The following is a 71228-nucleotide window of genomic DNA, read 5'->3' on the forward strand; positions in this document are numbered from 1 at the left end:
CTCACAGCTGAATTTTTAATGTCATCATCCTTTGCCCCATTCCAAACAGGTTTCATGTGCATCCCATAAGAAAATATACCCCAAGTTCCTGTAAGGGTTGGGTCTGTTGAAAGAGTAAATTAGTGTTCATGGGAGGTGGTTGCTGGAATTTCAGGTGAAGAGAAGAGGCGAGCAGGGGTGTTTATTCCAGAATTCCACATGTGCTCAAGACGTGCATTTATTTGTGTAAACAGATAATGGTCTTTTAATTGCGCTCTGGCTCATTTTCAGCACAAGTCAAGTTTAAGTGCTTTGTACTGCCTGGACAGTGACTGGGCCTTGAGGAAGTCCAGGTGGTCCTGACTGAGACTAGAAGCACATGACTTGTCCAAGGGAGAGCCCAGTTGATTCCAAAGGTCTGTGTTCCTGGACTCCTGACCAAGTTTCATTCCCAGTGGAATGCAGCTTCCTGGTTCAAAGACAAAAATCTTTGATTCCTTCCTCCCACCTACCTTATTCACAAAAAGTCATAGGGGAAAAAAAAAAAAAAAAGAAGAAGAAGGCTGGCTTGGAATAGAAGCCCTAGAGGTTTATTTAGACATCATTGGCCCTTTGCAAATCAACATTTAAATGAGTTAATGCACATGAATCAGAAACACAAGGATCACATTCCCTCTGAAATATTTGGGGTGCAAAATGCACTCTGAATTTAGCCTAATCCCAAATTAGGAGGCAGGCCAACCTTTGTTAAGTCCCCCTTGCCCTGGTGTTTGGCCCAGTAACTGGGAACCCCAGCTGGTCAGGACAGGGCTGGAGCTCCCAGTCCCGAATTCCTGTGGCTGGCTCGTGACAGCCGCCTGACAGCCCGTCTGGGTTTGGGGGCAGGAGTGGGGGGGTCCTGCACCCGGGCTCCATAATCCATACCAACAATACCAAAGGCATTGTGATGGGTCTTCCCCGGCAGGCAGAATGTGAGGCGAGCAATAATGAGAACAATGAAAGGGTCTGACATGGAAATTTCAGTAGGAAACAAGCAATTACATGAGAACAAACATTCCCAACGCCACTCACAATCATCAGAACACATAACAGTGATTATAAAAACGATAGCAACAAATTTAGACCCAGAGCAGTTTGTGCTTTGGAAAAAGGAGTCCTCCTGGGGTGGAGCTGTGACCTTCCCTGGCACATGTGGAGAGAGAAAGAGAGAGAGAGAGAGAGAGTGTGTGTGTGTGTGTGTGTGTGTGTGTGTGTGCGCGTGCACGCACACGCCTCTTAGAACACATGAATTTCATTTGACTTGATTTAAAGCTGGATCTCTTTCCCCGCAGTTGAAACCACTTCTCTTGAACAAACACATTTCCATCCACCAGGCAGGGAGGAAATTGTGAGTCAGAAAAGAGGACAGGATTTTCTCTGGACCTGCTGTATGTTCAGTCTGAGGACTGCTGGAAAATGTTCATACCTGGAGAAAAGAATGGTCCCCTACTAGAGAGCTGCGCCCTCCAGCCCAGGACTAGAGGGTAGGGGTCACAGTAAGGAGGGTCTTGGATGGAAATATCTTGCTAGGATCTAAACCGACTAGGTCACACCAGCTGTCCTTTTTTTCATGGAAATTCAGTGTTTAAGGTTTCAAAGGTGAGTTCTTTCCTTCCATTGAGTGCGAATAAATTCAAGGCTCTCGGTCGTGGAGCACGTCTACACTCTCCCTGCTTGGTCTCCATCGCGGGATGCCTTTGACCACTTCTCTAGCCTCCATATCATAAATAGCCGTTGGTCCTGGCACTGCAAAGAGGAGGCATCCGAACATAAGGAGACAGCCTGAGAGAATGACGAGAGTATGGAAGAGTTTACACGTGGTGGCGGATTGGCAACTGGGGGCCTAGCTAGGAAGGCTTCAAGCTGACATTAATTGCAGTGTATGGCTGGTGCTTATTTTTTCCTCTAGCCAGCTACAAACTCCCTCCTCCCTCTCCTTCCCTGTGAAGCCCTTGGGGCCACCCCAGGCCTGGTCCAGGCCAGGCCCTGATTTACCATGCCAGAGGGGGCGTACTGTAGCTAGAAGTCACTGAGTCACCTGCCAACACTAGCAGCCAAATTTAGATTCCCAGTGGCCTCAGCTGCCAGCCTTGGGAGGTGTGCTGACCCCAGAGGAATCCAGTTAATTCTGTGGAACCCACCCTGGCTGGTCCGTGGCCCACGTTGTGAAATAAGGACTTAGGTTTTGGCATGTGTCACCTTTATTCCTTCAGATTATAGGCTCACTCTTCTAGGCTAAGAGGCAAAATTGCTCAGATCTGCATAAACTCTCCAGAGAACTGGAGAGCCTGGAGAACTAGAAACTGAGGTCTTATCCCACCCCTACCCCCCACTCATTCCCATGACAAACAGTGGCAGCAGACACTTCGGGGGGCGGTATCCAAACAAACAGCAGACAGGAGATTAGGTACAAAGCACTTGGACAGGGTCTCTTCTTCTTCACGAATCTCTTTTTTGAAAAGAAATCTAAGAGGCAGTTGTGGGTTTTGATTGCTTTATTTATCTTTCAGCTCTGACAACCAAGGAATCTCCTAGAAGGCCTGGCAGGGGAAATCCCACCTGGTTAGCCAATGAACACGCTTCCTGTGCACATGGTTCTGGGGCCCAGGACCCAGGCACTCCGGGGAAGGAGTTGATCTCTCTCCCCAGCAGCACTGAAATTTTGCTGGGATCCAAACCACATGGGACCCACCAGCCGGTGTCCTTTTTTTCATCAAGATTCACAGCACCATCAACCCATTTTTCTGAGTGAGAGTTTCGCCTTGGAGCTCACACTGCCCATGGTGTAGCTTAACGGAAATCCCAAGGACAGGACCATGAGAATTCCAAAGCCTTCACCCCTGCTCCCCCATCCGCCAACTCTGGCGCTCAGGTGATGGGAAGGTCATCCTAATTAAAACCACGTGGTGGGGTTTTAGCTGTGGAAAATTGCTGGATCCTTTCTCCTTCCTCCCACCTCCTCTTTCTCTCCTTAAACACACACATGCCACTTTCCCTCCCTTTATTTAAGCAAACAGTTCTCTCCATGATTAAATGCAGCTCCTTCTTATCTAAATAGTCCGCAGATGTATAAAGACACAGGAGCTCTCTGCTCCTATTTGGAGCTTGTTCTGGTACCCCTCTTCTCCAAACCTACAAAAAAGGCCCTCGCTGACAGAAATTCCTAACGCCTGTTCCTCAGTAAATCAGCCTGGCTCGGCAGGCTGTCCTCAATTTTTCAAAGAGGTGGGATTTCCCCTCTAAATACTTCAGTTTTCCCCTTTTCTTGGCCTCCCCCATAACCTGAGCTTGAAACGGCCCAGATGTAACAAATGGAACATGAAAAGTCCCAATTCTGTTGTCAGATTCGGATAGGACTTCAGCAGTCGAGGTGAATTCCACCAGTAGGTCAACCTCAATGGCCCCTGGTGGTCTAGGCTTGGGAACTGAGGCAACTCGGTAGAGGGCAGAGGATGGTAGTGCTCATGGTTTGCTGAGGAAGAAAAAAAGGAAGGGATCCGTGAGTCTCCAGAATGAGTGGACTCTGCAGAAGAAGAACCAACCATTAAGGTCCGGGACAAAAGTGAAATTGAATGAGTGGAGGGTTGAGAGGGTTGGCCCCCAGCTTTGGGTTTCTAACTGGGGCTCTCCCACAATATGATTTTCTTTCCAACCTGTGCGTGCGCGCGTGCACACACACACACACACACACACACATTTTCTTCTCCAACCAAAGTTAATACTGAGTGCCGAGGAGATGAGCTCTACATAGGGATCCCAGACATGGCATTATGAGAGCAGCAAGCAAAGACACTGTTGAACCCCGCAGCCCTTCTCACTTGTCCCTTCCAGTCTCATCCTCAAAGTGTGCTCAGCAGACCAGTAGTGGGCCTCTCCGCACAACCAGGAGCCCATCAGAAGCGCGCGGGACTCGGCCGTCACCCCCCTTTCCCCATCGGAATCTGCATTTTCAGTCTTTGCTGGCTGGTGGGTATATCAAGGTCGGAGAACTACTTGGGGAGCCAGCTGTCCCTAGCTAAGGGAGAGGGCTCATTCCTGCCCTGGCATCTCTGCACAACCTCTTGTATTAACTCATACCTAGTTAGAATAACTCAGAACTTTAGAAAGGAAGGCAGTAATGTGAAGTTTGTGGGTAGGGATAAGGGGGATACAAAAATAATAGCCTGCCTGTTATTCCCAGGCCGCTTATGTCCTACAAAAATGTTTTGCAAAGTAAGATCCAACAGACCGTTGGCATCTGAGAAACCTAGAGCACTAGTTCAAAGTTCAAATCCTAGGGCCCCAAGGCAAACCCTTTGAATCTGAGTTTACAGGTGTGGAAGTCAGAAACTGCTTGTTAGCAGGTTCTCCCTTGATGATCTATGCTAAAAAAAAAAAAAATTTTTTTTTCAATGAAATTTTGAGGTTTATCTGTCACTGAAAGTGTGTTACCTTAACTTTCCCTTACACATCCAAAGACGTTGGAAACTTCTTTCTGATTCTTTTCTCTCTGAAAGGCATGGATAGATATCTGGGGTTTGGAATGGGCTGGATTCCTGGGGAAATGAACCCAGCCTCGCATTTCTTAAATAGTTCTGGGAATCCATGATAAAATTTAAGAGTGATTCCATTTTCTTTGATTACTACTGGGTGATGGGTCCAGATTTCTCTTCCTCGGAAGCAAAAAGGAATTGCTGACACTTCTGGACCCAGTGTGGGGAGATGGCCTTAGAAATAAGACCCACCTGCTCTCTGCTCAGTGGGGAACCTGCTTCCCCCTCTCTCTCTGTCTGCCTCTCTGCCTACTTGTGATCTCTGTCAAATAAATAAAATCTTAAAAAAAAAGAAGAAGAAGAAGAAGAAGAGAAGAAGTAAGACCCACCTAACATGGATAATGTTGTGACACTTCATCTCTTTCTGTCCCCAAGTTGGAGAGCACCTGTATAATTCCCTGAAGAAGTGTGGAAGCTATAGAGCTTGAGGTCCAGGCTGCTGATCCCGGTGCTACCAGAGTCTCTAAGGCACAAGGCGCAAGCAGTCGTAACCCCTGGGGACCCCAAACTCCAGGATGACTCCAGCAGCAGAAACCAAGATGCCTTCGTACATATGTCATTATCTTTTTGCTGATTTGTTAAAAAAATGTTCAAAACAGTAATGGGAAGTTATGGATCACTGTGATAGGGCTTCAGCGGGGTGACAAAGACATCCACATCCAACCTAAAAGACAGTTTTCTTTTCATTAACCGTGGGGGAATAAAAGGGAAAATAATGTTGATGTTTGCCTTGATTGGCTAGCATATCACTAGTTCACCAGTCACGTGCATTAGCATGGGAAAATCTTTAGATACTAGGGCACAGCTTTCGTGGAATTTTCCCAAGTCCTCACACCATGACTGAGAAATGGTGTCTCCGTGCTTCTGTGGGGTTTTCGGTGACCCGGGAATATTTACTCACTTCTGGGGAAAACCGCCAATTATCTTAGGTTTGGAGGTGCCTTGTTAATCAGAAAATGACATCAAAGAAGTTGTTACTGGAAGTGTTTACAGAATTAAGTCATATTGAGGATCTCATTGGGCAAGAGGTGTATCACCTAATATGAAATGGCTTGGGCTCAGCAAGTTCCTCCCATGGGGTCCAAAGAGAAGATCGGCAGTCGCTCAGATGTTGTTCCCACACGTCTAGTCCCTAGGAGCCCTGGGTTCCTCTTCCAGCTACATCATTGACCTGGGAACACCAAGCTCCCTGTGAAACCCCAGCCATCCCCCATCTCATCTTCTCCATCTATAAATGAAACAGCTGGACATGGTCTCCTCTAAGATCTCATACAGGTCTAAGACTCCAGGTCCCAGAGAGTTTTCAAATTAACACAGAATTGGCTAAAGAGGAGAAAGCATCTGAAACCCAAAACACGGAAAAGGCAGGGTTGAAAAATACATTCTTTGAAGAACAAGTATGTAACCTTTCTGGTCTGAAACACACACAGCCGGGAGAAACGCTTCTGGAAGTTATCCATGGGAGCAGATGGTCAACGTGGGATGGAGATGAGGGGAGTCGGCAACGCCTCCCAGGTGCTCCTCCGGCCCACCCATACCCAGTTACCACCGCAAAGCGGTAAAACTAAGACCAGAGAACCTCACTGAAGAAACTCAAGCAGGGGATGTGGAGGGGCAGTGGTCTATCATTGAGGGGTGAGGGAGAAGACACAACTCACATTATCATTGATTAATTGAGTGATTTTAGTCAAGTGAATATTGATACATGGCAGGAAAAGCATGAAAGTAAAATGAACACATACGGGAATTACTATTAACATAAGTGATAACATCAAAACATCTGGTAAAATGCAGTTAAAACAACAACACAAATGAAATGGAATGTAAAACATTTTCACAGTATTCAAAGCTTTTGTAAAAGATTTAGACTCTAAAAGAGGAGTGCTACGGGAGGGGACTAGAGGAAACAGGAATTTCACCCACGCCCTATGTATCTGCTGGTGACAGATCAGAATGGCCGGGAAGCTATTCCCTGGGGGTCACCCAAGGTGTGCTTCAGGAACAGATGGCCCGAGCCCACATCTGCGGAGTTCCAACAGAGCAACTAGTTACTTGGGAGGCTGATGAGAAACACACATTCTAGTTTGGGCACTGAGATTTCTGTAATTTACAGATCCAAATGAAAACTCGAGCTCTGACCCAGGATTCTGCCTTCGGGGGCCCTCGTTGCCAATGCCCTGGCAGCAAGAGCCAGGGGTTACACAGGATCGTCTAAAAGTAGTGTTCTTGGGATTCTCATCTCATCAGAGAATCAGCAATCTTCAAAGAGTGAGCTGAGTGCTGCCAATGACTTCACAGGATTTTACCCAGAATGATTTTTAACCTTTACACATATGACCTTTGAACTTGCAACAATTACCAGATCACATACCGACCTCCTCTTTTGGAAACCGATGACCAAGCCGATGGTCTACACATTGGTTTTGTCATACCCTTGGTTGAGAAAAACAAAGGTTGTGATAAAAATGCAGCTTTGGCCGCACAGCCTCCCTTTTGTGCCCTCAAACTGCTGATGTGTTAGAGGGATAGAGTGCCTCTCAAATACGCACTGAAACTCACAAGCCCCGGGACTGTCTGGTGGGAGTAAAACCAACAGCTGCAATTCACACTGCCAGTCCACTGTGAACTTGGGCTGCAAATGTCACTTCCTACCTGAGAATTCCCACTTAGAGAGCTGTGCAGCACGGCCGCCCATTTTTCCTCAGTCTTTCTGCGGAAAGCCCTTCCTACGGCCCTGCTTTGGACAGAGGCCTGTTGCATACATGCTCTCTGTCAAAATGAGCAGATACATATGAGCACTGAACTCTTGAGTTCATCAACCCAAGCCACCCAAACGAAGGCCCAGATCCGTGCATCCATGAAATCGTTCAGCATTTCAGTTAACAATAGGAAAGTAGAATATTTCTAATTAACTAATATATATATACACATTTTTTTAAGAATCATCCAAAATTTCAGACAAATCACTTAAGATCTCCAACACTTTATGATTAAAGGTCAGAGGGAACCAAAACAAACAAGCAAACAACAACCAAGTGTTAAAATAATAGGATCACTATTTGTGAGAGGTTAATTATATCAGGATAACCCTCTGGTAGGTAATGAAGTTGGCATGCGGATTGGCAGACTGGAGTTTTCAGAAGTTAACAGAATCTTCCACCGTTTCTATGTCCGTCCAGGAGCCTCACGGGTGACACTTTCCAGCATCACACTGCGCTTCAGGATTGGGTATAAACACTCGCCCAAAGGGACAACTACTAACTCACCACCTCTGGGTGTTACAGAGAATGAAGATTCGGGCTCAAGGGGCAAGTGAACATTAATTGCTTAGAATGATTTCTTAGTCGCCAAACAGATGAGTAAAGCTGCTTATGTGAATGAGTTTCTATACGTCGTCTATGAAACGCAAGGGTTTTCAGAAGTATCTTAGGGCACTCGGGAAAACCTGCAGAGATGCGTTGCCTTTGAAACTCTCTCCTTGGATGGGGACACTTTGGGTTTAACTCTTCCTCTGCAGAAATTTAAAAAAAATTTTTTTTTGGTTTTTTGTTTGTTTGTTTGTTTGTTTTTAAGTACAGAGGACAGGCAGGTGGGTTGTACTGAATTTCTTTGATCTACAGGCAATCAGGTTGGAAGAAATCCACTTGGTCGCAGGAAAGTAAAACACAGGAAGCACTGTGAGCTTTGACTGGCTCTGGGTTGGGGCCAGGGCAATCCAGAACGCCTCAGAAAAGAGGGCCACATGGTTCCACTATCAGGCAAACCCACCCCCCACCCCAAATGCCCAGTGAGAGAGCTATCCTTCTGGAAAGGAGCCTCAAATGCACCAAAAGACCCTCAGCCCAGTACCCCTTTCAAATGTCAATGTAGACTTTTTTTTTTAATGCTGAAAAGTAAATAGGGTTTTTGTTGTTGTTGCCGCCCCCCCAAAAAAAGTGAAAGGAGCAGAGAGATGAAATGAGAACACTCAGCTCTTCCCCCAGTCACAGTTCACACTGACTAGCAATTTGTGGGGCTGTTCCTAATTTTTTTTTTGTTTTTTTTCTTCAACTATGTTTTTTGAAAACCACTAAACATTGCCTTCTCTGTCTGAAAATCATCGTCTCTCTCATGCCGCAGGTTTGGTCCCCACGGTGTTTCCTTCTCCCCACACAAAGGCAGGCACGTGCGGCCCTCCACACGTGCGGAGGTCGGGTCACACACGGAGGCCGATGCTAACCGCCACGTACATGCCACCAGAGACTAGCGGATTCGTGTCAAAAGACAATCACATGGAAAGGCAGAGCAGCCCTGACCTCCCTGTGTTCTCACTATCACATACTGTCCTTGTGCTTTCTCCCCCTGCACTGGCTTTCGGGAATCGATCTCAAGTTGTAGGTGTGGTCGTGTGTTTCTCTCAAAGGCAGACAGAAAGAGAAGTTACTCTGGAACTGAAAGCAACACATCTGACCAATAGTCGGAATGTTCTAGTTCCAAAGGCCTAGATCAGCTGGGAGATCCATAAGCAACTTGGAACAACATAAAGAAAGTTGCAGAGCTGAGTTTTTGCTGCTGTCTCTCACTTTTTGCCCAATCTCGTTTTTCTTTTTGTTTTTTGTTTGTTTGTTTACCGGCAGAATTTTCTTTTTTAGTGGCCATCTCGGGTTGAAATGGTTTGCACCTGCTTTTACTCAGTGATGTGCTGTTCCGCACTGTAGATCCTAAAAGACTTCCTAACCTAAATGATTTTCCTTACCTGGGCATGCGGTTTTAAATACTGGCTGTACTGGGTCTGGAGCGTGGCTATGGAAGGGGAGGCGTAGGGATGCTGCCGGAGCACAGCCGACTGGATTACAATGTCCTCTACCAACCGAAGGAGCACTGAGCGTGAACCTCCGGCTTCCAGGGCTCTCTGCTCAGCCCCACCCCTCACCCCAACCCACGGCTCCCTCCCCAACCCACCCAGGGAGAATCACTTAAAGACCGACTGAAAAGTGGGACATTCATGGTTTTTCATTTTCTTCATGAAGTTTTTGAATTCCTTATTTTTCTTGTCCCACTTGTGGATGGCCGTCAGCAAGTACTGGCTCCTCACTTTCCGGCCCATGATGAGGAAATGGTGGCTGAGGTTGTCCAGCTGGTGGCACGGACAGTCGGCCCCGTTCTTCAGGTACAGGACCAGCTTCTTCAGTTCCTTCTTCTTGATGGGACCCAACTTGAGGGGCTTCTTCTTCTTGGGGACAATCTTTTTGTCACCATTCTCTTTTTTCACTTCTTTGATTTTCATCCTCAGGGCTAAAGGTGGTGCAGGCAAAGAAGGAAAGAGGAGAGAAGGAGGGAGAAAAAGGATTTTAGAACACAGCTTTCCATCTAAAACAATGACCCGAACTTTGGATGCAAGAGGAGGCCAAAATGAAAGGCAACTGGCAAGTCAAAGAAAGAGGCAGTCTTACAGATAAACACCAAGTCTCAGTCATCTCTGCACTCTGATTCTGCCCCCTAGTTCTGTGGTGTCTAATGGTAACTCGGAAGTTGCCCTGGGACTCTGTGACATTCCGGAACACATTTTCAGAACCAAATCATAGGGGTACCTGGGTAACTCAGTCCATTAAGCATCTGCCTTCCGCCCAGGTCACCATCTCAAGGTCCCGGGATCAAGTCCCACATCGGGCTCCTCCCTGTTCTCTCTCTCTCTCTCTCAAATAAATAAAGGAAATCTTTTTTAAAAAAAGTACCAAATTATATTTCTTTTTTTTTAATTCAATGACGCAAAATATCATACAATTCTTTCAGAGAAGAAGGGGCTCATACACTTGAATATAATCCATATACTCTTAACGCTGTGGGCCTCAGGATTCCAAGAAAAAAGTCACCCTGAGTTTTTTTGCTTTTTTGTTTTTAAAGAGAAAGCCATTGGTTTAGATTTCTAACATCCAAAGGACCTAAAATTCCTTGAAAGTTGGGTACTGTAAACCAGACCAACAAAATCTACGTGTGCACATGCAGCAATGGGGAGATTTATTTTATTTTTTTTTTAATATTTTATTTATTTGGCAGAGATCACAAATAGGCAGAGAGGCAGACAGAGAAAGATGAGGAAGCAGGCTACCTGCGGAGCAGAGAGCCCGTTGTGGGGCTCGATCCCAGGACCCTGGGATCATGACCAGAGCTGAAGGCAGAGGCTTTAACCCACTGAGCTACCCAGGCACCCCGTGGGAGATTTAAACAGTGTGTCAAACAGTTATGCTTGAGTGCATCCAGAATCAGTGTCCAAGGGGTGCCTGGGTGGCTCAGTGGGTTAAGCCTCTGCCTTCAGCTCAGGTCATGATCTCAGGGTCCTGGGATCGAGCCCCTCATGGGGCGCTCTGCTTGGCAGGAAGTCTGCTCTCCGCCCCCGCCGCCTGCCTCTCTGCCTACTTGTGCTCTCTCTCTCTCTCTGTCAAAACAAAAAAAGAAAAAAAAATCAGTATATGTGCTGCCAAAGTGAGCACAGAAAAAAAAAAAAATCAGTGTCCAACTTCTGCTCTGGAGAAATTCCAGTCCCCACCATGGCGCCTCTAGGGAGTTTTGACAGCAGGTACCACTAATGTTCCATCAACCACAAAGCCACCACTAACGGGTGCCACAAATGTTCTTTCCACTGGGTAGACCCACACAGAATCAAACTCTGCTTTGAGCTTTTGACAGATTCGAGCAATTCCTGGTGAAGTGTTGGCAGAGAAATCCAAGCGAGGACTTCCCGGAGTCTGACGCGGGACATGGGCTCAGCTCTCTGCAGGGAGAGGAAGAGCCTACCTACCAAGCTGGCCTTCCCTCTTCCTTGGCTCTACAGACTGTGAGTTAACATTATTCTAATGTGAACGTATAGACAGGAAACGTAGTGATGGCTACAATACAAGGCCTGACGGTGAAGATAATTGAATTTGCGTGGAGGCATTCTAGAAGATGTGTATGCACTAACAATTCAGCATCGCTACAAAAATCAAGTCCCCTCTCAAGCTGGCAAGGCCAGATAGTTCCAAAGGAGAGGAAAACCATTCTCCAGACGTTAGTTACCAGAGAATTTGTGCATCCTCTGAATTCTTGTAAATTCAAAATTAGCAGGCCTCTTTTTAATAACTCAAATTTCCCATCCACACTCCACGAGGAAAGGCTTGAATCTGAACAGAATAGCACTAGCGAACAATTAACAGAGCATATGGCATGCCCGGAAGTGTGCTAAGTATTTTCCAGGAATTTCCCCAATTAAACCTAACAACTCCATGAGGAAGGTATAATTATTTTTCCCATTTAATAGATGAGAAAAGCGTTGGCATGGGGGGGGGTTAAGTTTACTTGGCCAAAGTCATTAATCCTCAGCCTAAACCAATGTCTTAAATGTGCACTTTGAATCACTGTGCAGTCCATGATGACTCTACGGCTGCAAAATTTTTTATAATGAACCTCACAGTTAGAGGACCGGCTACGAGGACCAAGCAAATAAGGGGGAAGAGCTCAGACTCACTTCCTGGTTTCACCCACATTTCAAACGGACTTCATTTACGAAACAGTAGAAGAGACTCTCCTGCTTGAAAGAGACTGCTCTGGCAAAGGAAAAACTGTATTTGCAAAGGCTTTATTATTTAGTATTTAGTTGATGAGAAAACACACCCTTGGCTAACCCGAGGATAGGAAGGATGGGGGGAACATCCTGGGAACAAACCTTTAATGAATGTGTCAAAGTCAGTAAATTAAACGCTCCCAATGCTTTCTTTTTCTTACAAAAAGAGTTCCAGATTCTGCAGTCTACTTAATCTCATATAATACCCAAGGCCTGGGATCCCTTAAGAAATGCCTCCCTCCCAAGGGCAGCAGAAAGTTCAGGAACTGGGCACGAAGCAGCAGAAGGCTCTCGCGGAGGATTAACCTTGACCTTTGAGGCTGGTCCAGGCTTCCCAGCACACATGGGAGTGAGTTGAGCACAGCCTCCCAGAGAGTTCCTTTCTCTAAGCTCTTCCCCCACCCAAAGCAGCCACTGCCCCGTACTTCTGATTATGCTTGATTCCCAGCCCCACTCTGGACAGAGAGTGGTGGGGACAGCAGGCAGGAGTGTGGCAAACAGAAAGCAACAGAAACCACCCGTCCAGGACTTCACCCCAGACGTGACCCCACAAGCCGACACCTGGTTTAGCTTCCCTTCTGGGCTTGCAAACGTTGCGCCTGGTGGTTCACTTGGGGAAAGACTTCAACTGTTCTGGTCTGTGGCTCACTGAATGAGAAAAGTTCTCATTAGGGTTGAATATGGGACCAGCATGAGGAGACTCACTGCCCAGGCCTAGGCAAAGTCAAGTCTCCTTCTTTTGCCTCCCCTCTGCAAAACAGAGAACACAGGACTAGGAGAAACCACAAACCAGAGAAAGGCGGGGAGGAGTGCTACAGGAAGGTAAGCAGTTAAGAACAATTCTACTCCTTTCACAAGATCCTCTAAATAAAGTGACCCCACAGTGTTAGGTGAATCCCAAGCTACTTCCCAAAGTCTAAGACTGGGAACCCCACGTTGCTATAGAAGCAATCGATGACATCATCAGCTGAAATGAGTGCATACCCCAATTGACAACATGGGCACCCTCTCTTATTTTTAATATTTATTTATTTAGTTAAGAGAGAGAGTATGGGGGGTGGGAGGCAGAGGGAGCGAGAGTCCTAAGCAGACTCCACACTGAGCACGAGCCCGACATGGGGCTCGATAGGGAGCAGAGCCGAAACCAGGAATTGGATGCTTAACCAACTGCGCCACCCAGGCACCCCATGGAGGCCACCCTCTTTTTTGCAGAGGAAGCCACTGGTTTTCAAGGGCCAGACTCTACAGATGAGCACAGGATAGATGGCTCTGTGCGAGGCTCCGGATTTAATGCTCACAGCAATCACGTTAAGAAGGCACCGTTATTATTTATTACAATCAAGGAGAAGGGCTCAGGTTAAGTAATGACAACCCGAAGCCACAGTATGTAAGAGATAAAATCAGAATTAAAACCCACACTTAACCCCAAAGACCACACTCTTTCATACTACACTATGACTGGGTTTAAAATGATATTGCTTCGGTGGAAACTATTTCACTCTTTTGATTGTGTTGCTTTTAATCACAACTCAAATCAAAAATTAATGTTCCTTTGCCATGACCGTGTAAAGGAATTTAGTTTACATAGGTGGGGGACAGCAAGGGGAGAGGGGAAATCAAATGATGGAAATGTGTTATGCATTAGGCTCTTTATTTCTTGCCATTTGGCTCAGTTTCTTTTTTGAGGTGGAGAGAGTAAGGAAGGAGGAGGCACATATGGCCAGAAATTACTAACATCTTTCCATCTTTTAAGGGTTTATTTTAGGGATGCAGATTACCAACAATGTTTGGATAGGCGATTAGCCGTCCAAGGTTGATTTCTCTGTGCCTTGTGGATATGTGCACAGCCCCCCACCGTACCACATCCAGGGGCTTCTGGGACAGGGGTGGGTGCTGGCCTAGGAGCAGCCTGGAACTGATCACCACTTCCTCTTCCCCCACCCGGCCTCCACCACGCAGACAGGGCCTGGACTCCAGAGATTTGCCCATAGACTGTGTTCATGGTTTGCAATGCAAATGGTGGTGCGGGCAGGCAGGAGGAGCCCCAGGAGGCGAGGCAGCAGCTGAGGCAACAGCTGAGGCACGGGACAGAGTCCTGGGTCCTGGGTTCTAACTGTGTGACCACAAAATCTGGTTTTGAGTTCCCTGAGTCTCAGTCTTGCATCTGTAAAGTGTAGAGTGCAGCCTGTCTGCCGGCCTGGGAGGCACTACCGTCCAGGGGGCCCATGCCGAGTAACACTGGGGAGCCGGCAGATCTCATCTCTGGCACTACCCCCCACCCTGTGCTCAGTCTTCTTCTTCACATGCCCTTCTCACCCTGGGGGGAAATGCTACAAGTACCCCAGGCCCTTGATCTCGGCTCCCTGTAACACCTAGACCCTGAACTAAAACAAAACAAACAAAAAAACACTTCAGGTTGTTTTGTTTTGTTTTCTAGCAACAACCTAACATCTTCTAAGCATAGAATATTACTCCCACCTCTCAACTTGCTGGTCACTGCCAGCAAGAATTAAGAGACCTAGAAACTTTGAAAGCCCAAGTTATGGTTGCGATGAGGGGCTGTCTGGGTCTTTCTCGTTGATCTTAAAATAAATAACCCCTTATTTTCAGGTAGACCCTTAAAATTTCATTCTACTTTTAGTCACCTGAAACCACATTTTTTGCTCAGTTTCTTGGTAGCCTCCCCATGGGGCTTGGCCATAGTTCTGAGACTAAAATGAGAACAGGAAACTCTTACACCCAATTCAAACCCTTCAAAACCATCTCTTCCTCCTGACCCTCTTCCACTAATGGTGCCACCATGCGTCCAATTACCTAGACAGGGCGCTTGGATGTATGGCAACCCTTGGTCAAGAACCAGCCCTTTGTGCAACCAATAACGTGGAATTGCTCAGCGGGAGGGCAAGGAGGATCAGATGTGAAAGGTGGGAAAGCTACGTTAGTGATCAGATTTGTGACTCGGCTGATCACAGTGAAGAGCCAAGTACAGAGAAAAGAGAGAACGAGGGCCATCAGGCAGCACCATCACTGGGAAGAGAGGAAGGGTTGTTGAGAAACTCGTCGGAGGCCCAGATGGAAAACCAGGCACCCAAGCATCTCAGAAAGCACACGGGGAGGGCCTTTCAACTAGGGAAATGCTCTTCTGTCCCAAACGCTGCAGCGTCGAAGCATGAGTGTGAGACGAGATCATTCTACTAATGATCTGGGGGTCACTGATGGTCTGTGGGAAGGCTGAGGGTGAATTCCAGGGAGCTTAAAACCATGGGAAAGTGAAGAGAAAAGGTAGGTGGCGCCCGCAACCATGAAGCTTCTGGACTGTCTGTGAAGAGTTGCTACTGGCTACTTCCAGCCAAACACATTAGATCAGGCGCACACAACCCTTTGCACTCCATTCTGCAGTCAGTTTAAAATCATAGTAAAAAAACAAAGTTATAAACACATGCAAGAAAACAAGAACATGACAGCCTGCAGGATAATAGAAAGCAAATGGATGGTGAACGCTGGCTTGACAGGGAGAAGAAAAGCTGAAACCTAGCGGCTTATGGATAGGGACGCCTGAAAGAAACAAGCCAGCCCACACTGCAGGACCCAGAAATGGTCATGAATTGGGGCCACTGGGTACTTCTGAACTCCATTACAGAGGTTGTACTGGATATGAGAATTGGCTAAACATCTGTAGAAAGACACCCAGATCCACTAGCCTTGGGCCATAAATCTGGTAAGAGTCCCTCACCGATTCCAGCACCAGCCAAGGTTTATTCTTTTAAGAAGTTTCGAACCAGACAGACTCTGGGCTTAGGCCCACCAGATGCAAAGGAGTGCAAGGTGGTGATGGGCTGGACTCCTTCCATAGGATTAAGTGACAGTCTGCACACTAAATAGTGAGTCCCTCAGGCCTTAGAACACTGCATTTATATCCCCCAGAGAGGTGTGAGGGGTTCCTAGCTAAAGAAACTAGTATTCCTAAAGAAAAGACCTACAGCTCCCCCACCAGCAAAGCTCTAAAATGAGGCTTCACAAGTTACACACAGAGCTTCCAATTTAGTCCTTCACTCTTCGACCTGAATGGCCAGCCAAGGGTCAGCAAGCATTTAAACAAAGCCCCGAAGTGTGAACCACAGAGACCAAAATATACAAAACAGGCAGGCAAAAAGAGAATTCAGAGATAACAGAGACCACGTGGGGAACCCAAGAGAACTTTCTACAAAGATAATATTAGAGAAGATGTTACCATATTCATAAAACCAGAACAGAAAGCTAGTAGAAGAAATGTTCAGAAAACAAAAAAGAATATTTGGATATTTAAAATGTAGGAATGCTAGATGAATGCTTTTATAACATGAAGTTGAAAACAGTTTCATTTCATTTTCATTTTTTCATTTCCCCATCTCTTTGTCATTTTGTTCAGCTGAACAAAATGACAAAGAGATGGGGAAAAGAGCCACAGGGAGTCAGCCAGGAGCCTCCCCATCTGAACAAGAGAGAACCAAGAAAGTGGACGGGAGAAATACCAAAGAAATCATACAAGAAAATTTCCAGAAATAAGCATGAGTTCTCAGATTTAACAGTACCCCACTCAACCAGTCATGATATTTAGAAACATCAACATAAAGAGAATTTTAAAGTCCTCTAGAGAAAAAGGATTACATATCTAGTACAGAGGACCTGGCAAACAGAATAGCATTGAATTTATCAATAGCAACAACAGAAGCTAGAGGATAATGGATCAACACCTTCAAAATTCCAAAATTCTAGGGGTGCCTGGGTGGCTCAGTGAGTTAAAGCCTCTGCCTTCAGCTCAGGTCATGATCCCACGATCCTGGGATCAAGCCCCACATCAGGCTCTCTACTCAGCAGGGAGACTTCTCCCTTCCTCTCTCTCTGCCTGCCTCACTGCCTACTTGTGATGTCTGTCTGTCAAATAAATAAATAATTTTATATTTTAAAAAAAATTTTTTTAATTAAAAACATTTAATTTTAAAAATTAAAAAAAAAATCCCAAATTCTACCCTGAACCAAGCTATCAATCAGTGCCTGGGTATAGAATAAGGACATTTTCAGCAGTTCAGTGATTAGAAAAAAGTTGTCTTCCATATATCTTTTCTTAGGAAACTACCTCAGGAGGGATGTCTGGGTGGCTCAGTCCATTAAGCATCTGCCTTCAGCTCAGGTCATGATCTCAGGGTCCTGGGATCCAGCGCAGAGTCGGGCTCCCTGCTCAGTAGGAAATCTGCTTCTCCCTCTCGCTCTGCCTCTCCCCCCGGCCCATACTCTCTCTCTCTCCCTTGCTCTCCCTCAAATAAATAAATAAATAAAATCTTTTTAAAAAAATTAATGTGATTTATTGACTCCATTTTGCTAAGTATCAAAAGAAATAGCTAATTAGTTAGAAAATATCACCTGTGGGTTGTGAGAATTAGTGGTGGGAAGGCATCATAGAGAGGACTGCAGTTTTTTGTTAGAAACATTTTAACACCATGACTTTTTAAACTGCATTTGTTTTGACTCAAAAACCTCAAGTTTTAAGAAATTTTATAGCCTAGTAAAGAACTTAAATGTATATAAACTACAAGTAAGTGACAAAATGCGAGATCTTAAAAGAAACACAAAAATTACATTTCCAGGTCCTCTGCTCTTCATTCGAGTGATGCTTGGTGTTAGGGCTTCTTAAGGGTGTTAGGGCTTCTTAAGGGATTTCTTAAGGGACTTCTTAAGTAAGAATTCTGCTCCCTGCCTCTCCACCCAGAGCTCTCTGCTCTGTTCCAGAGTTCCCCCAAGCACGGAGCAAGAAAGAAAGGGGATGGATGGGGCCCTGGCAGATTCGGGGGACAATTGGACAATGAAAAGTCATCCTGGAGCACACAATCAGACCATACCCTGACTCCTAGTAACTTGCCTTTTGTCTTCAGTTACTTTCTTCTGCAAAGAGTGCTGAAGATCCCGAACAGATGACTTGAAAAGGAGGATAAGACTGGAAAACTCTTTACAAAGTTACCTGTTCTCAGTCCCCTGGAGCAGGAAGGCCCACAGATGGGCATCCCATGCATCAGCTCCATGGACTTGGCCGACACCCCTCCTCCAGACGAAAAAGCCCATTCAAGATAGCAAGATTTACCTAAGTGCTTGTGACAGAGAAGACCTGGCTTCTCCTTCCTGGCCCCATTTTCACAAATCCCTTGGGTGGGCGACTGTGAGGCAGCAAACGTCACACCCAAATCCAACAGCGCAAAAGAGATTTGGTCACAGCACTGGGTCAGGATTTGACTGAGAGAAACCCCAGCGTCCTCCCGCCCTGCTGTGGAGGGTCGGGGCACACCAGGGCAAGCTGGCTTTGAGGCATCGGGGCCCAGGTGAGTCCTACTGACAGAGGTCCTGCCATGGGAGCTTAACAGACCTCTCTGTTCCCAGCAGGAGCCGGTGTTTGGCATCATTCATTCCTTAAGCAAAGAAAGAAGCTTGCATTTGGTCACAGCAACTCAGAGTGGACCCCCAGACCACAAACCACACACAATACTTATGTGCATTTACTGACGATGGGACATACATTACAAAAAAACAAAGAACAAAAATCAATTGGAAGCAGCTTTCTTCTTCTCTCATTTGCAAACAAAACAAAACAAAAAAACACCAAAAAACAGCAGATGTAGAAAATGCTCCTTAGTTGACTTATTTGGTGCAAACTATCTCATTGAGATTCTCCTGTTTTTTGAACCCCAGACGTCCTGGGGAGGTTGGGGGTGGAGGGGTCAGGCAGGAGAGAGGAGGCTACCCCGCCCTCCCAACACCCTCACATAAACTCACACACACAGCCCAGCAGCAGCCGTGTCAGCCATCCGGAATCCCGCTGCCTAATTGCTTGATTTCATGGATCGCGTTAAATCCCCACTGACTTAAGCTAATGGCGCAAAATGAAAACCCCACTTTGAGAGCAATGAGCTGCCTGGTGTGGTTTTATTTGGGAAGACGTGTGCACTGGCAGCCCTGGCAGCAGGGCCAAGGGCCTCAGAGTGGGACAAAGAGGAGCTTTGGCCCTTCTCCTTCCCAGTAAGCCCCAGCTCCCTGCTCCACCCCCAAGCAGGAGGTGGAAGAGAATAGGAGAATTGCTTAAATGCAGTCAATCATTAGGATTGATTGAATCTTGGCTCCAAGCCCCAACAAACCTGCCAAGGCAAACAGTGTTTCCTGCTGAGGGGTCATTGGGTTTCCTCCATTCCTCCCCTTTCTACCCCCCGGCGGTCACCCACATGGCAAGGTGGGGTGTGGAATGGTCTCTTGGAGGGAAAAAGGTGGGGTGTGGATCTGAAAAGCCATGCGATCTCCCTGTCTCTGAGAGATATTTAAGAGAGAGGTCCTCGAATGATGTGTCATCAAAATCACTGGGATGACTTGGTTAAAAGGCAGACTGCTGACCCGGTGGCTGATTCAGGAGTAGCACAGGACCCCAGAATTTGTATTCCCACCTGGGAACACAAAATGTTCCCAAGCGAGGGGCGCCTGGGTGGCTCAGTCTATTAAGTGGCTGACTCTTGATGTCGGCTCAGGTCATGATCTCAGGGTCTTGAGATGGGCCCCATTCTCAGCTGGAGATTCTCTCTGTCTCTCCCACTGCCCCTCCCCCAACTCACGTGCTATAAGTAAATAAATAAATAAAATCTGAAGAAAAAGAAGTTCCCTAGTGATCAGTGATGTTGATGCTGCTGAAGACCACCAGTTCAAAGGATTTGAGGAGAAGCCTAGGGCGGGCTTTCTGACTTGTCACCTTGGTTATTCACAGTGGTGTACTCAGAGGACTTTTTCCGGGATGGCATTTAAACATCCTGAGGGCCCAACAAGCTCTACAGCCTCCAAACTCACTGAGGTTCTGACTGAAGTCAGCACATTCAACATGGACACGTCCGACACCCAGCTGACCTTAAGCGAGCTAGTCTGGCACCATTCTCAGAATCACCAAGGTCTCTGGGGCCCCTCTCCTCAGAGGGGGCTCTCGCAACGTCAGGCAAACAAAGGCTTTGGTAGCAAAAGGCAGCATTTTTCAGTGGTGAGACCTCCAGCTTCCAGTACGGACTCCCAACACTAACATTTTGTATAAACTTGGGTAGATCTCTTTACTTCTCTGGGTCTCCATGAAGACTGGGCCAGTTAATCTCAATTTCCATTTCGGTACTGGCAAAAATCTTTCTAAATCATCTTACTTCCTTTCTCTGTCTTGAAATCCAATATAGAAACACTAATCACCAAGGGAAAGGATCTCCATCTCAGACAACAACTGATTCCCTCACCCGCTGGCATCACCCAGGGACCTTGCTTCAATCGACCACAGCCAGGGCCCACCGTGAACACACTGGCACGAGAGTCCAGTCCTGGCGGTGAAGTTGCCTAAACTCAAAGACAGCCCCAGAACACAGCACAGAGAATGTAGTGGATGTGTGTGTAATAGTGTTATACAGGGACAGATGGTCGCTACACTTGTTGTGAACATGACAGGACATAGAGAAAGGTTGCAACACTGTTGTAAGCCTGAGATGAATGTAACACTGTGCATCCACTATCCTCAAAGGAATCTTTTACAAAAGCCCCAAAAAGTCCGACGCACTCCAAGCACGGTGACCAGCACGTCTGCATGCTGTCCCATTTGACAGATGGGGGAGGAGGCCTAGGGTGTACCCTCATCCCTTGGCTGGCCCTTGGCCCTGGCTGGGGTATCCCTGAGGAAGCTGTGAGCCCAGTGCCTCCGGGAACTGGTGGCAGGCACACCTTAGCTCGTATCCCATTAGTGTCTTCTCGGAGGATCCCTCGAAAGGCAGAAGAGGCACTGCAGGCAAAATTTCTGCTTTTTTTTAACCATCCTTCTGGACCAGCAACAGCCCATCGTCTCCGACACCTCCCAGACTGGTCCAGCCTTGACCTGGGTGGCCCTCCCTGTCTGAACCATGATCGGGCACAGCATGCTAATTCCCCATGAGTGTGCCCTCTCTGCCCGCCTCCCCACTGCGAGCCCCTGCCAGGCATGGACCATACTCATCCCTGTTTATCAACTAGTGTCATGCTGAACACATCCCAGAGTTCAATCTAACATTTATCGGATACCCAAATGAATAGAGATTTAAACAGCAAACTCACTGCCTTGAGGGCCACACCCTTACTGGTGAGACTGGAATCTGTTGCCCAAAACTCTCTGCCTTAGCACTGATGACCACCACCAAAGCCAGCAACCACTGAACACCCGCCCGAGCCAGGAACCGGTCTCGGCCTTTCACACATACCTACTCCGTGAATCTTCTAACAACCCCATGAGGGAAATACTGACATCATAACCTGTTTGCAGAGCAGGAGGCAGAATAGTTCAAATAATTCACCAACGGGTCAAAGGCAGAGCTGGAGTTTGATCCCAGGGAGTCCAGCTCACAAAATGGGAATCCTATCAGAGGAGAAGCTAACTCGGCCGGAAGGAGCCAAGGCAAGGTCGTCATTGTCTAACGTCTCCAGCGCAGAAGGTGCTCGGAAAAGGTCCATACGAACATGCAGAATGCACCTGCTGCCCTCTGGGTCTCCCTGTTTCTTCTCTTGACCATGCAAAGAATGTTCTCCAGCAAGTCTACCCCAAACACTGTCCCTAAGAAGTACTAACAGAGAGGTGCCACTGAAACTCTGGAATGGTACCGATAATTAAGATGATATTAATTTGAGGGACGCCTGGGTGGTGTCAGTCGGTTAAGCGGCTGCCTTCGGCTCAGGTCATGATCTCAGGGTCCTGGGATTGAGTCCCACATCAGGCTCCTTGCTCAGCGGGGGAACCTGCTACTCCCTCTGCCTGTGCTGCCTGTTGTTCCCCTGCTTGTGTTTGTTCTCTCTCTCTCTCTGATAAATAAATAAATAAAATATTTTTTTTTAAAGATGATATTAACCGGATATGGTGAAACACTTAAGTCAAAATCTCCACTCTTAAAGGCCCAAGATGAGGAAAACTGCCAAGTAATTTTTTGGATGGAAAATGCCTACGATATGAGGTTAACAGCAAAGAAATCACTCTGCAAGATTGTGCCTATCAGTGATAGAAATACACCAAAATGCTAGCAGCCGCTGTCTCTGGGTGCTGAGGGGATGGGCGACATCTACCCTGTTCATGTGCTTTTCACAATTACCCAAGTTTCATGCAATACATACGTATGTTACAATGGCGGGGGCAGAGTTCTCCAAAAAAGAAGTCATTTCAGGAAAAGATTTGGTCAAATGACATGTTTAAAACCTGCTGTTCACAACTCTTCGGCTCATCGACAGTGTTCGGAGGTTACTCTCTGCTCCTTGTGAGAGGTTCTGCCGCCTCAGGAGGGGACGCAGGTTTTCACAGAAATCCCAGGAGACACTGAATTAAGTATCTACTGATTCTGCGTGCCTTTGCCCAGGATTTCCCACCCCCCAAAAAAATTTTTTTAAGATTTTATTTATTCATTTGTCAGAGAGACAGAGAGAGCACAAGCAGCGGGAGCAGCTGGCAGAGGGAGAAGGAGACTCCCCACTGAGCAGGGAGCCCAACACGGGGCTTGATCCCTGAAGCCCAGGATCATGACCTGAGCCGAAGGCAGATGCTTAATGGACTGAGCTACCCAGGCACCCCCCCAAAAAAACTGTTTAATGCTACCCCATAGTTCCCAGGGGCGATCACCACAGAGACACCCTGGTCATGGGATGGGGGACCAACTATAATTGAGCTTCCAAACTAGGACACTTTTGACAGAAAGAAGGTAACTGATTATTATGCCATGACAATAGGAATAAACTGAAACTGCCCCAGGCAAACTAGACTATTCGGTCATCCCAACAAGGAACTGGCCCTTGGGTAAGGAGGGTGTGACTGGTGTAGAGCCAGTGAACAGGAGGCAGCAGAGCCCACCTTCTCCCTCTCTGGGCTCCCAAAACTGCCCAGCAGATGCACAGATCAGAGAACAGGGTACACTTCGTCTAACCCAGGAGGTCCCAACACTTCCAAAGCAACGAAACAGACATCCCCGACTGGGGCCGACCAGGGTCCAATAGCACAGAACCACCATCGAGCTGGTAGGAACCCTAGGACACAGCCCTGAAGTTCCGAGCCATTCCCTCAGTTTAGTGAGGAAACCAGTCAATGTTTTGAGTCACAGAGCTATGTGGGATATAATAAGCAGAACAGAAGACGCCTGTCCTCAGGTGTCGTCCTTCCACAGTGGCTAGCTGCTTCTCCAGTGTGAGGTGAGGGAATGTTCTCACTCAGGACTCACTATCCCCCTTTCCCATCCCAAGGGCATTCCAGGTATAAAACAACTCAGAAGAGAGAAGCACCTCTCTGGCTTACTTCTCCAAAGCACCAAGCTAAGAAAAAAGAGGCCTACGTCCAGATGCTTCATTCTGGGATTTGCTCTGAGGCAGAAACAGTAGGCTCATCTCAGGACCTGATGTCACCCCTCCCCTGATATTAGGTGCTTCTTAGTCGTTCACATTTCTTTCCGACCCCACATATCTACCCAACTTCCTGTGCTTAAATGTTCTGTTTCTTCCCCCCAAGCCCCCCCACCCTTCTAGGCTTTGTACAACAGCAGAGAGGCTCAGAAGACCCAGCTGCCCTAGTGATCTGGCCAACTGTGGCCCTTTGCAGACACCAAGGTCCAGCCCGAGCCCGGGCCCACGGTGCATACCTTCCCCACCCATCAGGTCTGGTACAGGGGAAATGAAGGCAGGGGGAGCACAGATGCCCCCCCCCCCAACTATGCTCCTCTCTGTTTCTTTGGCAATGCCACTTACTAGAAAGAGACAAGACCAAAAACAAACTTCCCCATGGCTGCAAGGCTGTGGTCCCCTGGACCCCAGAGAAGGGACAAATAGCCCCAGCCCAAAGGAGACCGACATGAAGTCTGGTGAAAGGGCAAAGACTTGGAGTACTGAGGAGACAGAACACAACAAGAAACAGGTGTCTGGACCACCTTCTGGGGCCATGCGCCCAACTCCCAAACACTTTCCTACCATTCAGGTGGCAAATGCTGTCTCGGTATTTACCAAGTCCCAGTCAGGTTTTCTTCCCATCTGCCCCAATACTCTCCACATAGATGCATCCCTGTCCACTGAGGACAGTCAAAGCCCCAGGGGTCAGGGGCAGTGGCTCTGGCTCAGAGCCCTAGGGCACAATGCTGTCAGTGCCCAGCTCCCCCGACAGGTGTGCCCATTACAGCAGGTCAGCAGAGCTGACCCAATGCACTCACTTTGCCTCGTTCCTTTCCTGGGCTCCTGAGCACCACCCAGGCATCCAGGGGGAGGGCTCTCCTGCAGCTCCTCCCTACCCCCCTCTGGGATTGTGCCTAAGGGCATGCATCACACCACCCCCCAATTCCCACCCCCCCAACCACACCACACGGGCCTCACCAGCAAGCTTTGCCCTGGAACAAAGCTGGAAAAGTCTGGGAGGCTGGGCTGGTCTTTCCTGGATTTGCTGGAGAAACGGGGTCACAGCAGAGGATGGTGGATGTGACAGCACAGATGGGGGAAGATGGAAGACAAATGTCACCTTGCTTATAAGCACAGCTCGAGCCCTTGCACAGTCACTTCGGAACACAAAATTGTCTAAGCTCCTGGCTCCCATCCCAAGATTTCAGGGAAGTCGGTAAGTGGGAATGCGTCTTGTCAGCTGTCGGGTGCTGTAGAAACACCAGGACCCGTTTCCAGCTTTTGTGGACGTATGTGCACAGAGAGACACGATATAAATAATTGCCACAGGGCCAATCTGTCGAAAGTGGGGGGTCTGCTGTGAAACTCTCCTTAACACGGCAAGCATGCCCAAGCTGATTCCGATCAGCAGCCCGCCGGGGTGTGAGCCGAGGTCGGAGAAACCAAACCTGCGACGCGGTCTCGAGATCTAGGATCCCCATGCACAGCTGCGGACCGTTTGCCTGCGCTCAAGTCTACCCTGATCATGATTCCTCCACGAAAAGGCAGCTATTGTGCCTAACGTTCAACAAATATAGTTTTTCAAGGGTCTCTATTTTCCTGAAGAGTTTCAACTGAGCTGCTGGAGCAATGCGTTAGAGAGCTCAGTGCTGGGGGGCACGGCTACCCAAGCACTTCCTGGGGAGCCGACTGCCCTCCATGTCCAGAGGTGACTCTCCCAGGTTGGGCTGCACGGCAAACGCCATCTCATGTCAGGGGCTCTGTACAGTGTACCTCGTGGCTCTCGGTTTTCTGCAGCTCCATTCACAGACATGCCAGTAATGCTAGCAAATAGGTCTTACAACACCCCCCGTCCCCAGCAGCTACACATCAGAGCCACTGGCTCTATTCCAAGCCACTCCCTGCCTCCCAGTGGCTACCAGGAGCCAGGCCCTGCCATGTGGGATACAGTGCCCTTGGGTTCCCATCTCAGGCCTGGAATTTCCTCTGCCGATCCAGGCACTCCAGACTGGCGATGCTTTCCTCAGTGGAAAACCCCTCCCAAGATTCACATGTCAGTAGCCACTGCATGAAGCTGCCTTTGCTTTGTGTAGTTGTGAGTTCGTAATGCCTCTGACGACCACCTACCAAGTCGACCTTAGGGATCCCTCGTACTGACTGTCAAAGCCTTATAGTTCATCTTCCCAGGAACCTAATGAACTAGGCACTATGGTCATCTACCTTTTCTTTTTGGAGAGGGAGGAGGGGAAAAGGGAGAGAGAGAGTCTTAAGCAGGCTCCAAGCCCAGCAATCACATGACCCTGAGATTGTGACCTGTGCTGGGATCAAGAGTTGGACCTGGGGTACCTGGGTGGCTCAGTCATTAATTAAGCATCTGCCTTCAGCTCAGGTCATGATCCTGGGGTCCTGGGATCGAGCTCCACATCGGGCTCCCTGCTCCACAAGAAGCCTGCTTCTCCCTCTCCTACTACCCCTGCTTGTGTTCCCTCTCCTACCGTCTCTCTCTCTCTCTCTCTCAGATAAATAAATACATGAAATCTTAAAAAAAAAAAAAAAAAAAAGAGTTGGACGTGTAACCCAATGAACTACCCAGGCGCCACCTATCATCCATCTTTTAAGACGAGCAGGTTTAGGCATCTAATTTCCCAAAAGACATCAGTTAGTGACCTAGAGCTAGGATTCAGTCTCAGGAGGGTTGGCGCTAGAGCCCTGTAGTGAGCTGAATAGAGTTTCCCCCCAAACTCCTTTCCACCTGGAACCTCAGACTGTGGTTTTGAAAGCTACTCTTTTGCAGATGTGATCAGTTACACCTGGCTGTAACCGGCTACATGTGCGAAGCAAAAACAAGCTCATGTATGAGAAAGCAAACTGTTCCTGTTACTTTTAAATCTCTACCGTTTTGAACATTTTTATTTAATGCCATGTGAATATATGGCCATTTCAAAGCTTAATTACATCTTCAAAAATAAACTATATGTGTAACTTATATATATGTACAGAGTAATGACTTATTTATACTTCATTCATTCACTGTTTTATTTCCGCGGACTTCTCAATTTTTAAGTAACCCTCTGCCTTCAGGAGAAGAAGAGGGGTACAAATACAGTTTCCTACTGTGTTCACGCCAAAATAACCCCAGCTGTAGAACTGTGATTCTCTTCCCTATGGTCTTTCAAGAAGTCTCTGTACCTGTACATGATCTCGTGCTCTTCCTCCCACTCCCCAGGACGGAAGATTCCGACTATTTCACATACAGAGCCCTGCTGAATTCAAATTCTTGCTTTTTATGATGCGACTTTAGATGGCACGGGTCCCCTGCCCTGGTCCTCCCCCTCTTTCTGTCATTTAGATTTCAATATCTTTATTTCTTGAGTGTCAGGACACAGCCACATCTTTGTTGCCACAAAGGCACTTCTCCTTGACCTGATGGAATTAGAGCAACACCTGGGGACTGTCACATTTATCTCCCCCTCTGTGTCCTCTACAAAGTTTGTGGGTTCTCCACTTGAAATGGGAATGGAATGATCGCTAAGGCCTTCTCCTGGGAATATGTCTCGTCTTCCCTATCAGGCAGAACTGGTGGCTGGATAGGAAGCCCGGGGAAACCATCCTTGGAAAGATGACATGTAGGCACCAGATTGCTTTTTTCAGCCATTCTCAAGATTTGCTAAAAGACAGTCCAGGGGAGGGAACCAGAAGATCAGATGAAAATCAGCAGCTGAGCTTATAAAACCTCCCAGATCAACTACTTCTTTGAGATGGAGAAAACAACGCGTTCCTCCAATTTTCTTATAACTACTGATTAGTTCAACCAATGCAGAGAGTTGATTAGCCCCTGTTCCTTTGCTCCATCCAGCCTATCACCGTACACGGGTGTCCTAGCAGGGCCAGAGCACAACCAGGAGCTGTGACCGCCCCCGCCCCGATCCCTCCCCGACGCCAACCCCACCAACACCACTTCTTTGCAACTGACTTGTTACGTGAGTACCTGGGACTTCCTGGAGAAATTAAAATGCTAAGTTTCTTAGTGAGTGGGACCCATACAGAAGCAGACACATCCACAGGCAGTGCCAGGAGCCACCATCACTGAAGGAGGAAGGAATAAAACCACCGGAGACGTCTAGGAGGAATGAGCACGGCTCCTTAGCCCTGACTCAGAAGCAGGGTCTGAGGGGAGGAGGGAATTGTGGCTCCAGATACAGCACAGGGGCTCTCGGGTGGCTCGGCCACACGGTGGGGAAAATGTGCTGCCCCACAAGAGGCTGTGACACATTAGGGCCCAACCACCCTTGCTGGAGGGCCTTTCCCCCTGAGAATCTCCCCAGGCAGGGACGAGAGGGGCACACGCTGGCTCCCCAAGAGCTGGGAGCCTCAGCCTGACGCAGAGTTGCCGCTGAGCTGAAGCCGGGCTGGCTGTGCCCGGGGAGCTCCAGCTCGGCCAACAGCAGTGGGGACGGGGCCTCTGCCTGGAGCCTAACAGGCTGCCACAGTTTGGATGGAACTGTCATCATCTGCATCCAGAGCTGCTAGGCCAGGGGACATTTGGTGACGTCCCCAGTGGTCCATTTGGGAGGAAAGTAGAGCCTGAGGGTCTCTTAGGAGAATCTCAGCCCTTCTTCTCTGAGGTCAGACACCGTGTCCCCAGGTCCAGTAACTTTGTAACGGAGTGTATGTCCAATGTGCCCCAGGACTTTGTCACGGCCACGCCAGTCCCCTCCAGGTCCCTGCTCTTCCAGCCCCGCAGTCTGTGTTGACCGGTTTTCTATAATGGAGTTCAGGGTGAGGCTTCCTTTGAGGGGAAGTTCTGCTTCATGGCCAGTGTGTGTGTTGGAAGAACACTAACTTGGGACATAGGAGCACAGATTCTTAGAGTGGGAGGGGACCGAAGAGGCCCCCCAGCCGAAGTCCCGCTGCAGAGGCTGGGAGGACGGAGGACCACAATCTCGGCTGTCAGCAGCCGGTCAGGTACTGGAACCGGAGCCATGGACTCCCCGTGGCCAATGCGTCTCCCCCCTCCCCTCGCCTCCCAAGCACTTGCCCTCGTTTCTGTCCCTTCACACACCCTGTCTCAGAAAGATGACCCCCAGCCCCTCCAGTTCCAGCCCACGGGGTCACACAGCCTCCCTTCCCACCTCCAAACGCAAGCAAGCCTCCTCTCGCGACTTCAGCGCCAGGACCAAGAGCCAGAAACCAGAAAACGGAGCTCCACCCAGGCTGAAGAAGTGCAACCCCGGCTCACTATCAGATAAGTCGTTTCCTGTAAGAAATGTGGCTGTGGTGCGGGAGGGAAGCAGGGACCAGAGGCCTCCCTGCCAGTGCCCCACAGCCATCAGGCAGAATCGAGGAAACGCTGCCCGGTCCTCGTTCTGGCCCAGGACTGCCGATCAGATAAAACAGTGGGCTGCCGCCCAGCACGCCATCCCCTCAGTTCGGGAAGCTTACTGGGCCATCCCGGGGCCTGTCCAGGGGAGCCCCTGACCTGCCTGCCTCTGAGGAGCCCTCGGAGATGAGGCAGGGACCAAGACATAGGTGGGTGCTCCCATGAGAGAGAACACCACCAGACCACACCCCGGGCCACGTCGGAGGTAGGCGTCCGTTGGTGTCTCATGCCAGACTTTCTCAGGGCGTGGGGCTCCACAGGACCATCCCAGATGCTGAGAGCCCCATAGAAGGAAGAGGCAGCTTCTCAACGCCATCCTGGGTTGCTCATGCTAAGAACCCTGGAGGTCGAGGAAGGAGCGCGGAGAGTTTTCGGCTGGCCCGAACTCAATTCTGCTCCCCGACCGATTCCCCGGAGAGCATCGGGAGAGGGGGATGGGGTGGATGATGAGCAAAAGGAAAGCACCGAGTCCTTTGCGAGGCTTGCCTGCTCTCTGCTTTGAGTAATCATTCAAAACAAGGAAATCTGCCAGAAGACACATTAAGTCTGTAAGAAAAGAAGGCTCCAGGCAAAGAGCTGTCAGTCACAGAGAAAAATCAACACAATCTATTGATTCTCCTCTCCCAGTGAAGGGGCAGCTTCACGTTCAACCTTCTCACCGCCCTCCCCCATCACACACAGTTACACAACTGTGAAGGCAGGAAAGGATTTTTTCATAAGTCACCAGGAAAACTGATACCAGGGAGTGGGGGTGGACCAGATGGCTCTGCCTGTATGAAGGAAAGGGCAGGAGAGGGAGGCCCAGACTGGGGCCTGCACTTCGTTCCAGCTCCGTTTGGGCCTCCTTCTGGCAACTGGAAGGGCTTCTCTCCCTAGGAGTCACAGCCACCCTAGTGCTCCAAGCCATCCGGGCCTCCCTGCAGACACGCAAGCCAGAATGACCTCAAGATTGAGTTGGCACACCGAGAAGTTGTCCCTGTCCTTGCTGAAAAGAGGGGAAGGGTCTACCCATGACTGAATAGAAACACATCTCCAGAGTGGCATTCCACGTTGCTGGGTGATCTAATGACCTGGGGCCCCAGTTTATTCCTCCCCCTTCCTCAGGAAAATCATCTAACAGCCTCACGAGGAAGGAAGTTCTCCCACCATGGCAAAGAGGCCATTCAGCCTTCGAATAGCTCCTGGGGTTGAGACCCCATTGCCTTGTTGATCAAGATTTTACTGCTTCAATAAGCCTCTTCTACAAGAGCTACGCAGAACACGTCTTCCCTTCACTGGACCAGACCAACTCAGTCAGCTCTCTCATCTACTGTCGTCATGGCACTTGTGGTCCTAGGAGGCAGACATCTTTAAACACACAGAATCGCCCAATGAGAAGAGAATATGGAACGAGGACTGCCAGGCCCCTTGTAGAGTGGGAACATCCAACCTGACCCCGTTGCAGAGGAACCGCACAGAGAGTACCAATGAAAGTCACTCTCGACTGAAGGATGGAGGTTCCCAGATGTGCCACATCTGCAGGAGCTGCCATCCCTGCTTTGGGGGCAAGGCTGGCATAAAGTCTCAGGCCTACATTTTCCAAGAGTCCTCTCCCACCCAGTGCCTTGGATTTCAGTTCTCAGTTAATATTTGCCGCCCTCCATGAGCCCAGACATTATCAGGGGTCACATCAGCCTATATTTTAATAACCTCCAAAACTCTTTCTAAACTTCCCTGAGAAAAATATTACCATTATTATCCTCGTTCAGATTTGATATATCTGTAAACCGCATTCACCCTTTACTTTTTGTCTTTTTTGAGGAAGGCCAAGTGTGTGGTTTGTGTTATGAGCGCGTTAGGGAAAATACAGCAACACTGGGCGTGCTGACAGCCCCTACTTGAACAGAAAGTCTTTCGTGGGGTTGCCAAGCCAAACTGTGAGATCGCACCTGTGACCGGCTGCCATGGGGTAGATAACCTGTTAGACGTGAATTTGCACCTCCCATTTCTAGGACTTTTCAATACAATCTCGGGAGGTCTACACGTCGGTTCTGACAAGGACGCACAATTATCCCTGAGTGGCAATGAGAAAATAAAAGAACTAGGCCGAAGTCTCATAGCTGGTCAGCTGTGGAGTTGGCATGACAACTCCAGGCGGAGGTCTAGAAGGCACGTGCCCCCTGCTTCCGAGCTGCTTTCCCACCGTGCTCTACTTCCCCGTGCTGGCGAAGGGGAACCTGTGCCCTTCATTCCTGGGCTTCTGAGTAAGCACAGGGAGGAACGAGAGCCCTGGGAATGTGGTCAGGAAAAGGATCCCAACATGGGACCAGTCCAAGGAGAGGGGGGCTGAGGTCAGGATGCTCAGCAGCCGCCCAGGCCCTCGGGAATGCTGACCCACGGGGCAACGACGTGTTGCCCTGTGCCAGACGCCTGCAACCCCAACTCAGCTCTTCAGTTTGGGCATCCAACACACTTTTCATCTGCTGCACACCCTTAGACACAGGCTTCTCTTCCACGCACGCCGATGATGAAGGCCTAGTGTTCCCAGTGAACACACCTGCGGAGCAGGGAGCCACCGATCAAGATATTCGATCAGGAAACCCAAATCACAGAGTTTTTGAGGAAGAAAATAGTACAATTCCAGAGCTAGAAGAAGCGTTAGCGATCCCCTCAGGTAATCCCTTCAGTGTGCTTACGGAACTAGGCTCAGATATTTTAATGAACTGGCCTGACTCACAAAGCTGTTGAGTGTCAGTACTGAAATGAGATCCTGGGACCCAGAAATTGTGGTATTTTCAATCTCATCACTTATCATCTCCTGGCACAGAGTTCTTATTTTTGTTTTTTGACAGGTGGGTGAATGGAGTCTCAGAGACTTTAAGTGGCTTCCTCAGGCTGACGCAGTAGGTGGTAGAACCAGGCCCTGAACTCAGGTCTATATGACTCCTAAGGCTATGTGTGTGCTTTCCAATATACTCTGAAGATCCTTGAGATGACACCACGTCCTTCATGATAATCCCTACTAACTACTCGAATCTGCTAAGGAACCAACTCCTGCCCAGAGAACCAGCGGTTCTAAATGGACTTGTGGCAAACACTAAAACCTAAACACCAAGAGGCCTTGTCAGCATCTGAGGTGAGAAACAAAACACCAAGACTGTAGGCGTGTTCCCCAGACTTGCAAAGATGGCGCTGGGTTTGCACAAAGACCTGCTATGGAGAAAGCCTTTATAGATGTCCCTAAAGCCTTCCTGAGGTGGGGAAATCCATGGCGTGTTCTCAAAGGCCTCTCTCTGAAGTGCTGGCGGTGAGGGGAAGCCTCTGACCTCACCAGCGGAGGCGAAGCGCCTGGAGAGGCCAGAGTGGCTGCAAGTGGCAGGCTGCTCTTCACTGGACAAGCCACTGACGGGCATGGCCACGCTCGCCGGGCAGATATACTACACATATGACAACACGCACTTGGCCCTTTGTGTCCCACAGCTACACATGAGCATCCACGTCCACGCCTCCCACCTAGCCACACATGCAAGGCGTGAGCACACACGCGCCCCACCTGTGGCCTCTCCCCCTGCCCCTTGCTGCCGCCACAGCCCCTCTCACCTCCCTCGTCTAGAAAGCCCCCGACGCCGATGCTGACCCAGTCCCTCGGCCAATACCGTGCACAGTGCAGTGATGACGGGGCTGGCTCCAGAAATACTGCTTTTGCTGCCTGCCTGGGCCACTAACAAGGTCTGGGGAGAATCATCAGGGCAGTTTATGACGGCTCCTAATGATGACTGCTCTTGGTAATGACCGGCTTGGCCAAGACCCGCCTAGAAGCGGATTACAAGCTCTGGCTCCAGCTCCACAAGCCCAGAACAAAGTTTTCCCGGGGGGGCCCTGACCGCAGCAGATGGCCGGCCCCTTCCCCGGCTGCCTGGGCTGCGGGCTGACCTCATCAGGCCAGGCATCGGGGGCTCCTTCAAGTGGGTGGCCCAGAGCTGGCCCAGGCCTGGCTGGCACTGCCCTGGGTCCTCTCCTAAGGGATGTGATTTGAGGGCCTCTCTCCTGCCCCTCCTCACTCTTACCCACAGACTCCCCTATCCAAAATATTTTGCCTGAATTTCTGCCCCTAGCATTGTATTACTTTGGGTTAATGAGTACCTCTTTGGGCTCCCTCCCTGCCCATGGTCTTCTTTTGAAATGTGAGTAAAAGTAACATTCCAAAAGAGGTTCCCTATACCTCTCCGGGCCAACAAGACGAATGTTCTGTTCCTTGCCGCAGCATTCAATGTCCTTCGTGACCTGACTCTTGCCTACTTTGTCAATCTCATTTCTAAATGTCCACCTCCACACAATAGGCTGACGGTGAAGAGACTCACCGTTCCCCAATACGCAGATAATGTCGTACCTCCACGTCTAGACCTCTGCTGGGCCCTCCACCCAGACCGTGCTTCCTCCTCCCATCTTTTCAGCCTGAGAAACTCCTACCAATGCCTTGGAGAATACCACAAGGTGTCTCCTCTCTGGAGCTTTCTCTGACCCCTCCCTGGGTCCCACAGCTCTCTCTTCCTAGCTATCCCAGGAACCTGAGCGTAGGATGACACACTATGATGTGTTTCTGTTTCCCGCTCTGTGTCCCCTCAGAAAGCAAGCCATCTGAGGCCAGCAACCCCATCCCAATTAACCCACCCAGCCACTCTTCCGCGCGATAACCAGGGCTGAGGCTGACGTAGGACGCGTCCTCAATCCGGGCTAACTCACAGGCCGTTAGCTCAAGGAGGCGCTTCTACCTCAAAGGCAGGAAATGCCACATGGAGCAGCGCCCGAGGGCCGAGTTCCAGGCCCAGGAGGCATAACAGAAGCGCCTTGGGGAAGCCCATGGCCAGCTGGAAGTTTGGCCACCAGAGGGCCCCAGGAATGGGGCAGGGGGAGCTCAGCCACAGAGAGACCCCCACCTCCCCCTCCAAAACTCACCAGCGCCTACCCAGTCAGATAGAGGCATAACCAAGTGGGCTGCTTTCACCACATCAGGAGGCTTTGTGCAAGACTTCTTACTTAGGATCCAGCATAAAAGGCCCTACAGGATCAAATTGGGCCTACTAAAATCTCCCCTTGCCTGTACTTATCTGTATGGGTATGAGCGAGCTTCTGGCCAAGCAAGGTTTTCCTTCCTCGCCAAGGGCTGACCTCAGAGCTCAGAAGACCTGCGGGGAGGAAGAGACTGTCTCTTTGGCTTTGACTATGGGAGTCCCTCTTCCCGGGCCCTGGGAAGAAATGATCCAAACACTTGTGTGTGTGTGACTGGAATCTCCTTGGGTGTGGATCCCAAAGTCCGCAACTGCAGTACAAAGTATTAGCAAGGCCATGTGCTCAGTACAAGTTCAACCACGTCTGTTGAATTCAGTCTGTGCAAGAGCGCATACTGCAGATAGATTTGCAGAAGAAAACACGCACACATATACGCATCACATACCTGTTTCTAAATGACTACGGATAAGAGTAAAGAAGCTGTAACCCGAGAGGCTGGACGCTGACCCGTGTGGGGCACTGGGCAGGCATCTGAGCCCCTTTGCCCGTCTGCATCTCAGAATAAAGGCAGTAACTCTTCCTGGTTAGCCTTGCGCTCTCTGGGTGCAAGTGGTCACGGCTTAGGTCAGGGTCAGAGGCTGCCCTCATCCAGGCCCCTCCCTTCCACGTCCCAGCACCTTGCCCACAGCAGAGGGCAATACTTAATGACGGACCTCCTTTCCTCCTGCAGCCGTGTGAGGCCTGGGAGGTGTCCGGGTTCTGTGGCCACACTCAGTGGGTAACCGCCGTAACACACCTGCTCATTCCAGCTCCTCCAGGAGCAGGCCCAGAGCTGGGGACCTCACCCTCCCAGGAGGGGACACAGGCAGCACAAAAGCCGACGCCTCCCAACACACCTCAGCTTGGGCTCTACGTCCCCAAGTCTTGAGCCAGGGCCAAGCCCTAAAGCAGCTCTCAGTTGTGAGAGCTGACAAATGATATTCTCTACCTATATTTGTTTACCTGAATCGGGTTTTGTCATTTGAGAATTGCTTTTTGTTCAGGGACTCCCCTCCTTTCCCAGCCCTTATTTCCTGACACGAGGAATGCCCATCTTTACTTTCTCTATTCATCTTAAGTCTGAAGTGAGAATACTCATGCCTCTGGTCAGCTTCCCCGAACCTCTCCAGCCCCAACAGAACACCCTCCCTCCACAGGTCTGAGAGCATCTGAAGTCACCAGAGAACAGAGACAAACAAGCATGACTAAGGCCTGCCTCATCCACCAGATTCTTAAATTTGTTGAGGATGAGAAACAGGTCCTTGGCTCAAAGCAGAGACCAAAGAAAGGAAGCCTGGAAGGAGCACAGGCAAGTCTCTGGGTCCAGGAGGTCTGCGTGGCCGCTGCCCACAGGGATGGCTATGGGAGGCCGCTCACTTTCCAGGTGCCTGCTGTCTCTTCAGGTCCAAGTGCTGATTCCAGGCTCTCGTTTCTAACTCTGCTGCCACAGACACAGAGATAGGGCCTTCCTTCAGCTCGAAAGCCATTTCCAGAAGCTGAATGGATCTGTTGTGGAAGACACACCGGCACGTGAACACATATTCAAAGGCTCACAAAGAGAACAGAAGACATCTGAGGTTCTTCCAGAAGGCTATGACCTGGAGAGCACGCTGATGAAGGACAAGAGAGAACCAGAGAAAGCCGCTCTCGTAATCCTGTCCAAGCGAGCGAGAACACAGTGTAGGAGAAGCTGGTTCCTCATTTTTCCCCACTGCCAAAGCTCCATTCTGACATCTCTTTACAACTCACAGACATCCTTTCAGAACTGGCCAACAATTTCCCTTAAGTCATGCCCTAAAGAAATACTTGATTCTCCTAAATATCTACAGGCCGGTGAGTAAGCACCCGTTACCTGCACACCCAGCCCTCAAGGGCCCTCGGAACAGCCTGGCCCCATGCGCCTGCAGCCCCTTCCAACCCAAAAGACCAGCACTCATCACTCTCAAGACTTAAACATGAACACAGAGGCTCTCTCTGCCCTTGAGCCCAGACCTCCACCCCAAACACCCTCACCAAGGACACAAACGTCAACTCTTCTCCTGGGTCCTGGCTTCCTCTCGCTGACCTACTAAAGAAGTCAAGATGAGAGGGACCCAGGTTGACGTCTAAGTTATAGGAGGTCTCTAGGAACACCTTCAGCTCAGTCCTGCAATAGGGACCCCACCCAAGGCGAGGGTGATCTAGAAGCTCCAGACACCTGGACCAGGGCTGTCCGAGAACAAGCTGTTTCTAATTCAGCAGTCCCTCCCCAAAAAGCCACTCTACATGATGACCACCACATCTTCCTTTGAGAGACCTAGAAGGCTTTCTTTCATCTCTTTTTTTTCCTACCACCCTTCCTGTGTTCATTCAGTCCCTCTCTCAAACATGTCCTGGGCACTGACAGAGCCAGACCTGCCCTCTCTATTCCAGAAGGATGGCTTGCCAGCAAGCAAAGCCAGTGGCCCCAGGGGCACAGCTGTACCACTCTTTGCGGCTACTATTCAAGCTCAGCAGAATTCACCAGGTGATTCCAGCCCCCGGTCCTGCATCGCAGCTCCAGCGTCCTGCCAGTTTGGTCCCACGGATGTCTGTCTTCCAAGAAACCTAAGCTGGGCCGCTTCGGGTTCACTTCCCTCCTCACACACCCCAGGCTGCTTATGTGATGCTGACAGCAGCCATCCTGAGGTTCACCCCCCCCCCATCCCGTGAACCAGGAAGTCCCCGGTGCCAGCCCCAAGTGGCACTTGAGCCCCAGGAGGCCCACCCAGCACAGGACACTCCTGCCCCCGAGGGCCCTGCCAGGTCTTGCTCGGGGCCAGGCCACCACGCCAGGCCCTCTGGGCCAAGGCGGAAGTGACAGTGCTAGTGACAGGGGAGGCCTCTTACACAGCAAAGCTATCGCTCAAATATTTATTGTATGTGTCTGGCTTTCACACGGAATCTGCAACCTGCCAGTTACCAGTGTTTACCTTGGTAGAAATTCACGGGAAATTTTAGTCCGAACAGGCCCAGAGTTTATTTTACTGCCAGATAAACAACTTTCTTTGATAAATCATCCGTGTGACAGTGTTCCTGAAAGACTAAACAAAGATTTCAAACGTAATCTATAGGCCTTTCAGGAGTCTTCCAAAGCGAAGGCCTCCTTAATTGGCTGCTCAAAGCAGGCTAGGGCAGGGCAAGGGCCTGACATTTCTTTGGCCATTTGTTCTCCTTTAAACACACACAAATTGGAGCTTCTGGTTCATTTCTGCAAAACTGGACGGAATTTACCAATATTTAAATGCTTGCTTGCTTCTCGAAAGTAGCCTGTTTTTTGGTTAAAGGGAGTGCATCTCAGGAGTATCACAAGGCCATTGTTGGAAAAGAAGCAAATGCGCTGGGGAACCAGCTTGAGAAAAAGAGTGGGGAGGGCAGTAGAACACACAGGGCTAACCAGAACCCAATAAATTAGGAGCAGACAAACACGTATCAGGAATTAGATTTCTAAAAATCACACACAAACATACAAACAAACAAAAAGACCTTCAGGAGGCGCATCCTGAAACTGCTTACATGGTCCGTCCACGCCTCAGGGGTGTCATCACTAAAACCCAGGTCTGACTTCCAGAATACACGGGGTTGTTTTCTGTTTGGTTTGGTTTGGGTTGGATTTGTTTGGGTTTTGTTAACTAGAGCACCTTGAAGCTGCAGAGAGCTTTTCAAGTTTTTCCAAGTGCGCTTTTAAAAAGACTTCTTCAGTCTAATCCTCTGCTAACCAGGGAATTAACCAGAACATTCCATTCCATTGCCTAAAAATTTTTGCCAAACAAACTGATTTCACTTGTGCCAGAATCTTCCTACCTAGGCTCATTTCCATCCTGAAACTATTCTTTCCAACGAGAAGAGATAATCGTGATTATGGACTGAGCTGCGGCCATATTCCAGGCACCCCACACATTTGACTCAAAGTCAATTCTCCCTACCACACAATAACACAGGAATCACCAGTCACATTTTGCAAGCAAGGAGACAAGCTGGGGGACGTTAAGAGACTCTCTCATGGTTGCTCAGTTTATAGGGTTGGGATTGAGTCCAAGTCTCCCTGGCCCAAAGCCCATGTTCTTTCTACTCTACTGCACTGCCTGCCTCTCCACAAAGAAAGAAACCAAAGATTGCTGAACCCTTCCCATGCGGTGAGAGCACCTATCAGTCCATTTACATCCCACGGGCTTTGAAAGCCATGAAGGAGCCCCCTGTATCCCCTTCCCACAGACCTTCCATTCCTGGCAGGAGGGGACCTTGAAGGCATGGGGGTCCATGAAGGAGGACAGGTATGAAACGGATCAGCAGCCCAGGTAAATGCTGCTGGGGACAGAAACCTTCATAGACACCAGGAAGAGCAGCCTTGGACGATCACATGACTAACTCTTTATCGGAGTCTTATTTTTCTCAGTCCCTGAGATGAGCCCTGGACTGGCTGACCTTTGAGGTTCCATCCAGCTCAGCGTGTCTTTAGAATGACAAAGGGATACAAATGAGTGGTGCGGCCCCCAAAGATATGGGCCACTTGTGCGGGCTGTGAACAGGCCCCCCTTTCCCAAACCATCTCTTCCCACCTCCTTTCTCCACCCACATCCAGAGAAGCTTCAGACAACAGAGGAGAAGCTGAGGGTCAGTCCTTGTCACTCCCCTTCTCCATGACCGCCTATCCACACATCAAACGATAAGGGAGACGTTTTGCTAAGTGAAATAAGCCAGACGCAGAAAGACAAATATTGCCGGATGCCACTTACATGAAATACGCAGAATTGTCAAATTCATAGAGACAGAAATGAGATGGTGGTTTCCGGGGGCTGGGAGGAGGGGCGATGGAGAGTTAGTGTTTGATGGTCACAGAGCTTCAGTTTGGGAGGACAAAATCTATCCAGAGATGGCTGGCAGGGAAGGCTGTGTGACAATGTGCGTGTACTTAATGCCACCGAACCATACACCTGACAGAGATGGCAAATATCATGTTATGTATATCTTACTACAATAACTTTACCAAAAAAAGTAAAGAAAAGAAAAGAAAAAAGATAAGGCGGCTTAAGAAATGGGGCAGGGCCACTCGTAATCAGAGAAGCACCAGCTGGAGAGGACCTCACAGGACACCCACCCACACGGTTGGGCCACTGACTGTCCCAAGGAGTAACCGAGTCAGACCTGGACTTGGCCGCAAGGAGAAGAGGTCATGCGTCCGCCAATCCTGAGCCGACCTTGCTTACAGTGAAATCTTTGTCTTAGGACAAAGAAAAGCAATCCCTTCGGCATGACGCAAGGAGGGCACAGGGTTGCAAACAGAATCAGGTTTGGAAAAGATTTCAATAAATATGGTGAGAGCAGAGGACAGAGAACTCCCGAGATGCACCTCTCGCTGCTCTGGGGAGAGCCACGAGGGAGGCCCCATCTGCCCCAGACAGGTGGCCGGATACTTCCGTCTCTGGAAGCATCGCCCCAGTAAATGTTTAGTGAGTCCGGCCTGGGTTCCCGACACACCGTCGCCTCGGCTCCTCACCAAAACCTATACCTGGGCCTATGAAATCAAGGGAAATGGAGGCCTGGAGAGGGGGCGGGATTTGCCCAGTGTTGCAAGGCACGCACATAGTAGCAGAGGAAGGACTGAACTCAGTTCCAGGAAATGCTGTGCCCCATCCACGGCTGCTCGCTGTCTCATACTTCGGTATACTATCACAGGCCCCACTACGCTAACACAGAGTGATTCTCACCGAAATTTGCTTTACCCAAGTATTTTCGTGCCCACCAGAGCCAAGAGAGAATCAGGCATGGAGACAGGAAGCACAGCGCTCACCAGAAGGGAAAATGTGGCTCTTCCCCACCTTTGTCCTGACGTTCCTCAGCCTGGCTTCAGAGTGCAAAGTGGTCCCCGTGTGACCTCAGCCTGAATTGCCCAGGGCCTGATTCTCTGGCCAGAACCCCAGCTTTGGGTTCTGCATAGACAGTCTCCAATCCAAGACCACGGGTGAGCAGGGAATGGGCATCACCAGCAACCCAGTCAACCGAAGGCTTCAAGGCTCCTTGGTTCAGCCAGAGCCCATGTGCTGGACAGCACGCCCCTGGGCATGGACGGGAAAGCTACTCGGAGCAGGACCCAGGCTGCGACCTGTGGGCTGTGCTTTCCAGGGACTGAAAGCACCGACCCCACGGTTTCCCTCACACAAAGTGCCTTAACGATCCCTTCCAAGTATTTACAGATCTGTGGATGGGAGACTATTTCAGAAGTCTTCAGCCTGCCGACTCCACCCCAAGAGCTGTGTGCCTTCTCTCCTACTTAAATGCACTTTCACTGAACTCAGTTTCTGTTTAGTTTTTAACATACATGCATATACACTCCATCACCCAAAACAGGGCATGAAGTTTTCCTTGAAATTAATAAATGCATTGTTCACAGCCACTTGGAAAGAAGCTTTCTCCTTTTATTAAACAAAAAAAAAAAGAAAGAAAGAAAGAAAAGAAAAAGGAAGTCCAATTTCCATCTCCCCTGCCATCCTGCCGATTCAAATACTCATCCGACAAACTTTTATTTCACGTCTACCGTGGGGAAGAGACTGTTCCTAGGGCTATTGAAGTACAAACAGGCCTTGTTTTGTTCATTCTAAGACACGGATTATCTTCACATTTTACCATGAGGCATGCTTCCTTTGTCACTGGTCCAAAACGAACAGTGCGTCTCATAATGAATGGGCAACTCACATTAGGTAAAATAGGGTGCCGGATACAGACCCCGCTCTCCAGCGGCTTATACATGTTACAGTTACCGTGCTGGCAGCCAGTTTCCCTCACCTGCGGGAGGAAACCCAGGGTTTAGCTTGGAAAGGCTGAACCCGCATTTTGCAAGAGATCGAACTGCCCTTCAGAGTAAACCGCTGTGCCTCCAAACAGCAGCACAGCCAACACACCTTGAAAGAAGAGTGAGGCAGAGCGAGAACATATTAGTGAGGGTTCAGGAACCTCTGAAAAGATTTCTTCTAGGAAACATTCCCAAAGGCTAAAGGTGAGAGTCAGTTTCTTTCCTTTCCTATTTGACTCCTTTTGCCCTTACAAAGTATGGTTTTACTCTTTATGAGGAAACATAAATGGGAAAAAAAGGAAGTCCTTCCAGAAGGCAAGGAAAATTTCTGGGGGCAACGAAATCTTTTTTCCACAGCAAGAAAATACTGGGGTAAAGGAGTTGCCACCCAAACTCTCAGGCTCAAGAAAACTGGAGAAGCCGGTACGAGAGCAAGTGCTGAACTACCGTAGCAGAAGGCAATCATTGTGCATGTTTCTAGCAGAAAAGCTTACGGGTCTTTACAGATACTGGAGAAGCTACAGACACCGGCCAGGGCCCTAACCTCCCAGCAATTATAAATGAGCTCCTCACACCCGTGGGATAAGCTAATGTGAAGGAAAGATGCCTAAGGGCACCGAGTTGCTAACAACAGAATTACTAGTGTGACAGCCTGTTTAAGAGAATGGAGGCGGCACCCTGTTGTCACAGAGCAGGGAAAGCCGAGAGCACAAAACGCAGAGCAGCGCGTCCCAACTTCAGTACAACAGGCAAGCTGGCCACCATGCCGAATTCAGAGACTTTGCACCATCTAACTTTCGGCTTTCCCACATCTGGTGCTTGATCCAGCCTGATCCAGCTGCATTCCTGAGTATCAGCTCACAGGTGTTTCTACTGATGCTTTTCCCTGTTGGGGAAAAACAGGGCGCTCGGAACTTGGGGTGGGGGGGGTGTGCGCGGGGGTGTACGGTGCAGAGGTGGAGAGACTAGTGGCCAGGCAGACCTGCCAGAGATTTAAAAACACACCACGTGGGAAAGAGTGTTGGGCCCTGCAAGCCCCGCTCCACGGAGGCTGCAGGGTTCCGAGGATGCGTTGGCAGGAAGGCGAGTGTGTGTGCTGACCCAGAAGGAATGCGGCCCCTTATTCCTCGAGCTCACAGAAAGCCTTCCAGCAACCTGATGTCTTCCCACCAGGGATGTCAGGGCCACTTAAGGCAAAGTTTGATCCCTAGAGCAGGGAGGAAAACCTTCTTTTTCTTCTCTGTTGTGTGTCAGCTTGCCCTGCTGAATTTCTTTGTTTCCTAACTGAATCCCATCAGCGTGGCTGACTGCCTCGCTTGCTTGAAATGAACTGAGCTAAGAAACAAGCTTCTCAACAAGGCTGCATTCTCCAGGATGCTGAGAAGGGCAGAGTTAAGCTCAGCCCCTGCAGAGTGGAGGAAAATAAAATCCTATTTATTGCCTTACAAGAACATCAGAAACAAAAAAACCAAAAAGTCTATCCTGCACCCAGTTCAAAGAAGCCTGGCATATGCCATACCCGTGCTGAGGGGATAAATGCCTCATGGCAAAGCCCAGTGGCTGTTCATCGTCTCTTAAATAAGGAAGGCAGCAAGCCAGAGAATGGAAGAACTCCAGGTGGGAACGTCAGATTCCTTATTTATGAAGTAAGTGGACTTGATATGATGACCTGTACGGTCCAGGAGGACCTCAGACATTCTCTGAAGCCGAGAAGAAAACCATCTCGGGGCAAATGGAACACAGTCTCAAACAACCCATCAGTCAGATCCGCCAAGACCTGACGAGCTATTAAAATAAGATCTACCCCTCCCTCCTATAAGCAGCAAGCAGGTGGCTTGCTGACTTAGTAGGCAGCTACTACAGTGAGCAAGGAGATCCGTCCCAGGGAAGTTGCCTGAGCACCCTCTAGACCCCTGCCCTACACCCTGGGGTCAACCTTCCATGTTCAAATCCCTCCCCAAAGCCTGCCTCTTCGGCCCACTTCCGGGGAATGTCTCTCATGGACCTCGTTGCCACAAAACCCTCAGTGACCAGAATTTTGGTAAGTGGGAGTGGAGGGGGGAGACCTGATGACAAGTTCAGGTTGGTGAGTTCCAAAGACTCCGAGCATGAAAACACCGATTCTCTTCTCACAACTCCTTAACGTTAACTTGGCCTTGAGTTCCCACAGCGCCCTCCTCGGCCGGTGAGTTCTCGCATGACGCCATGACCCTCCAGGAAATCACCGATTAGTGTTTGGTCAGTGTTTAAGAAAAACATTTAATTAAATTGTAATTTGCTCCAGGTACTTATTTTTGAGTACGGCGTCTAGCATAACCCTTTGCCCTCCAGAAATGTCGGATGAATGGATACATGAATCAACGAACGACCATATACGTTGGATTTGAGCTCCTGACTAGGAAGGCACGGCAGATCAGTCACCTCCTCCACACTCGGAGTTCCCAAGCTTTCCATCACTCTTCCCTCAGAAGCAGAGCCTGACGGAAGTCACAAGAACATAAAACATCCGCTAATATATTACCTTTCAGAGCTTGCTTTAACATGGTTTCCCGGATTTGGGCAAATATCAGCGGGCCGACTTCTAAAAGTGAGTGTGCTCCTTTACAATATCTAAAGAGGATCCGGGAAATCGAAACCTGGCCCTTTGGTTATCCCTCGAAAGGATTCTTCGGGCTCTCGGCCATATCTCAACAGATTCCTTCTGCCCCAGCTACACCGCAAAAGGCTTCTTGTTAGGATTTCTGAGAGATTTTCTTTTCTCTGTCCCAAACGCACCTTTGGGAAGGAGTCGCAACCCCATTTGTGGAAGAAAAAGCTGTTGCTAACACAGCTCCAGGGGGAGGTCTGCCGGCTCAGCTGGGCTCTCGGCACCCCTCGAGGAAGCAAGGGTAAAAGTACTCCTGAACGATGGTAGGGACACAGAGTCCGCACACGTGACCTCAGATGCCTTCTACCATTTCCCTTCCGGTTCATTTAAAACGGCAACCAGAAAAAAAGGAGGTGCCTCAAAGACGGGCCGGAAAATGCACCCTAGACCAATCTTCCTAGAGGTCCCGCAGGCCCCCACCAAGGGCAGTGGAGGCTGAGATGCCTCGTGCACAAACAAAGCGCGCAAGGCATACCCGTCCTCAAGACGCTGTCAGTGGCAAAGGGTCTGAGTTCTCCCACTTCCGTCCTCAGTCACGAAGACAGTCCTGAGAGTCTGCATGTCCCGGGTCCATTTTGCTTCAGCTTGCATGTGCAGGTCGCACACATGTGAATCGGACACAGCCCTCGCCCCGCAAGAAGGCCTTTCTGTGTGCATTATTGTGTCTGGTTACTGGAAACGTGGAGTAGGTCACCCTGAACGGCCAAGGACCCACATTACCTACCGTTCGGCTCTTCCTGGTAAGAATTCTGCAAGAACGCCAATCTCAGAGACGCGTGGCAGGCATCTCGAGAAAGGCACCGCTCAGTGTCAGGCTGAACTCCTTCAGCAAAGCGGGCCTGGTCCCACAGGCAGAGCCGCTTCTCGGCATCCGGCATCCGCATGAAATAGAAGGAGGCGGCCTTCCAAACACAGGCCGTCGGCATTTGCCGTTCCCAGGGGAGACAGGCTCAGGGTGTCTGGAGCTGTTCAGGCCTTCTATGAGGCTGCCTACAGGGGGCCATCCCTGAAAAGCCCCCTGAGATCTGCTCCCCAGACCACATCCAGCACTTCTCCTGGGGCTGTAAGGGCTGATCTGGAATTAACCCCGAGTGCTTTGGGAAGAAGGGAGAGCATTCCCACTACTGGAGGGAGATCACTTTTCTGTGTCAGGAAGGACCTGATGGGGGCCCCTCTGAATGCCCCAGCGGCTGGACTCCCCTCCCCAGGGGCTGGGGGCGGGGCGGGTAGGCAGGAACCTGTGCGGCATTGCAGAGCCTGGGTAGAGAGGTGCTGACACCTAGGGGTCGATGGAGAAAGAGCCCGTGTGGAGGGAAGGCCGGCCAAGCAGCTGGTGGGATCTCCTGGGTCCAGCTCCTGGGAGCAACCAAGGAGGGGGAGTCGCTCCCTAACTCCTCCCCCTCTGTCCTCAGGTCGGCCACCCTCCACATCTAGGGAAGGTCCCCAAAGACCTGTCCAGGAATTCCTCAAACAGAAGGGCAGAAGCCACATTTGACTTTAATGAAAACAAGCCTGCTCTACACCCTCTCCAGATTTCCATGGGCCTGAGAAAAGCAACCATTTTGGGGAGAATAAAGGGAGAGAATACGAAGCTCCAAAAAGAGGCACCCACAGGCTCTCTGCTCCCCAGGGACACAGACCAGGAGGAAGCAGGAACTAGGCCAAACCTCCCAGGGGTGGCTGGGGAGGTCTCCTTACCAAACTCGCTCGCACAGAGATGTTCGATGATGGCTTCAGATTTCAACTCGTTGTCACACGGAGGACACACGGTTGTGCCTAGGAAGGGAAAGGAGGAGAAAGAGAAGCTGTGAGTGACAGAAATTGCGATCTGGAAGGGGCCAGCCCTGGGGAAGAGGTCAGCCCTAGGACCAGGCTGAAAGCAGTTAAAGGTCTTCAGGAATTTCTGAAGGGCAACTGGAGAATCAGAGTCCTGGGGCCCTGGACCCAACGTCAGACAGACACAGCCTCTTTCTTTCCTTCCATCTTCCTTCCTTCCTTCCTTCCAAGATCTTATTTATTTATTTGACAGAGAGAGAGAGAGAGGGAGAGAGAGCACAAGCAGGGGGAGCACCAGAGGAGAAGCAGGCTCCCTGCAGAGCAAGAAGCCCGATGTGGGGCTCAATCCCAGGACCTCAAGATCATGGCCTGAGCCAAAGGTAGATGCTTAACAGACTGAGCCACCCAGGCACCCCCAGACACCGTTTCTTGAAAACCTGGGGGCTTGAACTGTGGAATACGGCACAACCAACCTTATCGGGGCGGCGTGTGAACTGTGGCTAGGTGGGGAGTGCTCATCTATTCCAGCCGTTTGCTTCTGATTCTTTCTCCCCTCGTCCTTAAATATCCCTCTCCGATCCCTGCCCCCTTTCCCATTCCCAAACTTCCAAAGGGACAGCAGATCACTCTGACCTCCTTCCTAGGAGCCAAGAAGGAAACTCACCAGACACACCAACTCTAGCTGCCAGCCCGAGCACCCCTCTCCAAAAGGGCTATTGCAGTGCGAGTTCCTGCCTGCGCTGGGGTGGGAGGCAGGAGCAGCTGGGTGGGGCCTGGGGCTGGGGGCAGCAACAGGCAAGATCTGCCAAATGGGAGAGCCTGGAGGGAGGGGGGAGCAGGAGGACCCTCTGAAGGCGTTTTCACAACACTGTGAAGTGCTTTGAAGAGGAGGTGTGTTTGTGTGTATGTGTGTGTGGCAGGCATGAGGGCCATTGCCGGGCACAGGGGAAGCAGACTTCTGAGGCCAGGGGCAGAGGCCTCCTCCAGGTCCAAATGCTGCTGGAGGGGGATTCCCCCAGGGGGTAGAGTGCCTCTGTGGGAGGACAGGGAAAAGGCGGGACAGTGAACTCCCCAGACCATCCCCTCATCCATTGGCCACTAGGAGTTTAATCCATGATCTAGGAAATCTAGCACATTCGGAGGTCACCCCACCCCTGGCAAAGCACGGGGGGCCAAGCCAGGGTGGCACTGAGAAGCAGAGGAAAGTCACCCCGAAGTACAATGGTAAAATCGAAGGCCCTTTGTCCTCCTCCTCTTCCTCCCTTGTCCTTTCCGGTGGCCTCCGTGGCAGAGTCTCCTGTCCGTGATGTCCCCTGGGGCTCATCACCATCACCAAGGTGGTGACGCTATGGAGGGAGCTGCACAGCCCTGCCAGACCAGAACTGCCCCCCAGGACATACTCAGTCCTCAGCCGGTCACCCCCACTTCCAAGCAGGGTCCCTCTGTGGCCCAGCAGGGACCACACCCTTTCATCTTTCTTAGGATTCCTCTCCCACCTTGGCTCCATACCCAGGGCCAAACACCATCTAATTCTCAGTGCGGCAAGAGCCACAGCCACACTCCAAGCAGAAGACTGTGTGACTGCCTTTTGGCCCAGAATTTGGAAATTTGCTTTTCAGCCAGAACTTGAAATTAGGTCCTGGAGATAGTTTTTCTGACAAAGGGAAAAACTTACCCAGAATTTTGCATTATGGTTCTTGCTTCCTTGGGGAGAAAAACAGGGAAAGGAGGTCCTGAAGTATGGAAAGGACCGTGTTACCTATCCCAGGAGGGTGAACCGGGCTTTGGGGTTTACCTTGTTTTCTTATTTTTTTTTTTTAAGTAGAAGTTATCACACTATAAGTTTCTATGAATATAATCTTAACTGAACAAGTAGCAGGGCCCCGGCAGTGAGACTATCAAACACTGTCCCCAGGGCACACTCCCGTCATCCCCTCTGGACCCTCTGAGTTCCCTGACAGGCTCTGTAGCCAAAGGGGGCACTTTCTTCAGGCCCGCCAATGAACATTTGACCTTCAGCGCCTCTCAAGGTAGAAACAGCTCACGGGGTGAGCTAACCCCCATCTTGACTTTTCTTATGGCCGACTCTGGAGTAGCTTGATCCAGGGAAAGCAGGAATGTATAAAGCAATATTAATCTATGCCCCCTCTGGTGTGTCCTTGGAGCCCTGCAGGCCACCTCTGTAGGAGAAACCCACCATCCATCTGAGAGGTGGAACTAAACTGCTGTTTGAAGAGAGATTTAAAATTAAAACATTAAAATGTTTAAAGCAAAGGAACCCAAAACTGAAGAATTTTGTGTTTCATTAATATTTTAGGGGGTGAAGAGGAGACGACAGTCCAACACTAAAGTCACGATTAAGTGATTTTTTAAAAATCAGGACACGTGCACACAGCTCTCTCTCTCTCTCTCTCATACACACACACACACACACACACACACACACACACAATAAACACACACAATTACACACAAACTTTCTCCCTCACACACACAGCAAGTCTTCCCTGGCCAGCTCCTTCACATCCTGAAATGAGACCTTCTGGAGGCTCCCGGGAGACAATGAGAGCACCGTGGGCCCTGCAGTCCATGACTAGAACAGCCAAGCTGATCTAACGCACAGCACATCTGAACAACAAAAAAATTAAACTAAAAATATAAGCTCATTCATACAACTTCAATCAGTGAAACCTGGCTGGAAGGGGAAACCACCATTTCCTGGCCTGGGAATGGACAGATCTAACATAAGCACAAGATGTAGAAAGAACTTTCCTGGAAAGTTGCTAAAGTTATGCCTTTCCTATGCCAGACAGGGACAGTTGCTGATGTAGCTGGGGTGTCAGCCTTTTGGAGGGAAAAGTATCTTTTGACTTTTTTCTCATTATCAAGTCGATCTTTACTAACACAAGTCTCTTAAAGTGTGCCCAATAACCCCCAAAACATGCCCAATTACGTGAAGAGCATGCCGAAATATGCATTATGCTTTGAAAATTTGGCTTTAATTTCAAAGACTAAAGAGAAGGGAGACTAAAAGTAGTACCTTTGTATTTATTCTCACCCCAAACTACCAGTTCCCATTCTGGAACGCCAAGCCATAAGCTCATGAGGACTGGTAGTTTGGTCTGTCTCAACCTGCCCCTCCAGACACACACACACACACACACACACACACACACACACGGCCCTCCCACCTCCAAGCTCAGCTGACAATGGCCATGTGGCCCCAGAGGAAGTCATTCGGGGCTCCTGGTGGGCTCCCTCCCACCAAAGGGGAGGAATGGGTGCTCTCTCCTCTCTGGGCAGAACCTCTCACCAAAACCAATGAGGGGAGAACCAGTTCCCAAGCCCCACACCTGATGGGTCGTCTCAGGGCTCCTCCCTATTCGGGAGCTGGCCTTAGGAGGGTGCTACCTAGGCACCCAGGGGCTGGAGGGGAGGCAAGGGGAGGATTGTACCAAGGCCCAGACTCAGGAGGGGGCAGTCAGGTAGAACAGCAGCCCAGGAGCCGAAGGCAAGAGAGCAAATCTAGGATATACCCCCACTCCACTGCAGCCTTTCGGGGCAGCGGGGGGTGGGGGGTGGGATGGTTGGGAGGATTCTTCCCGTTTTATCCGTAGGCACCTCAGCCAGTCCCCCATCTTCCCCGTAAAAGGTGTTCCCCCAAAGGTCTCCATGTGCAAGGACTGTTCCCGAAAGACAGCTGGGAGTGGAGCAGAGGCCTCTGGAGCAGAGCAGGGTTCATCTCCAGGTGGGCCAGCACCCAGCCAATGGCCAGCCAGCGAGGAAGGGGAGAAGGAAAAGCCTGTGGGCTGTAGAGGACGGCCCCACACCAGCAGAACACGAGTGCTTTGTTTTCTCTCGGTAACTGCTTAGCTCTTGCTCCAAAGGCCCGCAATTCCCCCCCGAGGTTAACCCTGTGCAGACACCCAAGAAGTGGCCGGTGCCCCGGCCCCCCGCAGCCAGGCTGCCGCCTCTCCCACCCGCCAGGGGCCCAGGCCACCCAATGTCGGTCACTTTGGACCAATCTCCTCCCTCCCTAGAACACGCAGGAGCATTTGGGGCTTGCTTTCCCCATGTTACCATCATCACACTGGAAGAGTAAACTCCTCAGAGGACATCTCCCTTTTAGGCATCACTTCAGGATGAACCAAGTCAGCCAACAGCCCGCCCCCCACCCTAAACCCCTTCCTCCAACCCCCTCGGGGACACGGGCCCCTGTGCTCAGGGCACCTAGGTATGGTTCCCCATTCCGGACTATAGGACTATGGACACACCTTTCTTTCAGCCTCAACTCAGCTTCTGAAGAATTTGCTCCTTTAAAAGTCAAGCCACTGTGCAGGATTTTTTCCTTTTCTTGTTTGTTTTGATTTTTCTGGTTTTGTTTTGTTTTTGTTTTTGCCTCTCCGGGAGGGATTCTTTTTTCCCTTCCCCTCAAGAGCTGCCCTTTAAGTGGGAGGGGTTCTAAGAGGAAGCGTAGGCCCCCTCCATGGGGCTGTTAGGAAAGTCTCCAATTTGCGTGGCCCCACTCCCCAAGGAGAGATGAACAATGAGCTAATTGCATTTTTATCTTTCTAATTACCTAAGGATTTGTGTAAATGGGAGAAGCAGGGGGTATGCAAGAATGAGAGTACACGCTTTCCAGCCCCCCAGCCTCCCCAAGCAGTTACCTGAAAAGGGTGGAGAAACAGAAATCTTGTTTCTAAACTTTTTTTTGTTTTTGGTTTTTTGTTTTGTTTTGTTTTGTTGTTTTTTTTTTTACTCAGCCAGTTCTGCAACCCTCCCGGAGCTACTTGGCTGAAGGACTAGCGAAGGAAAGCCCGGGGAAGAGGTAGGGCGGGATTTTTTTTAACCCTCATCCAATTTATGAAAATACACAAAGCTGCGCCTTAGCATTTTCTCGGCCTTTCTGGGCTTTCTACACTTTGGGTTTGGGTTTTTTTCCCTCCTGGGGCATCCCGTCTCGGTGTTAAAAAACTTCCACGGGGACTCGGTTCCCTCGCAGAGGGAGAAGGGCTCTCCTTTCGAACAGGCTTTGTCTCAGGTATGAAAAAGCGAGCCTGGATCCCAGGAACAGCCGCTCCAGGCACCGCATCGAGCTTGCGAGGGGCCCAGGCGCAGCCGCCGCTGCCGGGCAGGCCAGCCGTGCACCTGGGTCGGTAAAGGTGCCAAGCGACACCTCGGACGAACGAGAGGCTTTTTTAAAACTCGTTCTGCACAGCTTGAGAGCGACCTCCAGGGAGCGCGTCCGAACTCCGGGGAGGAGCGGCCGGGCGGGGGTCCGAGTGGCAGGGGTTTTCCCGCGGCGGGTCCCCTGGGCCCCAGCCCGCCCGGGTTGGGGGGCTCGCGCGCGTGGTAAGGGGCGGCCTGACCTTGGGGCTTGGAGGCTTCGGTGGCATTGGGCGGGGTCATGGCGATGCAGACGTCCCCCTCGGGGAACTTGTCACACTTGAGCATCTCGGGCCAGTAGAAGCCGAAGAACTGCATGACGGGCTCGCACGAGTCGCGCACGGCCTCGCAGAGCCAGCGGCACGGGTAGATGGGCCGGTCGAGGCACACGGGCGCGAAGAGCGAGCAGAGGAAGACCTGGGTGCCGATGTGGCAGTTCTTGTTGAGCAGGGGCACCCAGCTGCTGGCCTGCTGCTTCACCTCGGCCATGGTCTCGTGCTCCAGCAGGTTGGGCAGCACCATCTTCTTGTAGCCCACGTTGTGGCACAGCCGCAGGTCCACCGGGATGTCCACGCACTGCGGCGGCTTGGTGTAGAAGCGCCCGCTCTGGTAGGAGCCGATGTCCGACTGGAAGCTCACGTAGTCGTACTCGCTGGCCGAGCCCGCGGCCAGGAGCCCGGCGGCCAGCGCCAGCAGCACGCCCGAGGCGGCCCAGCGACGGCCCCCCGCGCCGCGCCCGCTGCCCATGCTGGCTCGGCGCACTCGCTCCCGCGACGTCGGGGCTGCCTCGGCCGCCTCCCCGCGCGCGTCCCGCCGCAAACTTCCAGGGATCTCCAGGGACAAAAGACGCCGTCCCCAGCGCTGCCCGGCTCGGCGGCCGCGCGCTCCTGCCCGGTCCTCGGCGGGTGGCGGCCCTCGGCCTGCGGCGGGAGCTCGCGCGGGGAGGGGAGCGCGCGCGGCGGCCCGAGTGCTGCCCCGGCTCCCGAGCGCGCGGCGGGCTGGCGGGCGGGCGGGCGGGCGGGCGGGCGGGCGCGCGGCACCTACTCCCGAGGCTGCAGGACTCGAGTGCCCGGCGCTCCTGTTGCAGCGCCCTCGGAGTCTCCCCGCGCAGCCAATCAGCTCCCGGCGGCGGCGAGCCGCACTCATTTAGCACGTCAGTCACCGGCGCAATTAACCAATCGCTTCACTGGCAGGGGGGCTCGGTCGACTAGAACTCAACCCCGGTCAACACCCCTTAAAAAACAAAACCAAAAATAAATAAATAAATAACGGAAGAAGTGGGGAAAGGAGAGGAGAAGAGGAGGAGGACAGGGAGAGACAGAGGGGGTAGATTTTAAAAAGAAAAAAAGTGTGGGGTGGATAAAGGGGAGTTAACGCTGGTCCACTTGAGTCGGCTGGAAGAGAAGCAAGAAACCGTAACAGTACTTACAAATCCACGCGATAATGAAGACTTTTTTTTTTTTTAATGCTTTTTCCTCATTTCAAGCAGCAGCCCACCAGACAAGCAGCCCACTTCTTCGGTTTTGTCCTTCGTAGCTACAATACAAAAGCAGACGGTTTGGGACAAAACCCAAACCGGGGCTCAGGAAGGCTGAACCAACCGAGGTCTGCTTTTAAATCGCCAGCCAGTCCGGCTCTCGGCTCCCGCAAAACCAAGGGGAAGGTGTAGATGGGGCTGCTCGCAGGGTTCAAAAGACAGCCCCTTCCCAGGTGGGACAACCAGACGGTGGCCCTCAAACAACATGGGGGCCGTGGGTCCTTGTGGCAACGCTGCTCCATGCGGGAGGAAATATTACTCAGGAAGGTGTTAGCTTCGGGAGGACGAGAAAAGAAAAGAAAAAGAACTACTCGAGTCCCAGCCTGACAGCATGTCTGCGTGTGCACACATAGACACATTGACATGTGTGTGGTGTAGAAAGCCAAAACATTAAAAACACATGTGCACTTATCGGTGTGGCTTGTGTAAATAACAAGCCCATCGCTCAGGCACACATGCTCCATTCAGGGCTGACTCGGGAACCTCAGGTCAAAACCAAGGGTCTCCATCAAAGCAGAAGGTGAAAAAAGTGTATTAGCAGAAACACAGCTAGGCCCTTTCCCCTAGGAAACCCCCTCCCCCAAAGAAACAGAAGTCTCCCCACCCTCCGAACACCTGGAAATTTTTTGTATATTTTGGACATCTCCCTGAGAGGAAGGGTCAAGGTCCAGAGAGCTGGGAGTATGACCATGACTGACCCCAGGGACAGGTGACAATGGCAAGTAGCCTATAAAGTTGACTAGGTCTCCACCCTGCTTGTATCTTGAAGTGTGGGTGGAGGGGAGGCCAAGGATGCCGAAAACCCGCATCTGAGCAGTGTGATACCAGCCCATGTGGCAAATGGGCCACAGAGCTCAGAGCTCAAGGCAGACACCATAGGAGGTGCTGCCTCGCCGGGCCAGCTTGTTTGTAAAGCTCTGGGGAAGCTTGCTTTGGACTCTGCAGACCTAATTTCTTGATGGACAAATTCCAAGTAAAACTACCAGAGTTTGTGAAGAAGTGAGGCTCTTTTCTTAAAGCACTCATGCCCATACAGAGATTATGATTCCACTGTCCACCCTGGAAGCATCTGCAATCGGTCGGCCCCACTGTCATTTCTTGGCTCAAGAAAGGTGCACCAGAGTAAGAGGGGCAGAACAGAGGAAAAGAGATGAGAGCCACAGACCAAGACTTTGGATGGCCAAGGGTTAATCCCTAAACAATCGGTAATGCTCAGCTGGAGAAACTGGGGAAGACATTCCTCACAGAGAATAGACTGCAGGAGACCGGGCAACTGTGTGTCTCAATTCAAGGGGCATTTAGAAAAAAAAAACGCTGTTTGGTAGGGGGTCTTTCTCTTTCCTACAGCCAGGCCCTGGGTCCTGAGCCAAATGCGTCTGTTTACTCCCGCATTGGAAAGAGTTGTGTTTATAGATAACGTCCTCTCACCTCTGAAATCCAGGCTTGACTGACCTCACACACATGTTTGCAGTCTCCCCAGATGGCGGAAAGACTTAGGGTCTGTCCACCATTAAAATTCTGAAAAGTAGCCCAGGTGACCGCACCTCCCCCAGTCTCGGAGGGTCTCAAGCCAGGAGTAAACCTCACAGTCCCACTCATGAGAGGACCTAGCCCACACCTGGTTGTTCCTTGTGGACTTTGATCTCCCCTAGCTCCTAATTCTCCATTCCATCTTACTGCTCAAGAGAGGGGCCTCCTGAGCCGTACCAGGGATACAGCTGTCTGGACGGCAGACATGGAGTGTGGGATAACCAAGAACCCCAGAATCCTAAACCCAGTATACTCCTGGCTCCTCCTAGGTCCCAAGAGGAAAGGAAGGACGACTCAGTCTCAATGCCATTGATAGACCTGAACCCACACCTGAGATTTTGATGAGTGACTGCATGCTGCCAATCAGTTCATGTACTGTATACCAGCACTAGGCAGGATAGCCTGACGACTGCATTTTAGAGGTGCCTACAAGTTGTTGTAGTTGGGTTTGGGGGGTTTTTTGGTCCTTTTTCATATTATCAAAACTTTGTGCTTTCCCTAATGGCAACAATGTGTGTATGTAGAGGAGAAGGTTCTAGAGCAAAATTTCTTTAAACATGCTATTGACATGACAGAGCTCCCAGAAATCAGGGTTCTAGAGCAGGAGAGCTGCGAGCCAGGAGGCACATCTTCCCTCGTTGCATGGTGTAAATGAGCAGAGGGGAAATACAACTTAAAACTTGTGTTTTTCATTTCAAAAAAGTTCTCATTTTCCCACACTGCCAGATGCCTATACATGAAACTTGGAAGTACATTCCCTGTTGCTTCCCAGCACCAGCTTAAGGAGGCAATCGTCATCTTCCCCTTGCTCAGGGCTGAATGTTGGGGCCCAGCGGAGCTACAGAGGGGCTTCCCGGGTGCCTGCCTAGTGGCTTCCTCCCACACACAGAGCTCCTTCCTGCCCATTCCTAGAAAAAGGAGGGTGGGGAGGGGAGTGCTTTTCAGTCTCTTCCTCCTATTCTGTCCCATTATCCTATCATTAGTGGTCTTTCTGACACTCCAGAGCTACCCACAGCATCCCTCCATCAGCCAGGAGCAATGCAGTAGGGCAAGAAGGTGTCCTGCGTGTGGCTGGGTGGTGGTGGGTCTGATGCAATGCAGAGGAAAGCATTCTGGCCCGGAGTTAGGAAATCCAGAGTAATGCCTTGGTTCTGCTCCTCGCCGCAGGTGGGGTGCCTGGGTAACCTCCCAGTTTATCCCTCTGGCTCTAGAGTTCCCATCTGTAAAGCAGAACTATTAATGCCTGTCCTGCTACTTCAGAAAATAAAATATGGTTCCTGCTTCTTAATATTTTTAGTGTAAGTATGTCCCAGTGATTGCATGGGACACTCTTATACCATAAATTATTCCTGTTTATGTGAAATTTAAACTGAACTCCCAGGTCCTGTATTTTATATGACAAGCCCACTGCCCATCCCTCTAGCAGCCTTGCCTGACCTCCTCTCAGCCCATCACCTCCCTTCTCCACCCCTAGTCGGATGAACCCCTCTCTCCTCCCCGCACCCAGAGCACTTGTGGACACTTCATCACTGCACTTATGTGGACATTTTAAAACTGTTTCCTCTGGGATATCTACTGTTTGACCATGAGCCCGTGGAAGGCCAGGATCTTGCCATATTCTGTCTCATGCGGGCATTCCCCCCTTCTATGACTGTTCCGGGCATACAGCCAGGACCCTGTCACAAAAACAGCACTGGGATGTAGTAGAGGGAGGCAGATATGGGAAACACCCAAGCTGAGAGAGGCATCACACACCTGAGCTTTGATTTTGCACTGCATTCCCCAAGAACCAAGGAAACATGGATGTGTGAATAACTCCCATAGCTCTCTTTGTCTGCAGGAAAGAAAAATCTTTCCTAGATCTATATTCTTTTTTTTTTTTAAGATTTTATTTATTTATTTGACAGAGAGAGAGATCACAAGTGGGCAGAGAAGCAGGCAGAGAGAGAGAGAAAGGGGGAAGCAGGCTCCCTGCTGAGCAAAGAGCCCAATGCGGGGCTCGATCCCAGGACCCTGAGATCATGACCTGGGTGGAAGGCAGAGGCTTAACCCACTGAGCCACCCAGGGGCCCCATCCTAGATCCATATTCTAAGGGAAATGATCATGAGCGCCTTAAACAAAGGCTGTAAAGAGAGGGTGAGACTTTCATACTGGCTCTCCGCTCATCCAAGTCCAGGGCAGACCTGGTGCACAGATGCCTCCACCGGCAGACGCACACCTCTCTCTCCCCAAGGCATACACAGATGAGGCTGCATTAGAAGACGGCATGGGTGAGGGGGTGAGGGGGTGGATGTCTCGGCCAGTCCAGGAAGAGAGCAGAACTTCCTGTAAATCCTGCATGGACACTACAGGGAACATGGAGCTCCAGGGCCCAAAGCAGTTGGTTGTCTGATCTTGGTTTTGGCTCAGGTCATGATCAGGGTCGTGAGACGGAACCCTGTGCTGGGCTCTGTGCTCCGAGGGTAGTCTGCTTGAGATTTCTCTCCCTCTCCCTCTGCCTCGCCCGCTGCTTGTGCATGCTCTCCCCACCCCCATACATAAATAGATAACTCTCTAAAAACAGAGACTGGACACAGAAGGCCAGGTTCCCGGAAGCCGCTGACAACACCTGGGAGCGGGGCGGGGCAAGAGAAGCTGGGAGCGGCTCTCGCCTTGTGACACCCGGTGCCAGGTCCTGACCTCAGAGCTCAAGGCTTCACGGGACACCACAGAGTAGGAGAGACAAGCCTTTAGGGACTCCTTCCCCTCTCTCCCTAGGAGATGAAGTGGCCCGTAAATCTGCCAGGACTGCCCCAGGGAGGACAGCGGCCTAACAGCAGGACACATTCCCCCAAGAAGCCCTGGGCTTATTTACCTACCCTTCATGGTAGGCACACCAGACAGCTCCACCACCTTTCTCCAGAAGAACCCGGATACACCTGAGGTACTGGGGGAAGGAGCAGAGAGCGCATCGTCACACCCCTGCTCCCCATTCCGGGAGCCTCCGCCGCTGTCCAGGGCTGGCTGGGAAAGTCATCATGTCCATCATATCGGAGCCTCCATGGGCACAGAGCGGAGCAGCCTCCCTCCCCACCCAGGCTTCCTCCGCTGGCTCAGGCCCAGCACTGGCCCGGTAGAGCGAGCTGTCTTCCCACTGTCTTCCCAAGGTGCACCCTTCCTGCCTCGTGGTCTTGGAGCCTCACAAAAAGCCTCGGAGCTGGCAGAGAAGTTCATGATCCCGCTTTCCAGATGACCCTGAGGCTCAACGGGGTGGGCCCCTCACCACCAACCCAGCCACCATCGCACTCTGGCAAGGACAGACTCAGATCAGGAACACGGATCTTTGGATTTCAATCTTGTTGACTCAAACTAGGCTGAACTGCCTTTGCTAAATGCTCATCCCCGGGGAGAGAAGCCCAGAGAGCCTTCAGCTGCCCTTAACGTTTTTATTGTGAACTCATTTATCCGACTCTTCCAAGGAGCCAGCTAGAAGGAAAAAATGGACTTGAAAGAGTGGGAAGGATGGCGAGACAGGTCTGAAGGTCTGCACAAGGGCATGGGGTGTTTGCCGTGGGATCCCAGGACAGAAAAAGAGAAGGATGGAGTCATGAGTACGGACAGGAGTCAGAAGCATGGGACTGGGGACTACTGCAGGGACGGGTCCCCTGGCCTGTCCTGGGTTACAGAGGTGACCCCAGTGCTCTGGGTAGGCAGCTACCCATATAGCACGTACGGCTGGACTGCCATCATGAGGATGCCCAAAAGAAAGGCTCCGGAGGATAAAAGACTGTGGGCCATGCCGAGAGAGGGCTCACTATAGACCCATGAGAGAAAGGGGGTGACTTTTAGGTACAAAAGCTGATCCAGGGTATAAGGACCAGGTAGACCAGGGAGGTCTACCTACAGTCCTCTCTAGAGCCTACACATTTCCAGAGTTCTGCAATCATTCCAGGGGTGATAATTAAACCATTTAAAACCTGGTGTGACATGACCAACAGGATTGTATGTTACATGAAGATTCCCTGTGCACGTTGCATACCAGCTGGTCCCCAGCTCTGGGACAGTTCTAACAGAGGTGTGAGTGGATACGCCATCCCCAGGATGTACCATGCTGCCTCATGCCTCTGTGCCTAAAGCCCATGCTGGCCCAGCAGGCCTGCCTCTCTCCCCAGCCCCAATCCAAGACTCAGCTCTCCACATTCTCTCGAGCCATTCCCCCCAGAACCTCCCGGTGAGAAGGGGGCCAAGACGGTCCTGTGTCTGTCCGCTGGGTACCACAGCTCTCTGAGCACCTCTCCTCAAACACTCTTCACTTGTTTACATGTCTCTAGAAGCTTCCTGAGGACAGAAACCACATCTTTTTCGTCTGCCTACCTCCAGACCTTAGCTCAGCGCCTGCCACGTTGCAGGTGCACAGAGGACGTGTGATCATCAGATAAGGCTGGTCTTATCACCCAAGTCTAGGCAGGGAGAATCAAGTGCAGGTTGGTAAGTGGGGCATCCTGGAAAGCGTTTTAAAACAGACGACCTTCAAAGGCCCACAACTTGACCTTTCCCTCTTCTTCCTGCTTAGAATTCAGGTGTAGCCAGAGGTACAGCAGCAATCCTGCAACCGTGAGGATGAACACCCACACGATCCGGTGGAGGAACAGAAAGAGGGAAGGAACCTGATTGGTAAGAAATGACCTGATGGCCTGCCATGGAATTCCTGTTAGGTGAGATCTACAATCTCTCTCCCTCACTTTTTGAAATCCAAGGTCATTCGGGTTTTCTCTTTCATACAGCTAGACACAAACGTAACATGCCACAGATCTGTCATTTAGGGACTCTCCAAGCAGACAGAAAACTCAAAAGATTCAAGTTCTGATTTTTACTCTCTCCTAGGACTGTACTACCCAAAGATTGGTCCCCAGACCAGCAGCATCTGCTTCTTCTGGGAGCTTGTCAGAAATGTGAAATCTCAGGTCCCACCCCAGACGTGTCACAGCAGAATTTACATTCTAACAAGATTCCTAGGCGACTTTTATGCATATTTAAGACGGAGAATCGCCATCCTAAGAAACTCTAACATGTGCCTGCCATTCTCCTGTTCTGACTTCTTCTTTTTTTTTTTTTTTTTAAGATTTTATTTATTTATTTGACAGAGAGAGACCGACAGCAAGAGAGCAAACACAAGCAGGGGGAAGCAGGCTTCCCGCCAAGCAGGGAGACCAATGCGGGATTCGATCCCAGAATCCAGGGATCATGACCTGAGCCAAAGGCAAACACCCAGTGACTGAGCCACCCAGGGACCCCTGTTTTTTCTCCTACAGCTGCCAAGCACCCTATCTCGAAGTGTCAGGGTTTGTCACACACACATGCATCACATTTCTCTGTACCCCTCGATTTCACGTCCCCCCGGAAGGGCCCACTTCTCTGAACAGGAGAGTCAGTGACAGACAAGCTCTTCAGCTACCCGACTATAGAGCATTCCGACAAAAGCTAGTAACAAAAGCTAGTTTTCCAGCAGAAAGGGTCAACAGGCAACTCTTTCGTAAGAAAGCCACGCTGCAGGGGTGTTAGCAAGGAAAGGGTAGGCAGCAAAGAGGGGCTGCCCCTTGGCCCCCCCGAAGCTGACTGCAGCAGCCAGGAGTGAACAGACCCTGCTTTCTTCCCCACGCACTGTAACTTAAGCAGTTGTGTATCCGGAAGCTTCTGCGATCGCACAGCAGCGCCACTCTATCGTACTTAATATCTGTCGTTGTGCAAACATTGGCCTTTGAGCAACCCTCCTAACACTTGGAGTGTTACAAGAAAGCTGTAAGCCCCCACCCCTCCGAAAAACATAACTTGTCCACCCAACCCTTTTGTTCTTTATTTTTAACTGCAGTCTAGACCACCAAATTACTTAATACACGGTTTAGAGCTCCATAAATACCAACTCCCCAAGCAGAGCCACTCAACCTTGGAGAGCTTCCCAAGTTCCGCATTAACTCCTCGGGTGTGAAGGGTTTCCAGCTATTTCGGTCCATAAATATATAACTGGCTCCTTCCTAAATTGCCGCATAATCCTTACCACCATCACTTATATTTTCTTTTATTACCATTATCATTGGCGCCTTGACAGGGGAATAAATTATGCTTTCTGGAGGATGAAATGTTCTGCGTCCTACACCATCTTAACGCACCCACATTCCCAGATACTTTATTTCCCCAAGGAAATGGCCTCCTTGCAATTAGCGGGGATTTCCGATTGGAGTTTATTCCGTTCTCTCTCTTCTCCTGGCGGAGCCTTTGCCCGGGCTGAGTCACGTGAGGGAGGCCATCTGAGATGTGTTCCCAAACCCCTAAAAGCGGAGAGGTAGGAAAGGAAGACACACATCAAAGCAACCAAGTGGGGCATTTGTGCAGAGAAGAGGGTCGGGGAGAAGGGAGATGAGATTAGCCCAGGCTCAGGAGAGGTCGAAGTGGGTCAGGACAGCCTGCCCCATCTCCGAGCATTCATTCGTCTGCCCACTCGTTGTCCAGCAACTCAGAGATGCCAAGAGCATCCTGGGGCCATGGCCCCAGAATGTGCCCACCAGGAGCCTACCTCACTGGGGCATTAGGCCTGTAGCCCCCAGGTCTCACACTTCTGTCGGACTGGAAGACAATTCTCTTTCTCCACCATTTTGTCCACCTCCCCAGCTCTGGCCCCACCTAAACAAATAGATTCTCAGCCTTCTGAGAACTTTCGGAAGGTTAGGAAGCTGCTACCATTGAGAATAAGTGCAATGGCAGCAGGTTACCGAGGATGGCGGGGAGGAAGGGCCAGGCAGTGCTAAGGTCCAAAAAGGGGAAAGAATTCTGAAGAATGAGCTCACCTAGCCCCAGAGCTAAGAGAGTCACATATGCAAACCTCTGCCTGTTTAGGAAAACTCCCTAAACCAGCTGGCCACACCCCGCCTTCCCTCCTCGTTCCTCGGGCTGAGGTCCCCTCCAGCTCTCCCGGAGAGAGGCCTACCTTTGCAAAACACAAGGAACCAGAAGTAGTGTCCCAAGACTCACACAAGCCTCTCCTTTGTGCTTAATAAGGGCGTATATGATAAATGTGTGAGCCCAGGCTCTCTGTCTCCAAACCCTCTCCTCTTATCTTGCACACATCATATTTCTCCTGGTTTGGGCATAACTGACCCTGGAATGAAAGATCTGCAAGCTGCTCAAAACAAATCCCGTGACCCCTCTTGTTCTCCCGAGGAGGGGTGTTCCTGGAGGGCAATGGGCTGCAGAGGAGAAGGGGCGCCAGACCTGGGTTTCATGACCTGTGGATGTGAGGGAGGCAGGGCAGGGCTGGGGCAACTCGCCTGCTCCTCTCAGCAGCCGAGCCTGCCTTTCCATGCCCGTTCCTGGCTCTTTTACTGGACCCGGCCCCTTCCTCCAACGGCAGGCTTTTCAGATGGAGTGCCTTCCGCACAGCTGACTATCAAGGGCTGTTCCTGGGAGGTGAGAAACCTATGGCCCCTGGGCTGCCTGAGCAGCTCCTCCCTGGGGCCAGTGCAGGGCTGGAGAGCAGAGTGCAGGCGAGGGAGCGTCCGCGGAATGCAGCCCTCTCCCCAACACTCAGAGGCCAGCTCGAGGGGCATAATAGAATACATTAGTCCACAGCCCATTCAGCACTGCCTCTTTAAGAACAATGGCGGCAACTGAGCTGATTTTTGCCAAATGACTGGCTTTAGTCCATTCGGAGCACAGTGGAGCTCACCAGACAAAGTCCATATTCAGGACTTCATGGGAGGGGGGCAGTGGCTCATAGGCACTGGGGCAGCAGCGCCAGGTGACTTCCTGGGACCCCCCTCCCCACTCAAAGCAATCCAGGAAAGATCCTTGAGGCTGACACCAGCCCCTGAGGCCCATCCCTAGACAGAGCCCACATGGGCCCAGAAGTGGGCAAAAAAATCGGATACTTGAAACAGGCTAGACAGACTTTGTTCTTAATTTGAGGGCCCTGGTACCACTGGCTGATTCTAGAACAATCTTCATCATTTGGAGTTTTACACTGGAAAACCCAACTTGGCTGCTGGAAGGGAATGATGCTGGGATAATCTCAACCGTGTGTGGACGGACCACAGAGCTAAGGAGTCTAGGTTTCCAGCCTGAGGTCCTGAGTGACATTTGCAGTCTCTCCACTTCTCTGAGCTTCAGGTCTTCAATTCATGAGGAAGGGGGCCAGACAGGCTCTAGACCGCTTCAAACCTGGAAATTTAATGTGAAAAGAATACTCTGACCACACTTCCTTTGCTTTATCCCATACCGTGTTAGGAACTCCAAAAACATCAGAACTCAGAAAACTGAAGAGCCCGGTGCAAATGTTAGCCATAATTATGACCTTGGCAAAGATCAGTGTGAAAAAAGCAATGCCAATGCCAAAAATGGAGCTGTTCTGATGTGATTTTTTTTTTTTTTTTTTTTTTGGTCCTAAACAGGTTTACGCAAGTGGAGACACCAGAGAGTCACCCCATTGGCATAGCTGCGACAAGAAGGAGCCCGCAGTGTTCCCCCCAAACCAACCCTGCATGCTCTTTCCGTCTGTGGACACACTTGCATCACCCTAAGGGAAGACCCAGGACTTGGCCATAGATTTTTAGCCCTTTTTTGCATTTTTTCTCTTAGCTACTTCATTGTCTGTAAGGCTGATCCAAGACTTTTGCCTAGATTTTTTGTGCACCTGAGAAAGCCATGTCAAAGTTTGGGTATAGAAAATAGGGGATCTTAGCCCTGCTGGTTCAGACTCAGGCGTCACTAACTCAAGGAGGTCTTTCCTATTTAAGTGGCACCTAGCCTCTCCCTATCCCCTTTTCCTGCTTTATTTCCCTACCTACTTCTTATGATCTTCTAACACACTATATGTTTTGTTCATTATTTTACTGTCTGTCTCCCCAGCACCACCATCAAAACGTAAGCTTCCCAAGGGTCGAGATTTCCATCGGTTGTGGTCACAACCGTATCCCGTGGAACAGTGCCCTGGTACCTGGTAAGCGCTCAGTGAATAAAGGCTTGCTGAATGATGAATGAATGAATGAATGAATGACATACAGAGAATATAGAACACAAACACACATACACACACACACATATATAGTACAACTCAGATTTTAAAGAAAGAACAGTAGGAAAAGAAGGAGAAGGGGAGGGACACAAGGAAGGAAGGAAGGAAAGAAACTAAAAAGCCTGGAAATAGGTACACTTATATGTTAACTGTCTCTGCTTGTTGGACTCATAGGCAGTTTAAACTGTTTTCTTTTTGTTTTTCTTCATTTTCCAAAATTTCTATAATTGCCATAATTTTTGAAAAAAAAAGGTAAAAGAATAAATATTAATTTTAAAGAAGAAAAGATGAGTGAGGGACGCCTGGGTGGCTCAGTCACTTAAGCATTTGCCTTCGGCTCAGGTTGTGATGCCAAGTCCTGGGATCAAGTCCTGCATCGGGCTCCTTGCTCGGCGGGGCGTCTGCTTCTCCCTCTGCCTTCTGCTTCCCCTGTTTGTGTGTTCTCTCACTCTCTGTCTCTCTCTCCAACAAATAAATAAAATCTCAAAAAAAAATATGGGTGAATAGCGTAAGTATCTTTCTCAGGCAGAGGAAACAATGTAAGTCTCTAATACTAGCTTCGATTACATAGGTTCTTAAAAATCCTGCCTCATTTGAAATATCAGGTAATTATTGCAAAATACTAAGTGTGGGAAGGGGGGGTGAACGATGGCTCACATTTCTGGATAATTGCCCCCATTGTCCAGATCAGGATGAATTTGGAGTCATATTCTACATCTTTCTTCCAGACCACACAGAAGTGAAGTATGGAGTCAGAACTCTTGGGCCAGCAATCAATCAACAAATATTTAATGAGCTCCTACTATGTGCAAAGGTCTGTACTTGATGTGCATTCCCTCCCAACACATTCCCTCCCCAACTGCTCCCTGTCACCTTGCCCCTTCTGAGTCTGCTTTGCCCAAGGCTGGACATCGGATCATTGCATCATGCGTCCCCTTAAGAGAAGAGACTCTGAGCTCCCTTCACTTGCTCTGACTCTGAACAAAAGGTTAGAAACAGGCTCAGAGAAGTTAAATGGCCGGCATGAGGTCACATAGTGGGTTACTGGTGGATGCCAGGCTACTTGCCTCAGACCCTCCTGGCCATGCTGGGTGTGAAACCAGGGGTGATCCACCCATTAGATGGCCATGCCAAGAGGGAGACTTGGAAGGTCATATACCTGTCATACCAGGGGAGCGCTTGGCAGCCGCCCTTTCCGGACTGCTGGAATTCATCCTGTAATAACTTGCCACACAAAACACACCTTTCCCGTTTGCACTGGACCCTGTCCCAGGACGGGGAGGGATGGTGAGCTTGCCTCCTTGCGTGCCGCAGAGAGCACCCGAGTGTACAGAGGCCTGGGGGTATTTGTTCTGAGGAAACGCTGGACACAGCCTGTCTCATCCAGTGAGAGAGGGGAGGCAGAGAGCCTGGTGGTTAGGACCTCGGGGAGTGTGTCTGGGCATGTGGCAGGATCCAGCAAGGTTTGCAAGGATTTCCCGCCAAACTAATGAGGGTCCTGGCAGAGCGCCGCACTCACTGGCAGGAATCCTCCTCTAATTGGGATCCATCCCCAGCTCCACTGGAGGGCATCGGCCTGTGAGTGGAAAGCCTTGTTCTCAGAAGCTGTCCTGCCCCGCCTCCGGGCCCCAGCAGAGGGTGCAGACCTAGAGGATGACACTAGCCTCGCTAACAGCACCTCTGCCCCCCACTTGCCCCACATCAAAATGCTTGAGATGTCCCCACCCCATAACCCCCACAAAGCCTCAATCCTTAGCTTACACAGGCGGCCACGAGAGACCAGCTTCTCTCCTGCTTTGCAGCCTCAGCTATGCGCTTTGGGGCTCCAGCCCAATCTCCGTGCCACCCACCTTCTGTGGTTCCAATTAGACCTCAGACCATGTGGGGTGCCTCCCTCCTCCCTGCCCCCATCCCTCACGCAGGTGGACAGTGTCAGCCAGCAATAAAACAGCAAGGCTGGTGTCCCCAGCTGGGCCCTGAGACACAGGGACTGCGGTGTGGGGAGGGAAGGAACCCCGGAACCCCCGGGCTGGTGGGGCTTCCACACTCAGAGAATATCTCCAGAACAAAGGACAATCTCCCACCTTCCAGGGTATGACCAACACTTGACGGGACTCTTGTCTTGGTAAAGTCATTGCGGTTTCTGCCTTCTGGTCATTCAGTCAGCTCCTCTGTGCTGGGCCCTGGGCTACGCTGACACCGGAGTGAACAGGAGACAGAACCACCCTCAAGATGTTTCCAGACTCCTGGAGGAGACCTCATTTGCCTGACCGCAAGCTGAAATAAGATTCAGGTTCTGATTCGGTGAAGATTTACTCAACGCCTTCTTTGTGTCAGAACTCTTGACAATCATTTGTATATTAGAACCATAAAATCTTCTCAGCATAGTCTCAGAGGTAAGATCATTCCAAAGAAACTGAGGGTGAAGCGTTAAGCAATTTGCCCAAAGCCACAGAGCCGGGAAGGGGAAGACTGAGATCCAAGGCTCAGAAAATCTTTGCAGGGGCATGGCGCGGTAGGGGGTGGAGGAGGGGAGCTACTCTGAAAAGGTGAACAGATCTTTTTGAGCCACCACTGAACGTATCAGGTCCCATGTCCCTAGGTTAGAGATCTTCACCTTCACACCGGGCCACGCTGCACCCAGGGAAGCAAAGGCTCTTGCTGGGATGGGTGCCACACTCCCCCCTTGCCCCCCCACCCGCCCTGCTTGAGGAGGGAGGGGGGCAGGGAATTGACCCGTCCCGCCCCGCCCCGTTGGGCTGCCTGGAGCCCCAGAGGACCACCACACCCTCCGCATTTTTGCAAGTAGCTGTGGCTACGAGCCAGGTGCCACCTTCCACGAAGTGCATGGAGGTGGACGTTTGGAACTGCTTTCTGCACAGCTTTCTCCTTTCTGTCTGCCTCTTTCTTTCCTCTTTTTAAAAAAGAAAGCAGGGTCTCTATTGTGTCCTATTGTGTACCGGCTGCCTGGCCGCTGATTTTTTCCGCCCTGTCTCATTAAGATGGATGGGGTTGCTGCCTTATTAATAATTGGGAAGGTCGCCCTTTGTTCCCTTTTCCTCTCCTCACTAACGAGGCCTGCTCCTGTGGCTCCATAAAGAGCCTCGCGGCCCCCGGCACTCCAGAGCTCCCCTGCATTCGGGGCGCAGGCTGCCTAGGCAGGTCTGGGGGCCAGGCCAGAGCGTTCAAACCTTCTCACCTCCGGAGCTCTAGAATCGTCAGAAGAGGGGCTGAGAGTGTCATCCAGCCACCCGCCCAGAGCCACCCAGAGGGTGGATTTAAGAACCCCAAACCCGAGTCCTGGATCTGTTCCTGGACCGCCCCCCACCCCCCCATCGGTCTGTGCTTTGCTCTCCTCACTACGCTACCGTTAGCTCTTTCCCCTGAGCTATTTATCTACTCCATTAGCAAACACGCACTGCTGCCTGTTGTAAGGAGAAAGAAGATTCATTCATTCATTCATTCATTCATTCAGTGCCTATATTTTTTTGAAGCTCTAAATAACATGCCAGGCGCAAGATGTCCAGAAAGTGTAAAGTGCTATGGAAACAAAAATCAAAACAAGATGCTTCTATCTGGAGGGCTTAAATCAGGAAAGGCTTCTCAGAAGAAGTGACATTTCCCTTGAGACCTGAATGGGAGGTAGAGGGCAGTTCCAACCCCCTTACAGGAGACCAAAGGCAGCAGAGGCCAGGACTATCACATGTAAAACAATTAGGAAACAGGTAGGCATTAAGTTGTGTGGGACTGACACTTACCTGGACTTGGCTGGAGGTTTTAGGAAGGAGGCAGAACCTGTGTTGGGTTACATGAGGGCCAGCTGGAGGAGAGGTTGCTCAACATTCCAGGTGGGGGAAGGCTGGAGCCAGGGCAAGGAGCAGAAAGAACATGGCCCACTCATGAGACAGGGAGGGGTGCGGGCAGAGCATGAAATAGTCACCTGCCCCTCTGTCCTAAGTCTGTGTCACTGATGGAGCTGGGCACTCGACCACCCTCACCTTTCCTCACTCCAGACCCTGCCCTGCTCCTTCAAGATGCATGGGACCTAATCCCGGAGGAAAGACCTCTGTGGGCCTGTCTAGCCTCTGCATTCTTCTCGGTTAACCCCCCACTCTGTGGCCGTGAAGCCCAGCCGAACACAGAGGAACCGCTCAAGAGAAACATCCCGGGAAAGAGGACGCCCTGCAAGAGAGGTGGAGGCCCCAGCAGCTGGCCAGAAGTTTGAAAAAGCTTTGGCTGTACACAGGACGACGTGCTCACAAGTTTAAACTTCACTGGACCTGTCCTCTCTGCCGCATGAATTCCCCCTCACCCTGCCCGCTCTGCCACCTTCTGCTGAGAACCTGCTCGTGTGTCTGTTCCCAGAACATGCTTCGAAGTTCCTCTGCAGGCAGCGTCCCCTCCACCTCTGCTTCATGCCAAAACAACAGCAAGAAGAAAAAGGAGAAATGGTATTTGCTTTCTATAACGCCACTCGATTTTCTTCAAGCCCTCCTGGCTCTTTTATGCCCTGGGCCCGTGAACTAAAGCGTATTCACACAGCCAAGGAAGACAAGGCTCTCCGCTCATGGGATGTCCCGGTTTGAGGAATTCCAGCCCCCCACCCCCTCCCCCTCCCACCTTCATGTCAAGAAGATTAATGCCCTTTCTCCAACCTGTGAATGGAAGGCTGGGCTGTCACAGAATCTTCCAAGGAAAGGAAGCCCCCCCAAGTCTGCCTGGGACTGAGAAAGTTTGGCTGAGCCTGTGCGCGCGCGCACACACGTGCACTCTCATGGTGGCCTCCTCCCAGAATCCACCGGGAGAGGCATTTATTCGTGACCAGGTTTTAAGGTTGCATCAAAATTTATCGTGGCATCCAAGTAGAAGAACTAGGTTGATCCTTGCTGGCAGGTTCCATATAGGAGGGGACATGGGCTCGGTCTGATTCGGTTACCTCTACAAATTTAGTAGGCCTCCTCAGTGGCTCCTTTCGGTCCTGCCCCTGAATTTACTGATGAAAAAAGCAGAGCAAATCAAGACAGCATGGACTGAATGCCTCTTGTTCACGAAGCACCATGGCAGCTTGGAGATGCTAGGTAAACAAGACAGTCCCTGCTCTGGCCAACCACCCGCCCTGATTCCACACTCAGGATCCACCCAGGGTCCCATCCGCTTCGCTCTCTTTCTTCCTAGTCCTCCCTCATCGATTTTTAACACGATTTACATATGCTTCTGAGCACATTTCCTCGGCCTTAAATGGTAATAATCCAACTACCTTTGTTTTTTGTTTTAATATTTTATTTATTTATTTGGCAGACAGAACACAAGCAGGCAGAGAGGCAGGCAGAGAGAGAGGGAGAAACAGACTCACCACTGAGCAGAGAGCCCCACGTGAGGCTTGATCCCAGGACCCTGAGATCATGACCTAAGCTGAAGGCAGCTACTTAACCCACTGAGCCACCCAGGCGCCCCGCTATGGGTTTTTTTTTTTTTTAATGATTTTATTTATTTATTTGAGAGAGAGAAAGAGAGAGAGCACAAGCGGGGGGATTGCGGGGAGAAGAGTCGAGGGAGATGCAAACGCCTTGCTGAGCAGGGAGCCCAATGCAGGACTCGATCTCAGGACCCTGGGATCATGTCCTGAGCCGAAGGCAGATGCTTAACCGACTGAGCCACCCAGGCGCCCCCATGATCATGGGATCATGTCCTGAGCCGAAGGCAGATGCTTAACCGACTGAGCCACCCAGGCGCCCCCTAATCTAGCTTACGGAGATATATTAATGCATTTAAATGAGATAGCTCATTTAAAAGCATAATAAGGCCTGCCAACTAATACCCATCACCTGCAAGATGTTAGTGACGCTTCTTCTTCTTTGCTCATTCACAGGACCCTCTGAGTGTGTACAGCCTGGTGACAGACGTGTGTCTCTCTTCAGTCCTCCTGCCCCAGCTCCAGCTTAGAGCTTTGCACATAGCAGATGTTTGTTAAATGTTTGTTTAAAAATACCCCACATCCTGGGGCGCCTGGATGGTTCTGTCAGCTCAGCAAGCATCCCACTCTTGGTTTCAGCTCAGGTTATGATCTCGGGGGCGTGGGGTCCAGCCCTGCAAGGAGCTCCGTACTTAGCACGGGGTCTGCTCGAGATTCTTTCCTTCTCCCTCACCCTCTGCTTGTCCCCCTGCTCATGTTCTCTCTATCAGTCAAATAAATAAATAAATAAATAAAATCTTTAAAAAAAATATATACTCCACGTCCATTCAGTTCTGGCCGCTGCTCTCTCAGAAGCTGGTAGCACCCAGATTTGCTAACTTAAGGAATCCATTTGTATTGGGGTGTTGGGGCTCAACAGTTCTTAGTGTGTTAACTGCCCCAGATACAGAAGTTCTATGCTGGGAGCCTAGTATTCCTTAAGCCAAAAGAATGCTTAACGGTGCCCATTTAAAACCTTCAAAGGGAGGGACAATTATCGTGGACAATTATTTTACACTCATTAAAATGCACAATAAGAAGTAAGGTAACCTATCATTGGAAAGGATGGACATGACAGGGACAGTCACACCCACCAAGAGGTGCCTCTCTTTGTCACTGACCCAATTGAATTGCCTCAGACTCTGTCTCCCTAAGACTTTGAAGTGTTTCCGGCCAATGTTTCTCTTCCATAAAGGTAGCACATCCTTCAGTTATCTGCTCATGCCTGGGAATGCCTTCGTTGGATTCACATCTTTCTGTATATGGCACCCGCTGGCCACTGCCAAAGTGATGCGATAGGACAGGAGGATGTTGACTGTGGAGGGGAGGGGCAGGCTTGCCTAACCTGGCCCGAAAAGACTCTTCCAAGGTCAAGGAGCAAGAGTAGATGTGGTCTCACCCATTGGACATCTCAGGAGAGCCACGAAGGCTCTCTCCTGGTGCTGCTGTCTCTGCCAGCTTTGCTCCGGACGTGGCACGCACTTAACCGCAAGCCCGGAGTAGACCCTGACTGCCTACTGCATTAGGCCTACCTCAGGCCCTCTGCACTAGCTCACGACTTCCCCGCAGGCTTTCCCTCCCACCGGCTCCAGCTCCATGGCCAAACTACACAGCTCAGCTTTCCCTGAATACCTCCAGGCTTCCTGCCTTCTGAATGTTACCTTTTCTGCTCCTGTTTCTTCAGAATCTCATCCTGTGTCCTCCCTCATTTGAAATCCCCTCATCCATCCCCACTCCAGGTTGAACTCAACCACCCCCCTTGCTGACCCACATCAGCTAGATCTCTTTCGGAATGCTTGTGGCAGTCGCTACTCTGCTACATGGACCTGTCGTTTTTACGCCTTATGTGTGTGTTTGTCTCATTCATCTTTCTGGATTAGAGGCTCTTAAAGAACAGGGGCCTAGTCTTATCTTCCCGCCCCCCAAACCTGGCACAATAGCATAGATTGTTGGATGGATGGTTGGATGGATGGATGGATGGATGAATGAAAGAATGGAGGGAAGGAGAACAAGAGACAGGAAGAAGAAGGAAGGAAGAAACACAGAATGAATGAATAAACTGAAAGCACTTTGCCCTGGGGTCCCACCATGTCCTAGTTAGTACTCAGGGGCCTGGCTACTGAAGATGGGATGGTAAAAGTGTAGGCCCTTCGCGGAACAGCTTGCTCCTGCCCCTCCTCCCCTGCGGGGGGCCTCCCTTCTGCAGCATTCATCACCCAGGCCTGGGCTCATTGAGGAAAAAACATGCAAAGGCAGAGCAGGGGTGGCCCTGCCCCGTGAAATCCTCTTCTTCAAGGGCCACTGCCCCCACAGGAAATCACTGAGGGACAGACCAACCTGCTGGGCCTCTTTATCCCATGGCCCAGACACCCCGGAAGCTACTCGTGGCCACACACAGCAGGAGATACACAGGGTCGCCCCTGCCAGCAAGCCACGGGTTGTCACAGGGAGTGACAAATTCCCCATGCCGCACAGACACACAAAGGCCAGTGCCCGGGACCAACAAGAAAAGCCACATTCAACAGCGATGCTTCCGTTTCCCCCAGATTCTCATTTCACTCGGGTTTGTGACTGTTGATCTTGCTTTTTGTTTGTTTCTTTGCCCAGAATCTTGTATCCGTTCTGCAGGAAAAAGAGAAGAACTCCGAGAAAACAAAGTGACATTAGAATTGCGGTCAAGAAGACTTCCAGGAAAAAAAAACAAGGAGGGGTGCTTCAGCATCTGGAGTTCCAGCAGCAATTTTCCCAAAGACCGCCCCGGGATGACTCTGCCCTCAGTCAGCACAGGCAGCAACTCTCCTTCCCAGGCTGCTCTCGGCCTCTTTGTAAGTTGGAGGTTGCCTGTATATTTCATTTGGTTGACCCGATTCACAACACCGCAGCCCAGAGGATCCTAGGTTATCCAGCCTCATAGCACCTGCTTCCACACCATGGTCACTGAAAGAAGCCACCCCCTAGGCCACTGCACGAGCACGTGCCCCAAGAAAGGACTCCTGCTGCTGCCGCAGTGGACAGAGCCTGCGCCTCGGCGTCCCGCTCTCTTTCCACCGCCACCTCGCTGCGTGACCTCCACAAGTCCGGGTTCCTCATGTGTCCAGCAGGGATGAGACCCCCAGCGGGTGGCCGTGAGGATACGTGGAGATATTGTATATCAAAGCGTCTCGGGCAGCCGCCAGCACAGCTCTTTGCCTTCCTCTGCATTCCAGACCTCTCTCTGACTCCTGGCCATCACTCCTGGAGAGGTCTCCTGACTGCTCACAGGCCTCAGGCTGTGGCTCGGCTCCTGAGGGGAGCTGCTTGGACCCATCAGACCCTGAGA

General features: G+C 50.6%; 1 protein-coding gene across 1 annotated transcript; it reads right to left on the reverse strand.

Moving 5' to 3' along the window:
* Positions 1 to 8120: 8120 nt before the first annotated feature.
* Positions 8121 to 51411, reverse strand: SFRP1 (secreted frizzled related protein 1). The gene is made up of 3 exons (XM_080796027.1): positions 50550 to 51411; positions 45103 to 45180; positions 8121 to 9824 (listed from the first exon to the last, which is right to left on the reverse strand). The coding sequence occupies exons 1-3, from the start codon at positions 51091 to 51093 to the stop codon at positions 9502 to 9504; spliced, it is 945 nt and encodes a 314-aa protein (XP_080652153.1). The 5' UTR covers positions 51094 to 51411; the 3' UTR covers positions 8121 to 9501.
* Between the last annotated feature and the right edge of the window lie 19817 nt (positions 51412 to 71228).

Source organism: Martes martes (assembly GCF_963455335.1).
Source record: "Martes martes genome assembly, chromosome: 2".
NCBI classification, from domain to species: Eukaryota; Metazoa; Chordata; class Mammalia; order Carnivora; family Mustelidae; genus Martes; species Martes martes.

Excerpts from the sequence above, each read along its gene's own strand:
- SFRP1 (XM_080796027.1), bottom strand. The coding sequence starts at position 51,093 with ATGGGCAGCGGGCGCGGCGCGGGGGGCCGTCGCTGGGCCGCCTCGGGC. Across the intron at positions 45,181-50,549 it reads CGAAGCCTCCAAGCCCCAAG|GCACAACCGTGTGTCCTCCG; the intron begins GTCAGGCCGCCC and ends TTCCCTTCCTAG. Across the intron at positions 9,825-45,102 it reads TCTCTGTGCGAGCGAGTTTG|CCCTGAGGATGAAAATCAAA; the intron begins GTAAGGAGACCT and ends CACCACCTTTAG.